We start from the raw sequence: 72,089 nt of genomic DNA, 5'->3' as shown, positions 1-72,089 counted from the left end.
TTGCACAAACTAGAGAACTTGCAAGTTGAATCCACTAGAGGTCACTGCAGCACATTTAGTTTCTTTCCCTGGTCAGATACTTTAATGGGACATTAGAATGTTATATTATGACAATCATGCAGGAAAAATAAATGCTACACAGTACAATATTACCAAAGAAAGGAAGTATTGTGCAGCTCACAATAACACTATCACAAGGATTCACAAGCAGTTAAATGATCTGACGGATCAAAAGAGACACTGGCCCTTTAACACGTGAATTAACGTGGAAAACATCACTCAATGTGTGCAGCTGCAGAGGAGATCTATCTACTGTCTACCTACTGGGGAACCTATCTACACAAAGGGGGTGCATGCCTAGCTACAGAGGGCACCTATCTTCCTACTGAGGGGCCTATATAACTTATTGGAGACCTATCTACCTACTGGGGGGGGGGGCACCGGTCCGCCTACTGGGGGACTGACTACTTTCTGGTGGCACCTATTTACTTATAAGGGGTGGAATTATTGTCATTTCGGCACGATGGCTGGGGAAAAGGTGATGGTAATGCTGAAAAGGTGCTTGGCAGATTACGCAGCAATGAGTTATGGCCAGGGAAAGTCATCATGGCAGTCTGGGCCAGATGGAAAAAAAAAGTGACGTGAACAGCTCTGATCAGTAGAGCTGTGTAGAGCTACTACCATATGGGCACTGTATGTAGGTATTTTTGGTCTTTGTATAATGTGTTTTTTAGGCCTTGTTTACTGGTATTGTTAGTAATATTAGTTATGTTGTACTGGGTTTTGTTTAATAACAGTATAGTGATATTATGTCAATACACAGGATTTATTCATTTCCTCCTTACCTTTAAAAAATCATAACCCTTTCAATTTTCCACCTAAAAATCCATTTTTTGCGTCGCCAATTCTACTTTGCAGTGACATTAGTCATTTTACCCAAAAATGCACGGCGAAACGTAAAAAAAAATCATTGTGCGACAAAATCGAAAAAAAACACCATTTTGTAACTTTTGGGGGCTTCCGTTTCTACGCAGTGCATATTTGGGTAAAAATTACACCTTATCATTATTCTGTAGGTCCATACGGTTAAAATGATACCCTACTTATATAGGTTTGATTTTGTCGCACTTCTGGAAAAAATCATAACTACATGCAGGAAAATTTATACGTTTAAAAATGTCATCTTCTGACCCCTATAACTTTTTTATTTTTCCACGTACGGGGCGGTATGAGGACTCATTTTTTGCGCCGTGATCTGAAGTTTTTATTGGTATGATTTTTGTTTTGATCTGACTTTTTGATCACTTTTTATTCATTTTTTAATGTTATAAAAAGTTACCAAAATACGCTTTTTTGGACTTTGGAATTTTTTTGCGCGTACACCATTAACCGTACGGCTTAATTAATGATATATTTTTATAGTTCGGACATTTACACACGCGGCGATACCACATATGTTTATTTTAATTTTTTTTTACACTGTTTTATTTTTCTTATGGGAAAAGGGGGGTGATTCAAACTTTTATTAGGGAAGGGGTTAAATGACCTTTATTAACACTTTTTTTTTTACTTTTTTTTTGCAGTGTTATAGGTCCCATAGGGACCTATAACACTGCACACACTGATCTCTCATCCTGATCACAGGCGTGTATTAACACGCCTGTGATCAGCATTATCGACGCTTGACTGCTCCTGCCTGGATCTCAGGCACGGAGCAGTCATTCGTCGATCGGACACCGAGGAGGCAGGTAAGAGCCCTCCCGGTGTCCGATCAGCTGTTCGGGACGCCGCGATTTCACCGCAGCGGTCCCGAACAGCCCGACTGAGCAGCCGGGATACTTTCAGTTTCACTTTAGAAGCGGCGGTCAGCTTTGACCGCCGCTTCTAAAGGGTTAATACCGCACATCGCCGCGATCGGCGATGTGTGGTATTAGCCGCGGGTCCCGGCCGTTGATTAGCCCTGGGACCCACGCGATATGATGCGGGATCGCGGCACGATCCCGCTTCATATCGCGGGCGCAGGACGTAAATATACGTCCTGCGTTGTTAAGGGGTTAAAGGGGTACTCCAGTGGAAAACATATTTTTTTTTTTTTTTTTTTTAAATCTACTGGTGTCAGAAAGTTAAACAGATTTGAAATGACTTCTATAAAAAATAAAATCTTTACCCTTCCAGTACTTTTTAGCAGCTGTTTGCTACAGAGGAAATTCTTTTCTTTTTGAATTTCGTTATTGTCTTGTCCACAGTGCTCTCTGCTGATACCTGATGCCCATATAAGGAACTGTCCAGAGCAGGAGAAAATCCCCTTTGCAAACCTATGCTGCTCTGGACTGTTCCTGACATGGTCCAGTACTTTTTAGAAGCTGTTTGCAACAGAGGAAATTCTTTTCTTTTTGAATTTCTTTTTTGTGTTGTCCACAGTGCTCTCTGCTGACACCTCTGTCCATGTCAGGAACAGTCCAGAGCAGCATAGATTTGCAAAGGGGATTTTCTCCTGCTCTGGACAGTTCCTGATATGGGCATCAGGTATCAGCAGAGAGCACTGTGGACAAGACAATAAAGAAATTCAAAAAGAAAAGAATTTCCTCTGTAGCATACAGCTACTTAAAAGTACTGGAAGGATAAAGATTTTTTTTATAGAAGTCATTTACAAATCTGTTTACCTTTCTGGCACAAGTTGATTTAAAAAAAAGTTTTCTACCTGAGTACTCCTTTAAAGGGGTACTCCGCTGCCCTGCTTCCGGAGCTCAGCTCCCCAGCGTCCGGAAGTTTATTGTTCCGAACGCTGTGTGCGGGCTTCCGTGTTTAGGGTGGTCGTGCCCCCTTCCCATAGACTTTCATTGAGAGGGGGGGCGTGACGTCACGAGAGGCGGCCCTGAACATGGAAGCCCGCACCCAGCATTCAGAACAATAAACTTCCGGACACTGGGGAGCGGAGCTCCGGAAGCAGGGCAGCGGAGTACCCCTTTTGCTTTCTATAACCATCACTAAGCTTCTTACACCTCTCAGCCGGAATGTTGGACCATTCTTCCTTTGCAAACTGCTCCAGGTCTCTCTTATTGGAAGGGGGCCTTTTCCCAACAGAAATTTTAAGATCTCTCCACAGGTGTTCAATGAGATTTAGTTCTGGACTCATTGCTGGCCACTTCAGAACTCTTCAGCGCTTTGTTGCCATCTATTTCTGGGAGCTTTTTAACCTATGTTTAGGGTCATTGTCCTGCTGGAAGACCAAAGATCTCGGACACAAACCGAGCTTTCTGACACTGGGCTGTACAGTGCGACCCAAAATCTGTTGGTAATCCTCAGATTTCATGATGCCTTGCACACATTCAAGACACCCAGTTCCAGAGGCAGCAAAACAACCCCAAAACATAATTGAACCTCCACCATATTTCACTGTAGGTACTGTGTTCTTTTCTTTGTAGGCCTCATTCTGTTTTCAGTAAACAGTAGAATGATGTGCTTTACCAAAAAGCTCTATCTTGGTCCACAAAACGTTTTCCCAGAAGGATTTTGGCTTACTCAAGTTCATTTTGGCAAAATGTAGTCTTGCTTTTTTATGTCTCTGTGTCAGCAATGGGGTCCTCCTGGGTCTCCTGCCATAGCGTTTCATTTCATTTAAATGTTGACGGATAGTTCACGCTGACACTGATGCTCCCTGAGCCTGCAGGACAGCTTGAATATCTTCGGAACTTGTTTGGGGCTGCTTATCCACCATCCAAACTACCATGTGTTGAAGATTTTTCTCTTCATTCCACGTCCAGAGAGATTAGCTACAGTGCCATGGTTTGCAAACTTCTTGATAATGTTGCGCACTGTGGACAAAGGCAAATCTAGATCATTGGAGATGGACTTATGTAGAGAGTACGTAAAAGAAAAAACTTTTTTTGGGAGCGGTGTACAGATCCTTCAGTTGGAAAAAAACTTTTGAATGAATGAAGTTCACACTTACACTTGGTGAGTGGTTTCTCAAACCACTCACACACTTGAGAAAACCCATTGATACCAACAGTGATCTCTCATATCAGTCCTTTCTCCGCATCAATCCTCCTCGGCAAGTGACTCGTCACTCCGAATAATATAATGAAGAAACAAAAAAACAAAAATAGGAGAGCGGACAGGATCGATATTCATGTACAGCCAATTTCATGTATCAATGGAGCAATCCTACTTACTTCGGCGAGAGGGTTTTTTTCCTCCTTAAACCCCCATCAATCCGGCCAGCCTGTGAACGTGTTCGTCTTTCACCACGCCCACCAGGTACTTTACACACCATTGTTCATCCGCTCCTTTTTTTCAGATCCACTCCTTTTTTCGGGTGGATACCAAAAAAGGAGCGAATGAACAACGGTGTGTAAAGTCCTTGGTTGGCGTGGTGAAAGACGAACACGTTCACAGGCTGGCCGGATTAAGGACGAAAAAACCCATCTCGCCGAAGTAAGTAGGATTGCTCCATTGATACATGAAATTGGCTGTATATGAATATCGATCCTGTCCGCTCTCCTATTTTTGGAGATGGACTTGTAACCTTGAGATTGTTGATATTTTTCCACAATTTTGGTTCTCAAGTCCTCAGACAGTTCTCTTCTCCTCTTTCTGTTGTCCATGTTTAGTCTGGCACACACAGACACACAATGCAAAGACTAAGTGAACTTCTCTCCTTTTTATCTGCTTTCAGGTGTGATTTTTATATTGCCCATACCTGGTACTTTCCCCAGGTGAGTTTAAAGGAGCATCACATGCTTGAGACAATCTTATTTTTCCACAATTTTGAAACAGTGCCAATAATTTTGTCCAGACCATTTTTGGAGTTTGGTGTGACATTATGTCCAATTTTTTTCCTCCCTTTTTTGGTTTAGTTCCAATACACACAAAGGGAATAAACATATGTATAGCAGAACATGTGTTACTGCAATCCTTTTCTGTAAGAAATACTTCATTTTCTTGAAAAATTTTAGGGGTGCCAACATTTACGGCCATGACTGTATGTCCCTTATACGGTAATGTTTCCCTCCGATGCTGTAGAAAAAGGAGGAAAACTGATGGTAGAACTAATCTCATTCATTTGAATGGGACAGTTCACATTCATCAGACGTCTCTAGTTGGACACCGGATGGTTGAATTTGCTATATGGGCGCCAGACAGGTGAGCACATCTTGCTGCATTCCTCTGTCTAGCATGCACTTTTAATGAGAGCTGGATCTAAACAATTGATGCCCTTTTGTCATCAGTTGTGGCATCAGTTGCAGCAAGTTTTAGGCTGGGTTCACCTAGCCTAACAGTATAAGGATAATACTTGTGCCTTGGATACTGGTATTAGAAGCTGTTGGACTAATACTTAGATGTATACAGAATTATCAAATGTAAAAAAAATGATCGTATAGCTGTGTTGTCTTGGAGAAATCTATCTATCAGGGTGTTTTTTTTTTTTTTGGGGGGGGGGGGGGACACACCATATGCCTGAATTGTTGCTAAGAATGCTGAAACTCTGTCCAGGTGAGACACTCCTGCAAGAGTCTGCCCTGCATATCACTGCACAGAGGTGTTTGCTGTCTGTGTATCACTCAGAATAAAGTTCATTACAAGCATCTTTTGGGGTGAGCGGTCCGGTCTATTTCTGCTTTGGATTGATTTTAGCTGTCTTTTATATTCTCACATGAAGCACAACCCAGATTTGGCAACCCTCCAGAAAGCCCCCACTCACCATCCTCATTCTTAGATTACTTGTTTCAGAGTGATGGGGTCTTGCTGTCTTTTTTCTTTTTGAATATTGAATTTATAAACTGTACACTCAGAAATCATTCATCATTTCCAACACCAATACCCTGCCAATGTATCATATGATACATAATAGTATCAGTAAAACTTCAGAGCTATGCTAACAAATATTTTAGCAGGTGTGCCAATCCGTGTAGTGCACAGCATGTAGTACTGATTCATCTCCTGTACAAACACGTAGATGTTCAAACGTGACTTTAAGTCCAGTGTCCCCCTGGAAAAAAGAGGCAAACCAGTTGTATAGGTTGAAGAGTTCATGTAATGCTATTATTTTTTAATCATTATAAAAGAAAAAAATAATTTTCCACCCATCACTGTCCCCGCTAACTTGTGTCTTGGCAATTCACCTGTACACAGATCAGTTTTCCCCCATTCAGTAACCATATGGAGACAGATACCAGCTGTACACAGGATCTGTAAACCATATGAAAGATTATATACAGGATTATATAGAGGTATATACTATCTGTACACAGTATCTATATACCATATAAGTGATTATATCCAGGACCATATAGAGGTATATACTAGCTGTACACAGGATCTGTATACCATATAAGTGAAGGGAACTCCAACCTGGAGAAAGTCCAGCACTCAAGCATAATATTAAAACATATCCAGTTTTACTGAAGACTTCTTAAAAGGTCCAAAGGACTAGTATACAATGTATAAAACCAATATGTTTTGCTGTAGTCTTTATCGACTACAGCGAAATATGTTGGTTTTATAAATTGTATGTTAGTCCTATGGTCCTTTTAAGAAGTCTTCGATAAAACTGGATATGTTTTAATATTATCCTTAAGTGCTGGACTTTCTCCAGGTTGGAGTTCCCTTCTCTTGATGACTACCACAGAGCGGCTGTGTGCTTCCAGTGCCGTGCACCTCGGATAAGACTCCAAGCAAGCTTAAGACCACAAGTGGTGAGCTGTAACCAACCTTTCTTTTTTATATACCATATAAGTGATTCTTTACAGGACTATATATAGGTAAATACCAGCTATACACAGGATTAGGATTACAGTAGGCAGCTAGTTCTCCAATTAAGAGGTATGTACCCTTATAAGTTAACCCCCCCATAGGCAGATATATTCTCAGGTAGGTAGTCCCCCCAAAAAAGTAAATACATCCTTTGGTAGGTAAGTAGATCAATCAGCCCCCCCTTCCCCTGTAGGTTAATACATAGGTAGGTAGCTTAGTAGCTAACTAAGTAGTTAGCTTGGTAGTCAAGTAAATAGCTAGGTAGGTTGCTAGCTAGCCAGGTAGGTAGATAGTCAGATAGATAGGTAGCATGTATGTAGGTAGCCATTTGGGTAAGTAGCTAGCTAGATAGTTTGCTAGCTAGCTAGAGAGGTAGCCAGAAAGAAGGTAGCGCAGTAGGTAGGTAGGTAGCCTGGTAAGTAGACAGCTAGGTAGCCAGATTGATGGGTAGTTAGCTGGCCAGGTAGACAGCCCATTAGGTATGTAGGTAGTTTAATATTATAGCTGATCGGAAACATTTTGTAGTAACAGTAACAACTGAAGGCACACTGGTTGGGAAACTGGTTTAGCTTTGGCCTGGTCCATAGTGATAAAGTCGACTATAGAGTCCAGAGCTGCAATCTGCAGGTCTTGTGCCAAGTGCTCACAATATGACCAATATGACACTGACTTATAATACCTGTGTTCTTATTCTTACTAAATTCCAATCTGCTGAGCTGATGATGACGTTTTGTTGCCTGTGATGCCCTCGAAGATCTTCTTTTTTGACTGCTGTTCAGCAAGACAGAGATTGTGTGCTCCACTGATATTATGTCTTGCGTCTGGGTCCCAAGGACACAGTGGAACCCGTGGTAGGGCTGGCCCTGTTTATTACACACAGTTGGTTATTATAGAACCAAAAGGGTAATGTGTCCGCTTTATATGAGTTAGAAAGCTGCAGAACCTAGCAGTTAAGGCATAAGGAGATAAAAATCTATACATTTGCTTACTGTATTTGGCACTTGTATATTTACAACATAGCTCTTTTACAATTCAGCTTAACAGTCAGAGAAGTGGGTCAAGCTGTAGTGGAATACCTTCTCCCTGCCCTGTCCCAAGCAAAGCCCTCAATTGTACATATGACTCCAGTCTTAAATATTCACTACAATTTTAAACTCCATTTCATAGTTACATAGTTAGTACGGTCGAAAAAAGACATATGTCCATCAAGTTCAACCAGGGAATTAAGGGGTAGGGGTGTGGCGCGATATTGGGGAAGGGATGGGATTTTATATTTCTTCATAAGCATTAATGTTATTTTGTTCCAGGAATGTATCTAATCCTGTTTTAAAGCTGTTAATTGTTCCTGCTGTGACCAGTTCCTGAGGTAGACCGTTCCATAAATTCACAGTCCTCACGGTAAAGAAGGCGTGTCGCCCCTTGAGACTAAACTTTTTCTTCTCCAGACGGAGGGAGTGCCCCCTCGTCCTTTGGGGGGGTTTAACCTGGAACAGTTTTTCTCCATATTTTTTGTATGGGCCATTAATATACTTATATACGTTTATCATATCCCCCCTTAAACGTCTCTTCTCAAGACTAAACAATTGTAACTCCTTTAATCGCTCCTCATAGCTAAGATGTTCCATGCCCCATATTAGTTTAGTCGCGCGTCTCTGCACCCTTTCCAACTCCGCAGTGTCCCTTTTATGAACAGGCGACCAAAACTGAACAGCATATTCCAGGTGAGGCCGTACCAATGCTTTATAAAGAGGGAGTATTATGTCCCTGTCCCTTGAGTCCATGCCTCTTTTGATACATGACAATATCCTGCTGGCTTTGGAAGCAGCAGCCTGACATTGCATGCTATTCTGTAGTCTGTGATCTACAAGTACACCCAGATCCTTCTCTACCAGTGACTCTGACAGTTTAATCCCCCCTAAGACATACGACGCATGCAGGTTATTAGTACCCAGATGCATAACTTTACATTTATCCACATTGAACCTCATTTGCCAAGTGGATGCCCAGACACTTAGTCTATCCAAGTCATCTTGTAACTTATGCACATCCTCTATAGACTGTACCGTGCTACAAAGCTTGGTGTCATCTGCAAAGATAGAAACAGAGCTGTTAATGCCATCCTCTATATCATTGATAAATAAATTAAACAACAGCGGGCCCAGTACTGAACCTTGGGGTACACCACTAATAACCGGGGATCAATCAGAGTACGAATCATTGACCACCACTCTCTGGGTACGATCCATGAGCCAGTGTTCAATCCAGTTACAAACTTAAATTTCCAAACCCAAAGACCTTAACTTACCTGTCAGACGTCTATGAGGGACAGTATCAAATGCTTTAGCAAAATCCAGAAACACTATATCCACAGCCATTCCTCTGTCAAGGCTTCTACTCACCTCTTTATAAAAGCAAATTAGATTGGTTTGACAACTTCTATCCTTAGTAAACCCATGCTGGCTATCACTTATAATACAATTATCCCCTATGTATTCCTGTATGTAATCCCTTATAAGTCCTTCAAACAATTTACCCACAATGCACGTTAAACTTACCGGTCTATAGTTTCCTGGGGAAGACCTAGAGCCCTTTTTGAAGATTGGCACCACATTCGCCTTGCGCCAGTCCCTTGGCACAATACCAGACACCAGAGAATCTCTAAATATCATGAACAGGGGTAAAGATATTACTGAACTTACCTCTCTAAGAACTCTTGGGTGCAATCCACTTCATTTATCAAAAATCACTCCTTACCCCAGAAAAAAGCCTTAAATGTCTTGTCCCACTTACCTACAAACATCTTTAGCAGCAGTGAGAGCAAGAAATAACAAAGGAAAGAGGAGGGGAGCTCTATAGTTTTATACAAGGGAGAAAGCTCTGAATGATTACATGTAAAATTTGCTTTTCTGACTCCTCCAGAGGGTGCATGCTGTGATTGATAGGTAAATCAAGGCTTCCCTCGTATCTCTTACCCCCCATAAAGTTCTGTGCAACTATTGCTTGTGAAAATGTGTTTTTACTATGTACACAGAGCTGCCTACTGAATATAATCCCCTTCAGGCCCCTCTTTAGCTGGTCATCATCATCATAATCAGTTCACTGCTTAGACTAGTGCTGCTATTGTTATTTAACCCTTAACATCTATATTACTGTACTGTAAATCATGTCTCTGTTCATTGACAATCGTAACAGGCAATCAGTCTGGACCTGCTGTGCCACCCAACTGGTTTCCCTTTGGATCACTCCCGAAGGTAGAAGTCCATCTGGTTTTCGCTTTTTAACCCCTGTCTTGACTTTGATGCAAATAGCTACCAGTTTGCTACCTCTTAGAGTGGTCTCAGTTTTGGAGGCGGCTGGCTCAGGAGACCAAGAGACATTAGTGTGAAAGACCGGGTGGTAAGACAGAGGCAAGTCCTGGTACAAGATGATGTGGTACTCAAGGATAGGTGTTGTATTGCTAGCTGGGAGTAGGAGACAGATGGTAATGTCATGTGGCAATGTGGTGTAGCTAATCTGGTGGTCCCTCCAACAATATTTTTTGTCAAAGTGGGTGTTCAAATGGTTTGAAGTGCAGGAATGATAACTCTGAACATGTGGATAACATGAAAACAGCTCGCAGAATGTTACACAGTTTGAGCAGATGAATAAATAGTTGGTCACTGTTCCTTAAATGGGCACTGTCAGATATAAAAACATTTTATATGTTTTATATCTTGGCAAAACAATTTTTTTTTTTAAATCCCACCACAAGGGGTCCCCATACCTCCTGGGACACTGATGGTCCCACAGCAGCATGAGTGTGTCCAAGGGTCATGGACATGAGATGGCTGATTGACAAGGCTGCAGGAGGAACACAGGCTGCAGCAACACGGCTGTACCACAGAGTTTTACCAATCATGTGCCTCCAGCTGTTGCAAAACTACAAGTCCAAGCATGCTTGGGCAGTCAGAGGACGTCTGGGCATGCTGGGAGTTGTAGTTTTGCAGAAGCTGTAGGTACACAGCTGAAGGCAACACTGCTGTAAAAAAGAGTTATCCAAGCACTGTACCTCCAACTTTTCCAAAACTACAAGTCCCAGCATTACAGGATTGCCAAAGGATGATACACATGAATGACATAGAAACATATATAAAATGTATGCATAAAAAACACTGTACCTTTAGTATTAAACCTTTGCACTAATTTAGCAGGATGTAAGTTATACACTCACCATTTTGTCTTTGGTAGAGTACAGGCAATCTCCAATAATCATTGTGTGTGTGTGTGTGTGTGTGTGTGTAGAGCATAAATCCAGAGAGGAAAGGGTTACAGAGCAGGGCTGGCAGGATCCCAAGAGCAATGAGTCAGCAAATTGAGGAAGGGGGAGGAGTCATCACAGTGCAGGCAAGAGAAGGGCACGCCCCCTCCCTTTTGAAGGATGAAAAAGACATTGAGCAGCTGTAATATGCAATTTATTTGTGAAATATTAGTGATAGAGACATAAAAATATGTGTACATGATCAGGTTTAGGTACTCAGTAACATATAACAGTTTTGTTTTTTGTGGGATCTGACAGGCACGCTTTAAAGAGTTACTTTGCTAGCAGATAAAGGGTGCTTTTTATACTGGTGAGGTTGCTAGTGAAATGCATTTGCAGACAGAAGACAATCCAATTAGTTATAACTCTGCTGTAATAGGCCTACACAAGTTAGCTTTCTGTGGTACAAATACTTGAACTTTGAACTGTGGTATGATCCCAATATGCAGGGCATACGCCACAGAATGTGCTAAGCCACACTGCACGAACTCAGACCGTAGGTCACTGAAGAGATTAGTGTATGCAGAAGGGTCCTTGTTCAGCTTTTTCCTCTTCTAGCTAATTGGTATTCCTTCTTGGAACTGGAAACCTGAGCACGATGCTTTCACAGCATGGAATAGAGACAACCCTCTGGATGAAATCCTTTGAACTCTGTATAATGCCTCTACACATGTGACCCAGATCTGTCTCAGGTTAGATATTTTTGCATCTGGAAAGGGATTTGAAACTTGCTTGAAGTAAGCTTTAACTTAAACAGGACACAGGTTAGGCCTGAACTGAACTTACCAGACCTAGGAGGTACAATTTAAATAGGTGTATGTATGACTGACTAGTCTAGCAGGAGCAGAGCTAGGACATGTTTACTTTTCTATAACTAGAGCCAGACTAATATGGTGCAGGCAATGAAAAAATAACATAGTCAGGAAACAGGCTGAGGTCATACACTGAAGGAAAATCCTTATGCAGAGGTATACCTTCACTGGAACACTGCTGAACCTTTGCTCAGGCAAGTTAAAGTGCGTGTGGCTGCCTGAAAAAAACAGGTGATGGCAGGTAAGCAAAAAGGGAAGGATTTGTATGTGCACGCACACCCCCTGGCAAAGCCAGAGAGCGGTAGAGACAGTAGCCGATGCATGGCAGCAGAGAGGAGCATGAACCGCGCAACTGTGCATTCTGGAAGTTGTAGTAAACTGGCAGGAGCTGACCGCCATTGTTACGGCTGTGCACAATGGAGGGGATTGTCAGGAGTTCAAAAACAAAAGTGACAACTAAAATCTCACCATTCTAACGGGTTGATATAAAAAAAAAAATGTATTCTTTTGATAGTATAAGTACACTTCATGGCAGAGTTTTCCAAACTGTCTGTCTCCAGCTGTGGCAAAACTACAACTCCCAGCATGCCCAGACTCATTTGAAGAGGACTTATATAGATGTATTAAGAAGATTTATTTGAAAGAATTATTTTCTACTATGCATAACACAAAAACAAATAAAAATCTTGATAGCACTTATCACAATGTAAAAGAAGGTGAGACACCGTGTGTAATTAGCTCCCTAGGTTTTAGCCCTATAGGAGATTTAACAACTCAAGAAATGCTAGTAGTGAGAAATTTGGTTGAACTTGAAAATGATCCCCAGCAAGATATGGTGGGATTCCAGGGAACTTCCACCATTAAACCTCAATACTTTTCTGGAGGGAAACAGTCTAGATTCAGCCCACCAATTGCTCCAGGAAGCCAGATAGATTTGTTTTACAAATCTGTGTGTCGTGACGTCAAAGCACTGATCTACCCTCAAATAGTAACATCACTAAAAATTAGAAATCAGCTTTGAAATGGTTGGCTAATCGCCAAGATCTAATGGTGTCAAAGGCAGACAAGGGTGGCGGAGCGGTGATTTGGAGAAAAGAAGATTATAATAATGAATCCCTCAAACAGCTGAGTAATATCGAAGTATATCCGAAATTATCCCAAGACCCCACTAAAAAGACAATAGACAGATTGCGATGGCGCTCCCAAGGAAGTAACCCGAAGTCGTGGGTATTGGTATAAATCAATCAGCAACCACCTGCAATTGAAAAAGGGAGCCGTGACTCCCGAAACGCGTCTTTCTTTATTCATTTATTTTCTTTGATTTCTTTATGCTGTGAAAAATAAATTATTGATTTATTATTGAATTATTGATTTATTTATACCAATACCCATGACTTTGGGTTACTTCCTTGGAAGCGCCATCGCAGCTTTTTCCCTATAATTCTTCATTCTCCATACGAACCCACCCCTGGGCTCTGTCCACACGCTGCAGGCCTGCATACCAAGCTACCATCACCGGCAAAGGATACGCTACCACCTACCCGGGTACCTACCTACACCGGCTAAGAGACCTACATCGCACCCGGCGCCACCTCCGCTTTTTTTCCGCTATATACTGCAATAGACAGATTGAGGACTCACTTAAGGAAATATACAGAGGAAGGAATAATTTCTATTAAAACAGCTGAAAAACTGCTCCTGGCTAATCCAACGAAACCAAAGTGGTATATTCTACCAAAGGTTCACAAGGAGGTTTGGGGGTTTGACACCCCCCCCCCCCACTTATGTGAGAGATACGGGGGATGTGATTTCAACACTAGAAAATTTGGTTTGGCAACCTGGTTTTTCGCTGGCGTCTATAGATGTAGAGAGACTGTATACCCGCATCCCTCAGGATGCGGGTATACAGGCTCTAGGGGAGTTCCTGAAGAGTACTGATAAATCTTAGACGTTTATAGAGTTTGTGACAGAGTCCACTAAATTCGTATTGTCCCATAACAATTTGCAGTTCGATACACAGTGGTACAATCAAAGATCAGGAACAGCGATGGGGACGCCGATGTCTTGCTCTTTCGCTAATATTTTTTAAGCTATTTTTGAGAGGAATTATATTTTTACATCGCTCAACCCTTTTAATCGTCACATAAAGTTGTTACTGCGGTTCGTTGACAATGTGCTAATCGTCTGGGATGGCTCAGACAAGGAGTTCCAGGAATTCGTCTCCTATTTGAATGATGTCAATGACGTCAACATGAAATTCACATTTGCGTTTGGAGGCGATTCCCTGGAATTCCTTGACATCAGTATTGATGTAAATGATGGGCAAATAGTTACGTCCGGCTATCGTAAGCCTATATCTAAAAATGCCCTGCTACATTATGGATCTTCTCATCCCTCCCAAGTTAGGGATAGCATCCCATACGGACAACTAGTCCGTCTTAAACGAATTAACAATACTGAAAAGAAGTTTGAGGAACAAGCCGGTGAATTAATATCAAGATTAAAAAATAGAGGTTACCCCAAATTAGTCTGCGATCAAGCCAAAAAGAAAATTGACAAAGTACCTAAACGAAACTTACTAACAGGTATTAATAACATAAGAGATGAGAATAAAGAGCATGCAGTTTTTTTCCTTTAAAAAAACTAATATGAATGAAACTGAAAAAAAAGCCATAGTTAGTGATTGGCACATTCTTCAAGCTGATGAAGACCTTAACCCTATAACGGAAAAACCTCCTATAGTCACGTAGAGAAAAAAACTTACTATACATGACTATATAAAACGGTGTGCCAGAAAAAATACTGTCAGAACTGATTGGTTAACCGATACCAGGCCATTAGGTAATCATAAGTGCGGTACATGCCCCTATTGTAAATATAATATTGAAGCTAAATCCGTAAATTTAGGGGGCTATAAAATAGAAGTGAGACAATTTGTCACATGCAAGACAGATTATGTAGTTTATGCCTTAATATGTTAATGTGGCTTTTATTATATATAGGCAAAACAATCCGTCCCCTATTCCACAGGGTTAGGGAGCATCTCGACTCCTTGAAAACAAGAAAGGGATCTACCCAGTTTATCGAGCACATTTTGACTGTACATAGTGGATACCCCAAGTCTGTGAAGTTTGCTGGTCTGGAGAGAGTGGAACGAATGCATGCGGGAAAAAGTAAAGCTAAAATTTTACTTAATAAAGAAGCCAGGTGGATCATATGCTGTAATGCTACAGGTCCCCTGGGCTTGAATGATTATTATGAATTAAATGCATTGCTTTAAAGTAACTGTTCCCACATGCAGGACTTTCCTTTTTATTATATCTTAAATTTTTCCTTTATTTTATTGGAGAGAGAAAAAGGAAATCCTGTTGTAACATATTCAGGTTGGTTTTAAAGACACACATTTTTGTTTGGCACTTATAGGGTTAATGTGTGCACTAGAGTTTTGGCTCTTGGTGTTTTTGCTCTGACCCCTCCCCATGTCTTTTGTATAAACCTACCTGATGGACACCTGCTGGAAGGGGCCTGATGAAGCACAAGAGCGCGATAACGGACCGTCGCCCCCCGGCTGAATCCACCCGCTCCTGTTCCATCTTACCACCTCCCTGCTATGTACCTGCTATTGTAATCACAAATAAAGAATGTTCTGAACGTTAAATCGGTGTCCGAGGTGAGTGCTCCAAAATTGTTCCTTTTTCTATGTGGATATTATTTTCTTGATTTAATTTGATGTAAAGTTCCTTATTTAGCAACACCACAGCTCCGCCTTTTTCAGCCAATCTTACTAGCAGACCATCATTTGCTTTCAATTCAGATATTGCGTTTTTCTCCACCTTGGATACGTTTCCTTTGGGTTGTTCCCTCTCTTGGGTGTTATTTTTCATCTCTCGATAAAGAATAGCAAGTTCATCATATATAAGCTCTTGAAAACAATCTAACGCCTCACATCTGAACTGTATTGGATAGAACGTGTGATTTTTAAATTCAATCACTCGATTCTCTTCTATTTTATCTTCATCTGGTGCTTCATCATGTAAAGACAATAAAGTAATCAGCACAATACAATCTTGAAAAAAGAGTGACTGCATTTCCTGTGCGTTTTCTTAAAAAAAAATTCTCTTTACAGTAAGGAGCCTAGAAAACCGGTTGATGTCTTTATTAGTCTGATAAAGATCAAAATTATAAGTTGGAACATAGGAAAGTCCTTTGGAAAGTAAGTTAACATGGGCATCGGATATAATATAAGATGACAGATTGACCACATTTATCTCTGTTTGTATTTGCCTTTCACACGTTGGGAGTATCTGAGGCTATGGTCATCTGTTGAGTCATCTTCAATGTCCGTTTGACTGAAAGTAAAATTTTTCTGGCTAGTCGATTTTTTGTAATTTCTATGTTGATCTTTTGATTGTTTGAGGATTGATCTTGGTTAGAATTTTTCCCATCGTTCCCCACTCATAGGTCATATTAGTAGAAAAATCACGTTCAAATTTGCTGGTTTTCACCTTTATAATAATATCCTCCATTTCTATAATTTTATCTTTAATAGACATGCCCAGTTCTTGGAAGGTTTTATTTGTTTCATAACATTGCAGTTGCTCTTGTAGTTTTTTTAATATCAATGCGGGTATTTCTCAAAGCCTCCTCCTCAAATTCTGTAATAAGCTTCATTAAGCGTAAGGAGGAATCCGTTATCATATCATTCCATCTTTGGATAAAAACATCTGAATGAATGGTATTGGGAATTTTCTTTAGACCTCTAGCAACTAAATGATGTTCAGTGTATTTTTGTGTCATACTGAGGTCCCACCATATGCACATTTCTTTTTCCATTCCCAATGTGTGAAAGGCAAATACAAACAGATAAATGTGGTCAATCTGTCATCTTATATTATATCCGATGCCCAAGTTAACTTACTTTCCAAAGGACTTTCCTATGTTCCAACTTATAATTTTGATCTTTATCAGACTATTAAAGACATCAACCGGTTTTCTAGGCTCCTTACTGTAAAGAGAAATTTTTTTGAAGAAGACGCACAGGAAACGCAGTCAGTTCCTTCACTATCTGAACTATCTCCAGAAATAACATCAGAAAAACAAACCCACTCTTTTTTCAAGATTATATTGTGCTGAATACTTTATTGTCTTTGAATGATGAAGCACCAGATGAAGATAAAATAGAAGAAAATCGAATGATGAATTTAAAAAATCCGACGTTCTATCCAATAAAGTCCAGATGTGAGGTGTCAGATCGTTTTCAAGAGCTTATATATGACGAACTTGCTATTCTTTATCGAGAGATGAAAAATACCCAAGAAAGGGAACAGCCCAAAGGAAACCTATCCAAACGCAATATCTAAATTGAAAGCAAATGATGGTCTGCTAGTGAGATCGTCTGACAAAGGCGGAGCCGTGGTGTTGCTAAATAAGGAACTTTATATGAAATTAAATCAAGAAATGTTGAATGATGAATAGACTTATGAATTCCTTTGGAAATATCCCACCACGGACTACCAACTTAGTCTTAAAGCTCTCTTGAATGAGGGTCTTGCATTAGCCGTTCTTACTCAGAAAGAAGTTGATTTTTTGTTTAATGTTACTTCTGTAACACCTATTTTTCACTCTTTGCCAAAGATTCATAAGAGCCAATTCCCGCCACCTTTAAGACCTATTGTGGCAAGGGTTGGCTCTTCAAATGAGTCTTTGTGCGAATGGATTAATCAATTTTTACAACCTCTTGTTAAACGTACCTATGGGTACATCAGAGATACTAAGCATTTGCTTGGTACTCTGTATACTGTACAATGGCAGTCTCACTACAATTGGTTAACATGTGACATCGAAACACTTTATACTTGTATCCCCCATAACCTTTCTCTGATAGCTATTGAGTACCATCTTTTATGTTTAATTCTAAATATTATTTACAGCGGGTGGGAGCTTCTATGGGTGCCAAATATTCTCCTTCTTTAGCTATTCGTTTTGTTGCATGGTGGGAGGAATTATTTTTGTCTTAACCCTTTTCTGTCTGATATTTTGTGGTACAGCCGCTACATAGATGATATCATTATTATTTGGACATCTGATGTGGTGGCCGTACCCCAATTTGTACAGTATCTAAACAGTAATCCCTGTGCGTTAAAATTCACTTATGAATTTCACCCTACTATGATTAATTATTTGGATGTTAAACTGGAAATCATAAATCAAAAGATTGTCACATCTACATTCAGAAAGCCTAATGCGGGTAACTCAGTATTGCACGCCAATTCTTGTCATCCTAAACATCATAAAAAATTTGCCATATAAAGAATTTATCAAAAGCAAAAGAAATTGCTCTTCAGCTGATCTTTTTGAAGCCGAAAGTGTTTAATTGTCTGAAAGATTAAAACAAAGAAATTACCCTGAAGGTCTGATAAATTCTGCAATTGACAAAGTATGTGCAATCAATAGAGAATATCTCCTTCAAGATAAAAAAACAAAACATAATAGTAAATATAAAAAATACAATACTATTAACAACGATAATAATAGATCTAATTATAATAATAGATCTAAGGATGTTACTACATACAGCAAACAATATAATAAAATTAGGAACATTGTTAACAAATATCTTCCTGTGTTTGAGCAAGATAATATTCTTAAAAACATTGTTTTCGGTGGTGGGCGGTTGCAGATTTTCAGCTAAACGCCCACCATATCTACAATCTATATTGGCACCCTCACATGTACAAGAAAACAATACCAATAATACTTGACTTAACATGAAGGGCTGTTTCAGATATGGCGGTAATCGATGCGGTTGCTGTCCGTTTATGAAACAAACTAAGGAATTCAATGAAACCATTGCGGGCACTTTATATATCATTTCATCCTTTATAAATTGCAATACTACTTGGGCTACTTACTATATACACTGTACTACTTGCAATTTAGGTTATGTGGGTTGCACAAGCAGACGTATTAAGGATAGACTTAGAAAACACATCTATGGAGCTACCCACTCTACCAGAAATCCTTTGAATGTCGCCAAACATTTTTTACACGTACATGCAGGTGATGTCAGTACCCTCACAATTACTGGAATAGAAAGGGTTACTAAGCCACTATATGGAGGAGATAGACGTTCCAAATTATTGAACCGAGAAGGTTATTGGATATTAATGTTCGATACCTCATATCTGAAAGGCATGAATCATAGGCTTGATCTGGTCATGAGCTATTGAACCTTTTTCTTTTTTTTTGATGTTTTTGATGTATTGCTTTGTTTTTGCTGATTTATTTTTAGTCACTCCCAATATGGATTGAGCTATATGCTGCTTAAATACCTTTCAGTACTGTCCCTTGTATCTATGATTAAGGCCTGGTAGGGCAGAAACGCGTCAGAGTGGAGTTTTTTTTTACCTCGAACATGCCGGTGTGCACCTTGTTTGTATTCTGTATTATTGTATTTAAATGGATCTTCAATAAATGAATGGTTTTACCAGTGCTGTGAATCTTTGGATTTTTCAGATTTGTAAATGACTTCTATTAAAAAAAATCTTAATCCTTGCAGTACTTATTAGCTGATGAATACTACAGAGGAAATTATTTTCTTTTTGGAACACAGTGCTCTCTGCTGACATCACAAGCACAGTGCTCTCTGCTGACATCTCTGTCCATTTTAGGAACTAACCAGAGAAGCATATGTTTGCTATGGGGATTTTCTCTTACTCTGGACAGCTCTTAAAAATGGTCTTCCTTTTTGTACTAACTGTAGTACCTACTACCCCACACCTCCAACCTTTTATTGTTTTCATGTTCTCTCCCTCACTGCTGTCCATTTGGATTTTTAAAGGATTACAATAAATTTGAGTTTTAACAGGTGCTGGCTGTTGTTCCACTTCTAAAGGATTGGTTATGTTTGAATTTCCACCTGCCTGATCCTTTCTTTCTGCAGGAGAGGTGTCAACATATGCACACTTAGTCGAGTCAAGTGTGCATGTGAGCAGGGCCTCCATCAGGGCAGGGCAGGCAGTTCCTGGTACATCATGTCTTATCCTCCAGTCACCTCCAGAGCTGTAGACACTATGCTGCTGTTACATCATGTCTTATCCTCCAGTCATCTCCAGAGCTGTAGGCACTATGCTGCTGTTACATCATGTCTTATCCTCCAGTCACCTCCAGAGCTGTAGACACTATGCTGCTGTTACATCATGTCTTATCCTCCAGTCACCTCCAGAGCTGTAGACACTATGCTGCTGTTACATCATGTCTTATCCTCCAGTCATCTCCAGAGCTGTTGGCACTATGCTGCTGTTACATCATGTCTTATCCTCCAGTCATCTCCAGAGCTGTAGACACTATGCTGCTGTTACATCATGTCTTATCCTCCAGTCACCTCCAGAGCTGTAGGCACTATGCTGCTGTTACATCATGTCTTATCCTCCAGTCATCTCCAGAGCTGTAGACACTATGCTGCTGTTACATCATGTCTTATCCTCCAGTCACCTCCAGAGCTGTAGACACTATGCTGCTGTTACATCATGTCTTATCCTCCAGTCACCTCCAGAGCTGTAGGCACTATGCTGCTGTTACATCATGTCTTATCCTCCTGTCATCTCCAGAGCTGTAGGCACTATGCTGCTGTTACATCGTGTCTTATCCTCCAGTCACCTCCAGAGCTGTAGACACTATGCTGCTGTTACATCATGTCTTATCCTCCAGTCACCTCCAGAGCTGTAGACACTATGCTGCTGTTACATCATGTCTTATCCTCCAGTCATCTCCAGAGCTGTAGACACTATGCTGCTGTTACATCATGTCTTATCCTCCAGTCACCTCCAGAGCTGTAGGCACTATGCTGCTGTTACATCGTGTCTTATCCTCCAGTCATCTCCAGAGCTGTAGACACTATGCTGCTGTTACATCATGTCTTATCCTCCAGTCACCTCCAGAGCTGTAGGCACTATGCTGCTGTTACATCATGTCTTATTCTCCAGTCACCTCCAGAGCTGTAGACACTATGCTGCTGTTACATCACGTCTTATCCTCCAGTCATCTCCAGAGCTGTAGACACTATGCTGCTGTTAAATCATGTCTTATCCTCCAGTCATCTCCAGAGCTGTAGGCACTATGCTGTTGTTACATCATGTCTTATCCTCCAGTCACCTCCAGAGCTGTAGGCAGTATGCTGCTGTTACATCATGTCTTATTCTCCAGTCATCTCCAGAGCTGTAGGCACTATGCTGCTGTTACATCATGTCTTATCCTCCAGTCACCTCCAGAGCTGTAGACACTATGCTGCTGTTACATCATGTCTTATCCTCCAGTCACCTCCAGAGCTGTAGACACTATGCTGCTGTTACATCATGTCTTATCCTCCAGTCACCTCCAGAGCTGTAGGCACTATGCTGCTGTTACATCATGTCTTATCCTCCAGTCACCTCCAGAGCTGTAGACACTATGCTGCTGTTACATCATGTCTTATCATCCAGTCATCTCCAGAGCTGTAGACACTATGCTGCTGTTACATCATGTCTTATCATCCAGTCATCTCCAGAGCTGTAGACACTATGCTGCTGTTACATCATGTCTTATCCTCCAGTCACCTCCAGAGCTGTAGACACTATGCTGCTGTTACATCATGTCTTATCCTCCAGTCATCTCCAGAGCTGTAGACACTATGCTGCTGTTACATCATGTCTTATCCTCCAGTCATTTCCAGAGCTGTAGGCACTATGCTGCTGTTACATCATGTCTTATCCTCCAGTCACCTCCAGAGCTGTAGGCACTATGCTGCTGTTACATCATGTCTTATCCTCCAGTCACCTCCAGAGCTGTAGACACTATGCTGCTGTTACATCATGTCTTATCATCCAGTCATCTCCAGAGCTGTAGACACTATGCTGCTGTTACATCATGTCTTATCCTCCAGTCATCTCCAGAGCTGTAGGCACTATGCTGCTGTTACATCATGTCTTATCCTCCAGTCACCTCCAGAGCTGTAGACACTATGCTGCTGTTACATCATGTCTTATCCTCCAGTCACCTCCAGAGCTGTAGACACTATGCTGCTGTTACATCATGTCTTATCCTCCAGTCATCTCCAGAGCTGTAGGCACTATGCTGCTGTTACATCATGTCTTATCCTCCAGTCACCTCCAGAGCTGTAGACACTATGCTGCTGTTACATCATGTCTTATCCTCCATTCACCACCAGAGCTGTAGGCACTATGCTGCTGTTACATCATGTCTTATCCTCCAGTCATCTCCAGAGCTGTAGGCACTATGCTGCTGTTACATCACGTCTTATCCTCCAGTCATCTCCAGAGCTGTAGGCACTATGCTGCTGTTACATCATGTCTTATTCTCCAGTCACCTCCAGAGCTGTAGGCAGTATGCTGCTGTTACATCATGTCTTATCCTCCAGTCACCTCCAGAGCTGTAGACACTATGCTGCTGTTACATCATGTCTTATCCTCCAGTCACCTCCAGAGCTGTAGGCACTATGCTGCTGTTACATCACGTCTTATCCTCCAGTCATCTCCAGAGCTGTAGACACTATGCTGCTGTTACATCATGTCTTATCCTCCAGTCACCTCCAGAGCTGTAGGCACTATGCTGCTGTTACATCATGTCTTATCCTCCAGTCATCTCCAGAGCTGTAGACACTATGCTGCTGTTACATCATGTCTTATCCTCCAGTCACCTCCAGAGCTGTAGGCACTATGCTGCTGTTACATTACGTCTTATCCTCCAGTCATCTCCAGAGCTGTAGACACTATGCTGCTGTTACATCATGTCTTATCCTCCAGTAACCTCCAGAGCTGTAGACACTATGCTGCTGTTACATCATGTCTTATCATCCAGTCATCTCCAGAGCTGTAGACACTATGCTGCTGTTACATCATGTCTTATCCTCCAGTCACCTCCAGAGCTGTAGACACTATGCTGCTGTTACATCATGTCTTATCCTCCAGTCACCTCCAGAGCTGTAGACACTATGCTGCTGTTACATCATGTCTTATCCTCCAGTCACCTCCAGAGCTGTAGACACTATGCTGCTGTTACATCGTGTCTTATCCTCCAGTCATCTCCAGAGCTGCACTCACTATTTTGCATTTACATCATATCTTATACGCCAACCACACCACATCTGTACCCTGCACAACAAAAACTGAAACATTTCATTTTTTCCCTCCTCCCCCCAAAAATAAGAATTTTTCAAATACATTTTATGTACCCCCCCCAATGTGACTAATGGAGCTCTAATACACCTATATTAATGAAAAGGTTTTGGGCATGCAGTGGTGGCTCAGGTACTCCAAAGGGGCCCCAAAGTTCCTAATGGTGTGCCCACATGTGAGTGGGGGGGGGGGTAAAGAAGAATACCTCTTAGTGGCATAGTCTGACAGCTATTTAAGATGTACAGCCATCTTACTTTCCCATAATAAGATGAGCACTGTACATTCTGCTGCCCAACAACACGTCTGTATATTGCTGTTACATTCATACTGTAGATAAGATCTAAAAAAAGAACAGCGCCGATGTGACAGAAATTCCCATTTCCTGTTGGTGGTTCTGGCAGTTGAGAGCACAGATGGGCTAAGCCAAAATATGTTACTTATAGACGTTGTGCCTGAAAATAAAGTACACTCGATAAGGGATTATTCTTTAAAAAAAATTCTCTCTATAATTTGCATGTAGCAAGTAAGTACATAGAAATCACACACACATTTCTCTGGTGCCATTTAGGCGGGCAAGATTTTTGTGTATCTACCGCACACCTTTGCTTACATAGTAACATGACTATCAGATCTCTTTATGAAAATGCTTGCTGAGTCACACAGCTCCTGGTACTGACCATTTCCAAATGGATAACAAATAATCTTCCCTCCTACTACAGACTTAGTCACTCCAAAACTACTCCCACCAGAAGAACTGGTGTCTGCGTGTATGTGTGAATAGCCTAAACATGCCGCTTTATTATTTATATATAATGTACGTGTAGTAGCCTAAACATGCCGCTTTATTATTTATATATAATGTATGTGTGAATAGCCTAAACCTGTGGATTTATTATTTATATATAATGTACGTGTAGTAGCCTAAACATGCCGCTTTATTATTTATATATAATGTACGTGTAGTAGCCTAAACATGCCGCTTTATTATTTATATATAATGTACGTGTAGTAGCCTAAACATGCCGGTTTATTATTTATATAGAATGTACGTGTAGTAGCCTAAACATGCCGCTTTATTATTTATATATAATGTACGTGTAGTAGCCTAAACATGCCGCTTTATTATTTATATATAATGTACGTGTAGTAGCCTAAACATGCCGGTTTATTATTTATATAGAATGTACGTGTAGTAGCCTAAACATGCCGCTTTATTATTTATATAGAATGTACGTGTAGTAGCCTAAACATGCCGCTTTATTATTTATATATAATGTACGTGTAGTAGCCTAAACATGCCGCTTTATTATTTATATATAATGTATGTGTGAATAGCCTAAACATGCCGCTTTATTATTTATATATAATGTACGTGTAGTAGCCTAAACATGCCGCTTTATTATTTATATAGAATGTACGTGTAGTAGCCTAAACATGCCACTTTATTATTTATATAGAATGTACGTGTAGTAGCCTAAACATGCCGCTTTATTATTTATATATAATGTACGTGTAGTAGCCTAAACATGCCGCTTTATTATTTATATAGAATGTACGTGTAGTAGCCTAAACATGCCGCTTTATTATTTATATATAATGTACGTGTAGTAGCCTAAACCTGTGGGTTTATTATTTATATATAATGTACGTGTAGTAGCCTAAACATGCCGCTTTATTATTTATATATAATGTACATGTAGTAGCCTAAACATGCCGATTTATTATTTATATATAATGTACATGTAGTAGCCTAAACATGCCGCTTTATTATTTATATATAATGTACGTGTAGTAGCCTAAACATGCCGATTTATTATTTATATATAATGTACATGTAGTAGCCTAAACATGCCGCTTTATTATTTATATATAATGTATGTGTGAATAGCCTAAACATGCCGGTTTATTATTTATATATATAATGTACGTGTAGTAGCCTAAACATGCCGATTTATTATTTATATATAATGTACATGTAGTAGCCTAAACATGCCGCTTTATTATTTATATATAATGTATGTGTGAATAGCCTAAACATGCCACTTTATTATTTATATATAATGTACGTGTAGTAGCCTAAACATGCCGCTTTATTATTTATATAGAATGTACGTGTAGTAGCCTAAACATGCCGCTTTATTATTTATATATAATGTACGTGTAGTAGCCTAAACATGCCGGTTTATTATTTATATAGAATTTACGTGTAGTAGCCTAAACATGACGCTTTATTATTTATATAGAATGTACGTGTAGTAGCCTAAACATGCCGCTTTATTATTTATATATAATGTACGTGTAGTAGCCTAAACATGCCGCTTTATTATTTATATATAATGTATGTGTGAATAGCCTAAACATGCCGCTTTATTATTTATATATAATGTACGTGTAGTAGCCTAAACATGCCGCTTTATTATTTATATAGAATGTACGTGTAGTAGCCTAAACATGCCGCTTTATTATTTATATATAATGTACGTGTAGTAGCCTAAACATGCCGGTTTATTATTTATATAGAATGTACGTGTAGTAGCCTAAACATGCCGCTTTATTATTTATATAGAATGTACGTGTAGTAGCCTAAACATGCCGGTTTATTATTTATATAGAATGTACGTGTAGTAGCCTAAACATGGCGCTTTATTATTTATATATAATGTACGTGTAGTAGCCTAAACATGCCGCTTTATTATTTATATATAATGTACATGTAGTAGCCTAAACATGCCGCTTTATTATTTATATATAATGTATGTGTGAATAGCCTAAACATGCCGCTTTATTATTTATATATAATGTACGTGTAGTAGCCTAAACATGCCGCTTTATTATTTATATATAATGTACGTGTAGTAGCCTAAACATGCCGCTTTATTATTTATATATAATGTACGTGTAGTAGCCTAAACATGCCGTTTTATTATTTATATATAATGTATGTGTGAATAGCCTAAACCTGTGGGTTTATTATTTATATATAATGTATGTGTGAATAGCCTAAACCTGTGGATTTATTATTTATATATAATGTACGTGTAGTAGCCTAAACATGCCGCTTTATTATTTATATATAATGTACGTGTAGTAGCCTAAACATGCCGCTTTATTATTTATATATAATGTACGTGTAGTAGCCTAAACATGCCGTTTTATTATTTATATATAATGTATGTGTGAATAGCCTAAACCTGTGGGTTTATTATTTATATATAATGTATGTGTGAATAGCCTAAACCTGTGGGTTTATTATTTATATATAATGTATGTGTGAATAGCCCAAACCTGTGGGTTTATTATTTATATATAATGAATGTGTAAATAGCCTAAACATGCTAAACAGCATACTGAGGGAGGGGGCGGAGACCTGCACAGTGAGGCCACGCCCCCTCCCTTTGAGAGGAATTCAGACTAGTGAGCTAAATAAAAAGTGTAATTAAAAAAATAAAGGTGCTAGACACATACAAATTTGATGTACATGGTCAGGATTAGGTACTGAGTGATATAGTAAAGAAAATGTTTTTTTCTTGGCTCTGACGGGTACACTTTAAATCCTCACTTTTTCCTATTTGTGGATGCCATTTTGGGGGCTTCAGAACCAATAACCAGGTTTCCATAGAGTTATGGTCTTAGCGTTGAATGGTTTCAACATACAATGTTATCAACATACAAAGGTCGTACGGGAACCATTTAATATGGTTACTTAAGAAAGCACCATATATATAGATCTGCAGTGGGGATCAAAAGTTTGGGCACCCAGGTAAAAATTTGTATTAATGTGCATAAAGAAGCCAAGGAAAGATGGAAAAATCTCCAAAAGGCATCAAATTACAGATTAGACATTCTCATAATATGTCAACAAAAGTTATATTTTATTTCCATCATTTACACTTTCAAAATAACAGAAAACAAAAAAATGGCATCTGCAAAAGTTTGGGCACCCTGCAGAGTTAATATCTTGTACTGCCCCCTTTGGCAAGATTTCTGGGCTGTCTGTCACGCACTGCTCTTTTAAGGTCTATCCATAGATTTTCAATTATGTTGAGGTCAGGAGATTGTGAAAGCCATGGCAAAACCTTCAGTTTACGCCTCTTGATGTAATCCCCTGTGGATTTCGAGGTGTGTTTAGGATCATTATCCATTTGTAGAAGCCATCCTCTCTTTAACTTCAGCTTTTTCACAGATGGCATAAAGTTAGCATCCAAAATTTGCTGAAATTTTATTGAATCCATTTTTCCTTCTACTCGTGAGATGTTCCCTGTGCCACTGGCTGCAATACAACCCCAAAGCATGATTGATCCACCCCCATGCTTAACAGTTGGACAAAGGTTCTTTTCATTAAATTCTGTTCCCCTTCTTCTTCAAACGTACCTTTGCTCATTCTGGCCAAAAAGTTCAATTTTAACCTCATCGGTCCACAGAACTTGTTTCCAAAATGCATCAGGCTTGTCTATATGTTCATTTGCAAAGTTCAAATGCTGATTTTTGTGGTGAGGACGTAGAATAGGTTTTCTTCTGATGACTCTTCCATGAAGACCATATTTGTACAAGTATCTCTTTATAGTGGAATAGTGTACCACAACTCCAGTGTCTGCAATATCTTTCTGGAGGGATTGTGCAGTCAAACGTGGGTTTTGAATTGTTCTTCTCACAATCCTGCGAGCTGTTCTGTCTGATATTTTTCTTAGTCTTCCAGACCTTGCTTTAACTTCCACTGTTCCTGATGACTGCCATTTCTTAATTACATTCCGAACAGAGGATATTTACATCTGAAAACGTTTTGCTATCTTCTCATAGCCTTCTCCAGCTTTGTGAGCATCAACTATTTTCAGCTTCAGATTTCTAGACAACTGCTTAGAAGAACCCATGGTGCTGATTGTTGGGGCAAGGTCAGATGAGGTCATGTGATGAGATTGACATCACCTGGTCTTCCCAGATGATGATTGAGAACAATCCATGACACTGGTAGGTCTCAGCTTTGCAAAGGGGGCAGTGCATGCTATAAATTCTGCAGGGTGCCCAAACTTTTGCAGGTGCCATTTTTTTGTTTTCTTTTATTTTGAAAGTGTAAATGATGGAAATAAAATCTAACTTTTGTTGACATATTATGAGAATGTCTAATCTGTAATTTGATGCCTTTTGGACATTTTTCCATCTTTCCTTGGCTTCTTTATGCACATTAATACAAATTTTTACCTGGGGTGCCCAAACTTTTGATCCCCACTGTATTTAACTGATTGTATGTGTGTATAAACTTGTGTATGCAGATTCCAGCATATTTTCTGAACCACTTGAAATTGGTACACATGTTTCTCATATGCCAAAGAAAAATATAAAACAGTTTAGGGATGTCTGCTCAGCCTTAAAAGTATACCTGTCATTAGCAAAAACATTTTATATAATGTAGAAAATAACATAAGTATATTTGTAATATACATTGGTTAAAACATAATAATTAAACACAAATAGAATACACTGCACCAAATAGGTATATATTGTACTCTGTTTTTCATGATATGTACTAGGTGCAAGGGGTCTATAAGTCGTAAATCAGTATAGCTCCATAAACTATTTTATGCAAAAGAAGAGAAAAAACTGAAACAGAGAGCAATTGCTACTGATAAATATGCAAAATTTTATTGTTATATCCAAAATGTTAAAAAGCGTCACACATATGTGACTAATTTCAATAAGGATAAAATACCAGGTGTGTATGTATAAAGCAATACAAAATGAGATGTCTCAGATACAACCGGAAAAACACATAGGTGGATCAGGTACAGTAAAAGTAATAATCACAATGGATGTATATATAGTGAGGTCAGGAAATGATGTGATATGGCTCCTATTCAATAAGAAGTAACCAGGGGTCTAGAAAGGGCCCCAGTAGAAATGAAAAGCTAACTGCTATATCACACGATTGGTATAGAGAATAGGCCCAAAGCATATCAATAATGATTAGTGAAATGAACCTCACTTACCCATAATGGAAGCCTGTAACCACCGTCCCAACGTACGTTTCGTCACCCGACTTTCTCAAGGGACGCGCGTTTCGCACAGGAAGTGTGAGTGGACAAGCAGGGCTCTGTACACTGAGGACAAGCAGGGCCCTGTACACTGAGGACAAGCAGGGCTCTGTACACTGAGAACAAGCAGGGCTCTGTGCACTGAGGACAAGCAGGGCTCTGTACACTGAGGACAAGCAGGGCCCTGTACACTGAGGACAAGCAGGGCCCTGTACACTGAGGACAAGCAGGGCCCTGTACACTGAGGACAAGCAGGGCTCTGTACACTGAGGACAAGCAGGGCTCTGTACACTGAGGACGAGCAGGGTTCTGTACACTGAGGAAAAGCAAGGCTCTGTGCACTATGGACAAGAAGGGCTCTGTACACTGAGGACAAGCAGGGCTCTGTACACTGAGGACAAGCAGGGCTCTGTACACTGAGGACAAGCAGGGCTCTGTGCACTGAGGACAAGCAGGGCTCTGTACACTGAGGACAAGCAGGGCTCTCTACACTAAGTACAAGCAGGGCTCTGTACACTGAGGACAAGCGAGGCTCTGTACACTGAGGACAAGCAGGGCTCTGTACACTGAGGACAAGCAGGGCTCCGTACACTGAGGACAAGCAGGGCTCTGTACACTGAGGACAAACAGTTCTCTGTACCCTGAGGACAAGCAGGGCTCTGTACACTGAGGACAAGCAGGGCTCTGTACACTGAGGACAAGCACAGCTCTGTACACTGAGGACAAGCAGGGCTCTCTACACTAAGTACAAGCAGGGCTCTGTACACTGAGGACAAGCAGGGCTCTGTACACTGATGCAGAAAGAGGGGACAGGGTGGATGGGGAAGAGAAGATTTATTATGGGCTGAGAGAAGAATGACATGGGGGAGAGAACACATGAGGGCATGGCAGCGCCGTAATGCATGGAAGATGAGCAGTCTATCATTGCATGGACTTCTGGAAAGCTGAGTGGTATGCAGTATACATGGCACCAGGCTTTTCCCAGTCTCCTGAAGGGCTCCAATATAGCTTATTTTCCAGATATTCTCTTTCCTAGTCTCAAGAAGAGCTTCAATATTGCAAAGTATGATTTAACTGTCTGGCAGGCAGGTGCAGAGAATAGTTAGTGTGGGGCAGGGATAGGGGAGGAACTAAAAGTTTCCCGAATTTCCCCTCTGCCTCGTCTTTCTTCCAAGCTATACATGTGTCAGGATTCGGCAGGCTGGAGGTGGATCCTCTGTGTCAGAGAGGGATTGGCGTGGACCGTGTCGGTGGACCGGTTCTAAGTTGCTACTGGTTTTCACCAGAGCCCGCCGCAAAGCGGGATGGACTTGCAGCGGCGGTAGCAAAAAGGTCGTATCCACCGGCAACGGCTCAACCTCTCTGACTGCTGAGATAGGCGCGGTACAAGGGAGTAGACAAGAGCAGAGTCGGACGTAGCAGAAGGTCAGGGCAGGCAGCAAGGATCATAGTCAGGGGCAACGGCAAGAGGTCTGGAACACAGGCTAGGAACACACAAGGAAACGCTTTCACTGGCACAATGGCAACAAGATCCGGCAAGGAAGTGCAGGGGAAGTGAGGTATTATAGGGAAGTGCACAGGTGAAGATACTGATTAAAACCCATGTGCCAATCAGTGGCACACCGGCCCTTTAAATCGCAAAGACCCGGCGCGCGCGCGCTCTAGGGAGCGGGGCCGCGCGCGCCGGGACAGCACAGATGGGGAACGAGTCTGGTAAGCGAGTCGGGATGCGCATCACGAGCGGGCGCGTCCCGCATCGCGAATCGCATTCCGGCTGGGGACATTATCGCAGCGCACCCGGTCAGCAGGTCTGACTGGGGCGCTGCAAACAGGAGAACGCTGTGAGCGCTCCGGGGAGGAGCGAGGACCCGGAGCGCTCGACGTTACAGTACCCCCCCCCCCCCCTTGGGCCTCCCCCTCTTTTTGGAACCCTAGAATTTATGGATAAGGTCCTTGTCAAGGATGTTGTCCTCGGGTTCCCATGACCTCTCCTCTGGGCCGCAATTCTCCCAATCTACAAGAATTTTTTTTTTACCTCTGACCGTCTTGGATGCCAGAATTTCTTTAACCGAGAAGATGTCAGAGGACCCGGAAACAGGAGTAGGAGCAACGACCTTAGGAGAGAAGCGGTTAAGGATGAGTGGTTTAAGGAGAGAGACATGAAAAGCATTAGGAATACGGAGAGAAGGAGGAAGAAGGAGTTTGTAGGAGACAGGGTTGATTTGGCATTTGATTTTAAAAGGACCAAGATAACGTGGTCCCAGTTTATAACTGGGAACACGAAAGCGGACATACTTGGCGGAGAGCCACACTTTGTCCCCAGGGGAAAAGACAGGAGGAGTTCTTCTTTACTTGTCGGCATGTTTCTTCATCCGGGATGAGGCCTGTAGGAGAGATTTTTGAGTCTCTTTCCAGATGGTGGAGAGGTCCCGAGTCACCTCATCAACAGCGGGCAAACCAGAAGGCATGGGAGTGGGGAGGGGGGGAAGAGGGTGACGGCCGTACACCACAAAAAATGGGGATTTAGTGGAAGACTCAGAGACTTATTATACGAAATTATATAGAAATTATACAAGAATTCGGCCCATGGTAGGAGATCAGCCCAGTCATCCTGGCGGGAGGAAACAAAATGTCGCAAATAGTCACCAAGAACCTGATTAACTCTTTCCACTTGCCCATTGGATTGGGGATGATAAGAAGACGAGAAGTTTAATTTGATTTTCAACTGATTACAGAGGGCCCTCCAGAATTTTGACACAAATTGAACGCCTCTATCCGAGACGATATGCGTAGGGAGCCCGTGAAGGCGAAAAATGTGCACAAAAAATTGTTTCGCCAACTGGGGCGCAGAAGGAAGACCTGGAAGAGGGATACAATGTGCCATCTTGGAGAACCGATCAACGACCACCCAAATAACTGTGTTGCCATGGGATAAAGGTAAGTCCGTAATAAAGTCCATAGCAATCTGAGACCATGGTTGCTAAGGTACAGGCAGAGGATGGAGGAGACCGGCAGGCTTCTGGCGAGGGGTCTTGTCCCGGGCACAGACTGTACAAGCCCGAACAAAATCAGCAACATCAGCTTCCAGGGTAGGCCACCAATAAAAACGAGAGATGAGCTGGCTGGATTTTTTGATGCCAGCATGGCCTGCGAGGTGTGAGGAGTGTCCTCACCTGAGAATCCTGAGGCGCTGGCGTGGAGGGACGAAGGTCTTTCCTGGAGGAGTTTGTCTGACGGAAGCTGGAGAAGCGGAGATCAGGCAGTCCGGAGGAATAATGTGTTGCGGGGAAGCTTCCATTTCAGAGGCATCCGATGAACGAGAGAGAGCGTCAGCCCTAATGTTCTTGTCAGCAGGGCAAAAATGAATTTCAAAGTTAAAATGGGCAAAGAACAACGACCACCTAGCCTGTCGAGGATTCAACCGTTGAGCAGACTGAAGATAAGAGAGATTCTTGTGATCAGTATATATAATAACTGGGTATTTGGATCCCTCCAGCAGGTGCCTCCATTCCTCGAGGGCCAGTTTTATGGCCAGTAGTTCTCGATCACCAATGGAGTAGTTTTTCTCCGCCGGAGAGAAGGTCCTAGAAAAGAAACCACAAGTAACAGCATGTCCGGAAGAATTTTCTGTAGGAGTACCGCTCCAGCTCCCACCGAGGAGGCATCTACCTCCAGTGAGAAGGGTTTAGATGGATCAGGTCTGTAGAGTACGGGAGCAGAAGAAAAGACAGTTTTGAGACGGTTGAACGCCTTTTCCGCTTGAGGAGGCCAGGACTTAGGGTTGGCGTTTTTCTTGGTTACAGCCACAATTGGGGCCACAATAGTGGCAAACCCCAAGAAACTTTGGATAGCTCGGAGTCCGGAGGGGCGTGGCCAATCCAATACGGCTGATAGTTTATCCGGGTCCATTTGGAGTCCCTGGCCAGAGACTAAGTATCCTAGGAGGGGAAGAGATTGACATTCAAAGAGACATTTTTCCATTTTGGCATATAACTGATTGTCCCGAAGTCTCTGAAGAACCATGCGGACATGCCGGCGGTGTTCTTCTAGGTTAGAAGAAAAAATCTAAATATCGTCCAAGTAGACCACAACACAGATATATAAAAGATCACGAAAAATTTCATTTACAAAGTCTTGGAAGACGGCAGGGGCGTTGCAAAGCCCAAAAGGCATAACCAAATATTCAAAGTGTCCATCTCTGGTGTTAAACGCGGTCTTCCACTCGTCCCCTTCCCTAATGCGGATGAGGTTATATGCACCTCTTAAGTCCAATTTGGTAAAAATGTTGGCGCCACGTAGGCGGTCAAAGAGTTCCGAGATAAGAGGTAGGGGATAGCGGTTTTTATAGTGATTTTGTTAAGACCGCGATAATCAATGCAAGGAGCCGTCTTTTTTGGAGACGAAGAAAAATCCAACTCCGGCAGGGGAGGAAGACTTGCGAATAAATCCCCTTTTTAAATTTTCTTGGATGTACTCCGTCATGGCTTGTGTTTCCGGAGCGGACAGAGGATAGATTCTGCCCCGGGGTGGAGTAGTACCAGGGAGGAGGTCAATAGGACAGTCATAAGGCCTGTGAGGAGGCAAAGTCTCTGCTTGTTTTTTGCAAAACACATCAGCATAGTCCAGATAGGCCTTGGGGAGACCTGGTATCGGAGGAGCAATAGGGTTTTGACTGACAGGACTGGGAGCAGACATAAGACAGTTTTTTTGGCAAGTACTACCCCAGTTCTTGATCTCCCCGGTGGTCCAATCGAGGGTTGGGTAATGGCGTTGAAGCCAAGGTAGTCCAAGAAGAATTTCAGAGGTGCAGTTAGAGAGGACCAGAAATTCAATTTTTTCATGATGGGGTCCAATGCACATTAAGAGGGGTTCCGTGCGATAATGCACAGTACAATCCAATCTTTCATCATTAACAGAGGCGGTGTAGAGGGGTCTGGCGAGACTGGTCACTGGGATGTTGAACCTGTTAACGAAAGAGGCCAAAATGAAATTTCCTGCAGATCCGGAATCCAAGAAGGCCACAGCTGAGAAGGAGAAGGTAGAAGAAGAAATCCGCACAGGCACAGTAAGATGTGGAGAAGCAGAGTTCACACCTAGAGCTGTCTCACCTTTGTGCGGAGTCGGGGTGCGTCTTTCCTGACGTGGAGGACGGATAGGACAATCCTTTAAGAAGTGTTCGGTACTGGCACAGTACAGGCATAGGTTTTCAATGCGGCGGCGTGTCCTCTCTTGAGGTGTCAGGCGAGACCGGTCTACTTGCATAGCCTCCACGGCGGAAGGCACAGGAACGGGTTGCAGTGGACCAGAGAAGAGAAGAGCCGGGGAGAGAAACCGCCTCGTGCGAACAAAGTCCATATCCTGGCGGAGCTCCTGACGCCTTTCGGAAAAACGCATGTCAATGCGGGTGGCCAGATGAATAAGTTCATGCAGGTTAGCAGGGATTTCTCGTGCGGCCAGCACATCTTTGATGTTACTGGATAGGCCTTTTTTGAAGGTCGCGCAGAGGGCCTCGTTATTCCAGGACAATTCGGAGGCGAGAGTACGGAATTGGATGGCGTACTCGCCAACAGAAGAATTACCCTGGACCAGGTTCAGCAGGGCAGTCTCGGCAGAAGAGGCTCGGGCTGGTTCCTCGAAGACACTTCGAATCTCCGTGAAGAAAGAGTGTACAGAGGCAGTGACAGGATCATTGCGGTCCCAGAGCGGTGTGGCCCATGACAGGGCTTTCCCAGACAGAAGGCTGACCTTTCAGTTGGAAATTGGTCCGACATCATCTCCAAATGCAGGGAACATTGTGAGAGAAAACCACGGCAAAATTTAGAGTCCCCATCAAATTTGTCCGGCAAAGATAAACGGAGGCTGGATGCGGCCACTCGCTGCGGAGGAGGTGCAGGAGCTGGCGGAGGAGATGGTTGCTGAAGCTGTGGTAGAAGCTGCTGTAGCATCACGGTCAGTTGAGACAGCTGATGGCCTTGTTGCGCTATTTGTTGCGACTGCTGGGCGACCACCGTGGTGAGGTCAGCGACAACTGGCAGCGGGACCTCAGCGGGATCCATGGCCGGATCTACTGTCAGGATTCGGCAGGCTGGAGGTGGATCCTCTGTGTCAGAGAGGGATTGGCGTGGACCGTGTCGGTGGACCGGTTCTAAGTTGCTACTGGTTTTCACCAGAGCCCGCCGCAAAGCGGGATGGACTTGCAGCGGCGGTAGCAACCAGGTCGTATCCACCGGCAACGGCTCAACCTCTCTGACTGCTGAGATAGGCGCAGTACAAGAGAGTAGACAAGAGCAGAGTCGGACGTAGCAGAAGGTCAGGGCAGGCAGCAAGGATTGTAGTCAGGGGCAACGGCAAGAGGTCTGGAACACAGGCTAGGAACACACAAGGAAACGCTTTCACTGGCACAATGGCAACAAGAGCTGGCAAGGAAGTGCAGGGGAAGTAAGGTATTATAGGGAAGTGCACAGGTGAAGATACTGATTAAAACCCATGCGCCAATCAGTGGCGCACCGGCCCTTTCAATCGCAAAGACCTGGCGCGCGCGCCCTAGGGAGCGGGGCCGCGCGCGCCGGGACAGCACAGACGGGGAACGAGTCTGGTAAGCGAGTCGGGATGCGCATCGCGAGCGGGCGCGTCCCGCATCGCGAATCGCATCCTGGCTGGGGACATTATCGCAGCACACCCGGTCAGCAGGTCTGACCGGGGTGCTGCGAACAGGAGAACGCTGTTAGCGCTCCGGGGAGGAGCGAGGACCCGGAGCGCTCGGCGTTACAACATGTAAGGTCCTATATCTTTTCCTGCTACGATTTATCCTGCAACCCATGTTCTAGTTTAGTAGCTCTTCTCTGAACTCTCTAGAGTATTTATATCCTTTTGGAGATACGTTCTCCAGTACTGTGCACAATACTCCAAGTGAGGCCTCACCAGTGTTCTGTACAGTGGCATGAGCACTTCTCTCTTTCTACTGCTTATACCTCTCCCTATACATCTAAGCATTCTGCTAGCATTGCCCACTGCGCTATGACATTGTCTGCCTACCTGTAAGTCTTCTGAAACAATGACCCCTAAGTCCCTTTTCACAGGTTCTGAGGTTCGGACTGTATCACATATTCTATATTCTGCCCATAGGTTTTTAGGCCTAAGTTGTATTATCTTGCACTTATCCACATGTCAGTTGCCAGAGTTCCAACCATTTTTCTAGTTTACCTCAATCATTTGGCTTATCCCTCCAGGAACATTAACCCTGTTACAAATCTGTGTCATCTACAAAAAGAAAATACAATTACCTCCAAGAGGAATGGAACTCAGGCGCTGAAGGACCAAGCAAATCTCAGGACAAGGTATTTATTCCCAGTATGCAACGCGTTTCGCGCATGTGCGCTTCATCAGGCACCTGCCTGATGAAGCGCACATGTGCGAAACGCGTTGCATACTGGGAATAAATACCTTGTTGTCCTGAGATTTGCTTGGTCCTTCAGCACCTGAGTTCCTTTCCTCTTGGAGGTGACTGTATTTTCTTGTGCCTATTTGTGGAACGGCAGCAGTGGATCATCATTATACACCTTTATCCATGTTGTGCTGGCCTGTGCACAACCTATTGTGGTAAGCGCTAATTCACATTGAGCGTCTTGCATGATTTGGCGATATTACACTATGGAGCGCTCCCTCTCTGTCTTTTTTTTCATCTCCAAAAAGACCTTTTGCAATATCACTAAGAAAGATATTAAACAAAATAAGTCCCGGTACAGATTCCTGAGGTACCACACTGGTAACAAGACCTTGCTCTGAATATACTCCATTGACTACAAGCCTCTGTTGTCTGTGCCTCATCCATTCTATAATATGGGAATATAGGCTTAAAGTCTTCAGTTTGTTCATAAGTCTTTTATGTGGGAGGTAAACCCATGATGTTTCTCGTCTTGAAATCCATGGGATTTTAGATGTTCCACAAGCCTATCCTTTATTATAGTATCCATTAATTGTCTCTCTATTGATGTCAAGCTTACTGGCCTATAGTTGCCAAATTCTTCCCTACTACCTTCTTTGGGAATGGGCATGACATTTGATACTTTCCAATCTTCTGGGAAAAATATTGTTAACAGATATATTTAACCAATCACTGTTTTGCTAGTACACAGATAAGCTCTTTTAATAACTTTGAATTCATCCTATTAGGCCCCTGTGGCTTATTTGTCTTTACTTGAAACAGCTGATGTCGAACCTCTTCCTCTGTAAGGACACGCATCAAAAAAAATTAATTAGTCTTCCTTCCTAACTGAGGTCCTTTTCTTTTATTTTCTTCTGTAAAAACTGAATAGGAGTATTTATTAAAGCAGCCAGCCAGTCCTTTATCCTCTTCTACATACTTTTCTTCCTTTGTTATTGTGGTAGCTTGGGGATGTAGGGTATATGGGGGTGTAGCTGTGCGGTTACTAAAGGGTGCTTGCTTAACCCTTTCTATTCGTGACGCCAGGGTGCGGGCTCCTCTGTAATGCTTGTCCTACCGCCATCCTTCCCAAGAGTGATAGGGAGGTATGAAATAATTGATTTGCAGAAACTTGTCAGAATTTTTACTGAAGATTTTATGCAATAATGAACAGGAACAATCCATATAACAAAGTCTATTAGAGCTTGACAAGTGGTTGGGACCTCGTGAGTCTATTGAGCTTAGGAAGGTAATTGTTGCGCTGATCCTCTGGATTTAGGGGTTTAGATTCGGTCCAGTAATCACGCTAGCTTTAGCGGGGATTGAGATTTTAACTTACGGTTTAGTTTCAGGCTGAGGCCGGCAGGTTTCTGGCCTAGCTTGTCTTTGTAAATTGCACAGATCCGTCCTGATAGTCCGGCATCCACGAGAGCAGCAACCCAAGAGAGCGATCATTGGCTACAGCTCCCTTATATGGGCAGGGGCTGGACTTAAGCTCACTGGTTCATAACAATTGTCAATCTTCTGTACAAAGAGTTATGGGTAACCATGTGACCCAAGAACCTCCAAAGGTCCTCCAACATACCATAGAGGAATCAACACAGTCACATGACCGAAGGTCCTGCGACTCTACCAAGGTAAGTATACTAATATACATTATATTTAATATGTACATTTGAACATTACAAAATTAGATAAAAAGGAGGCGACTAAGGGCTGTCCCACCTGGGGGATCCTACCTGAACGTAGTAACTCTGACTTTGGGGACCACAATACAAGGTACGGTATGCAATACGGTACCGGGACACCACATTATTGATTTATTTATTCCCCTATTTGCTTTAGATTACCAGGTATACTGACATTAGCCCCTTCACTCCTCTAGACCACCAGGGACTATATATATGGCTACATTATGGCTAATTATTAGGGCACTATAGGGGAATTTATCATTGTTTTTGTACTTTGGTTTGACATTCTTTGAGTTGTTTTCAGGCTTGGAAGGCTGTGCACCTTATTTATTATAGTTTTTTTTTCAGTTTGCACTAACTTCATAACTTTTAGTATTTTTACACTATGAGGGAGCATGGCACAGATAAGTTTGTTTATTGAAAATTAGCATATTTTTTAGAAGTATACTTCACTCGCTAGGTGGTGTAGGATGTGGGAAGTTTGTTGATGCTGATGTTCATGTTATTTCCCTATTGCACATGCTTGTTGCGTGTGTAATTTCTTAAACCAGACACAGAAACCATGCAACCATGCCAGAATAAAGAAAAATTGTGGACATTTTTACACAAAAGACAAATCCCCCCCCCAATATGATAACATTGATTTGATGTTGTTCTCTTAGAGCTGAGAGTGAAACGAGCGCACCTCTGGTCTTACGACAAAGTGATCTGGTTGCCTTAAATTATTATTATTATTTTTTTGCTCAGAGGATGCCTTCATCAAGAGTTTGCTTTGGAACCCAGCCTTTTAAAGTTATACCCCTGTGCACCCGGTACAGCTGACATATATCCAGCACTATTGAAATAAAACTTTCTGAAACAGCCCACATAATGTCGACATGTAGTTCTCACATAATACCACCATACAGCTGTACATATTGGGTGGTCTAGGGTTAATTTTCTAATATGTATTTCTACTTCACTCTCAGGTTGCTTATAAAGTGAGAATGTGGGCGTACCCTAGCAAAAGAGTGTTTTGTACACCACTCTTATGTAGAACCCTGTCTGTGTTTTTAGCACAGGATTTACTGAGAGGTGAATATTTTGCGTCTAAGACCGTGCACCAGAAATCTACACCAGCTCTGACCTGACGTAGCGATTCACTACAATCTACAACTGTTAGTTAATGTAACTTGTAATGTGGTGCCTATGGGGCCACACCCTCTTACGCAAAGTTGCGCCCCCTTTCCTGCCCACTTGGCATACTCTGTGCAGACTTTTAAAAGGAGCAAAATATTGAAGCAAACTTGGAGTTTGTGCAAAAAACTTTGAAACAAGGTTTGTGTCTGATACATTCCCCCTAATGTTTTTCATAAGCCAAACTGTATACATGCAATCTACTGAGCATACACCCTAAAAACATTCTAATAAAGATACACAATTATTTAAATTATTGTACAGAATATTGAGATTAGCAACCCACCTTTATACAGTACAATTAATCTGTGCTAGTCAAATGTTTTCATGTAACAAATTAAAAATTCTGAAGCTTTTCATTGATGTTTCTACACAGTACAGTAGAATAATACAAATTGAACTATATTATCACAGCACAATAGAATTGCTAATGTGTAGTCAGAGATTAGACTATACAGTCCCTAGAGCACATAAAGTTAGAAGAACCTGAAACTGAGAACCAAAGGACATAAAACACAATGACGAAAAAAGAATAAGATAAAAAAAGAAGTGGGTGAAAGTGTGAGCAATGGGAAAGAAGTAGGACACAACAGAGTAGGCAATGCATAATGATTGTTCTGTGCTCACCTGAATCATCAGTTATGACTGTTTCTGTTACTAATTCATTTCTTAGGCCACATTTTTAGTCAGTTTTAGGATGGAAATGCTGATGTTCCTAGAGCTTTGTGTATCCAGGTTATAAGTAAAATGTATTCCTGCAAGGAATATCCGATTTCATGCTACCATGACACATTGCTCACATATTTTAAAGTGATTTTCCACTCGTGAACTCATATATTTTTTTCAACTAACTTGGTACTACAATTTGTAGTACTCATGTGTTTAATTTTAATCTATCTTTGTAAGGGTCAGAGTTCAACTAATTCTATACAGAGGGTCAAATTGAGTATATACATAGACCCAGATTTATCAATCAGCTTCAATGAGTACTCTGCTGGAATTTTTTTAATATTTTTTTTAAATCAACTGGTGCCAGAAAGTTTAACAGATTTTAAATTACTTATATTAAAAAATCTCAACCCTTCCAGTACTTAACAGCTGCTCTATACTACACAGGAAGTTCTTTTCTTTTTTGAATTTCCTTTCTGTTTGACCACAGTGCTCTCTGTTGACACCTCTGTCCATTTTAGGAAGTGTCCAGAGCAAGAACAAATCCCTATAGCAAACCTCTGCTGCTCTGGAAAGTTCCTGACATGGACAGAGGTGTCAGCAGCGAGCACTGTGGTCAGACAGACAGGAAATTAAAAAAGAAAAGATGAATTAAAATTTTTTAAATACCGTATTTATCGGGGTATACCACGCACCGGCCTATGACACGCACCCTCATTTTACCAAGGATATTTGGGTAAAAAAAGCTTTTTACCCAAATATCCATGGTAAAATGAGGGTGCGTGTGTGCGCGTGTATACCCCGATATACCCCCAGGAAAGGCAGGGGGAGAGAGGCCGTCGCTGCCCGCTTCTCTTCCCCTGCCTTTCCTGGGGTCTAGAGCCCTGCTGCCGGCCCTTCTCTCCCCCTGGCTATCGGCACCGCTGCCCGTTCTGTCCCCCTGACTATCGGTGCCGGCGCCCCATTGCCGGCGCCGATAGCCAGCGGGAGAGAAGCGGCGTCGACAGCCAGGGGGAGAGAAGGGGCAGCGGCACCCATTGCCGGCGCCGCTGCCCCGTTGCCTCCCCCCATCCCCGGTGGCATAATTACCTGGGTCGAGTCCGCGCTGCTGCAGGCCTCCGGCGCGCGTCCCCTGTGTCGTTGCTATGCCCTGCACGGCGCGGCGCATGACGTCAGTGCGCCGCGCCGTGCATAGCAACGACGCAGGGGACGCACGCCGGAGGCCTGCAGCAGCGCGGACTCGACCCAGGTAATTATGCCACCGGGGATGGGGGGAGGCAACGGGGCAGCGGCGCCGGCAATGGGTGCCGCTGCCCCTTCTCTCCCCCTGGCTGTCGGCGCCGATTCTCTCCCGCTGGCTATCGGCGCCGGCACCGATAGTCAGGGGGACAGAACGGGCAGCGGCGCCGATAGCTAGGGGTAGAGAAGGGCCGGCAGCAGAGCTCTAGACCCCAGGGAAGGCAGGGGGAGAGAAGCGGGCAGCGACGGCCTCTCTCCCCCTGCCTTTCCTGGGGGTGTATCGGCGTATAGCACGCACATAGACTTTAGGCTAAAAATTTTAGCCTAAAAAGTGCATGTTATACGCCGATAAATACGGTAGATGTAATTTACAAATCTGTTTAACTTTCTGGCACCAGTTGATTTAAAAAAAATGGTTTTCAGCGGAGTACCCCTTTAAATCCAAAACTGTCTGTTGTTTTCCACAACAACCAATCACAGCTCATCTATCATAATACCAGAGCTTATTAAGAAATAAAATCTGAGATGTGATTGGTTATTATGAGAAAAAACAGACAGTTTTGCTTTCAGGCAAATGGATAAATCTGGGCCATAGTGTTTAAAACCTTTTTCAAAAGTTGCTTTGTTCCCCTGCTATTCCTCCCATTTCGGTGCCTGATATGTAATATAGCTTAGCTTTCTTGTGTCCGCTGGACACAATTTTTTCCTGCACACACATATTCCAGTTACAGTGCAGTTTGAGGTGTGGGGCATATGGCAGCCGGATCCGGCAGGGGAATTTCAAAACTATGTTCTGGTGTATGCCTGCTGGACCCATGCTGTACCCCATTAATTTCAATGAGGTGACCAAAGTCAGATAGTGACTCCAGTTGGCTCATTGTTAAACCGTATCCGTATACGCGGGGGTATCCTCTCGGTGACGGACCGTTGCGCGCCGAAGCGCTTCTCCAGACCGGGACTGCACTGCAGTCCCGATCTGGAGAAGCGCTTCGGCGCGCAACGGTCCGTCACCAAGAGGATACCCCCGCGTCTCTAAGAGGTCTGTACCATCTCCCCCCTGATGTGCCTTTGATCGATCCGGTCAATAAAGTCTATCTGCATTCAAGGTCTGGTGAGTGCTCCGCTTCTTTTTTCCTATTGGACATGGTTTAAATGAAGCCTAAGACATCACACGATCATGTTTGTAGGACAATTCTATGTAGACTTTAATAAAACATCTGAAAATGCTGTGTGTTAAACTACCGGTATGCAGAAGGTTTTCAAACCATCCACATCACAATGAGTAATGCCCTCCAATATCTCACAGGGGTTAACAGAGAATACAAATATACCAGGTGCACACACCCTAAAATATAAGTCAACTGAAAATGCAAAAACCCACAGAGCCTTACTTGGAGACGTCTGAGGAGTGTTTTTGATAAAGACTGTGAAAAGCCCTTGTTGACTTGTTGATGTTCTGCGATAAGAGGAAACACCAGGTAGAAGTCACAAGTGACTGATTCTAGACCAAGGCAGTACTTGGCTTTACACCGCTTCTAAGAGCTAAGCAGGATGTTTCCACGTTTTCTTAGGATTTTCGGGCTCCTGTGGAGTTTTATAGGTAAGTAGAAAAAGAAAAAACATGTTAAATTCAGTATGTTACAGCCTAAAAAAATTATATTGTATAATCCTTTTATTTTTTTCATAATCCTGTTTCAGAATGGGGTTCACAACATGTGTGGATTACATTTACATGTAGAGTAGTCTTTTTGTTTAAATAATAACAATTTACTATACCTTATGGAACATTATAAAATGTTCACTTCATTTAACTATCCTTTTAACACGGTCTTAAATTTGCATCCCTGGATCAGTTACTCATCCTAATCCTTCTACTACCCACCACTTGCAATACTATTTCCCAGAGGGGTCCAGTCTTTTATGAAACCTTCTGTCCATGAGACATAGTCGTTACCCCTTTTTCTGTTTATCTACCAATGTATAAATGGACTATTTGACAGATCTCTATATTCACTTAATTTTCAGTTTACTTTTAAGCTGTTTTCCCCCCAAGAAATTTGTAAAATTCTGGTACAAGAACCCAAACATTCTCTTAAATATGTCACCAATCCCACCTGAGCTGTCTTTTCTGGGTCTTTCTAAAAGGAAGATACCCAAAACTCTACATATGATCTCATGCTTGGTCTGTTTTTTTTTTTTATCAACTACATTTGGACCCATGTGGCATTGGTAGCAACTGTCAGACACTGGTGCCCTTAGGTAAAATGAATATCAAATAATTCCCAAATGTTATATAATATTGAAATTTGTATTTGGGCCCTGAGTTCATAACCTTCTATTTCTCAACTAAAAAAAAATCTTTATTTTGCTGCATAGCTTTTTTTTTTTTTTTTTTTTATTCAGAAATCCCCAGGAGTCCCCAAAAATCCCCACCTTAACCAGTAATTGTCTGGGCTGGCATTTTCAGCCTTTTCCTGTGTGTCGAGTGGAGACTAGTAAATGGAGATCAGTAGGGACCTGGTGGTGTGAGAACAGCAGCTATGGGGGATTGGTGAATTGTTTAATATTATTTAGTTTTTTGTTTTTTTACAGAGTCTTACTCTTAAAAATAAATAAAGAAATAAATAGTAATAATATTAATAATAATAAATATATATATATATATATATATATATATATCTCAATAATTGTGTTAACTACCTAATATTTTTATGTCATCTTTTTGCCTTAGAAAAATAGTAATTCACAATCACTAATATAAATAAAAGAAAATGTATCTATGTTTTTAGGAGCAATCCACTGTGTCTCGGTGACTATACCAAATCCTGTGGTGAATGTAACAGTCGGGCAGACTGCAACTATCGCCTGTACGTATACTCTTACTGAGGCCAGCGCTCGAAATCTTGTTGTACAATGGGATTTTGTAGAAGCCCATTCACAGCAAGCTGTTACTGTAAGTATACAAAACTGCTAATGTTGATATTATTGACACACACGAGCTAGAATTTACTGTGATAAAATATATAGAATGGTAGCTTCACCTTCATTGCCCTTATCCTGTATCTATTTACCCCGTCCAAGGCAGGGTGGTTTGTTGTCGCCTTCTACCAACTACCCCCTCCCTATCCCTTATACTGTAATACCTCAGCCCAGGGCACCCAGGATATTTTCCTTAATATGGAGAGGTTTTATGCTATGTGAACATGGCCTACAGATGACTCTAAATGACTGGTCAGATTCAGCATCAACGCATGGGAATGGAGTTCCTGCACTTTTCCCCCAGCAGGAACAATATTCCCATTAGTAAGAGTTCTGTAGGTCTAGACCTTGAGTGGAAATCTTGGGTGAGTTCCCATACTTTTTTTTCCCAAGACTTGACCCCTGTATGTGTATATGTATTTATATATATATAAGGGTATTGTGGAGCCATGATCACTCCATGTGTGGCCATGTGGTGCTCCATATTACTGAGATGTACTAGGAGCGATGGCTTAACCCTTCTAGTGGAGAATACTTTGATAATATGGCAGAAAATGATACCATCTGTTTTCAGTCCGATGTGAACAGAATTGAAATCTACTGGTACAGTATTATGGCTCTGTAGAATATAGAACTTGTATAGGGACTGTAATACAATTTTGTGCATGAACCTACATTTTAACCTTCTAGACTGCTATACCATACAAATGGAATGAGGAATATAACAATGGGATTGGGTTAAAATGTGAGGGAAAACACATTAATCTCTGGGATGATTCTTTTTTTTTTTCAATTTCTTCATGGCCTCCATTTTGATTTTGTTCCAACTTCCACTAAATCAATGACTCTTTAGTTTGCTTTGTAGACTTGATACAATAGACCAGTGGTCTTCAACCTGCGGACCTCCAGATGTTGCAAAACTACAACTCCCAGCATGCCCGGACAGCCAACGGCTGTCCGGGCATGCTGGGAGTTGTAGTTTTGCAACATCTGGAAGTCCGCAGGTTGAAGACCACTGCAATAGACAGTTTTACATTCAAGTCCATAATAGTACATTTGTGAACATTTTAATGCAGCCTTTTTTTAAATTTGGTTTTGTTTCTATACAGTAAAATTGCATGACAAAAAAATTCTGATTTGTTACACATTTATAGGAAATTGTAACTTGTGTTAAAGTGATGATTGTAAGGATTTATCTGCATGTTAAGTGAAGCTCCCGCATTGACTGAGGCTAGCAATGTAGTCTGCAAATGTACAATCTAGCTAGCTGGTGTTAATAAATCATATTTATGGACATTTATCAAGGGGTTTAGTCAGGTTTTCTTTACTATAATTGTCGCAAAATTGTCGCAACTGCGACTACGCGATTTTTCGTGCGACATTTTGACTGGAAAGCAAGAACAGCAAGTTTTCCAAAAATTAACTACGTAGTAATAATTTTAAAATGGACTACGGGTAGTCAGGTATTTATTAACTGCGACAGTCGCAACTGTGCAAAAAAAAAAAGGGTAAAAAATTGACTAAATTTACTCCAGCTCAAACATGGAGCAGAAAAAGCTACTACCAAAGTAAAAAAGGAAAAATTGCTTACGTGAATGAAAATGATCAACAGGCTGAAACCAGTTGATAAATAAGTCATCATAAACAAAAAAAAAGTAAGGAAAAAATTACTAAAAAAAAGAATACATAAGCAAACATTGATAAATGTCCCTCATTGTTATTTATTGATTTATTTTGGTTCTCATGTGTTTCCTGTCCAGAGGAAAAGTTGCTGAGTTGCCCATAGCAACCAATCAGCTCGCTTCTTTCATTTTTAAAAAGGCCTCTGAAAAGTGAAAGAAGCGATCTGATTGGTTGCTATGGGCAACTCAGCAACTTTTCCTCTGGACAGGTTTTGATAAATCTCCCCCTCAGAGTGTATAGTGAGACTAGTACATTTGTCCCACATTTCTATGTCTCTATTTATTTCATGCAGTTCCGTGCATATTCCAACCTATGTTAATGGGGTACTCCAGAGGGGGAAAAAAATCAAATCAATGGGTGCCAGAAAGTGCCATTCATTCTGTACTAAAAAAAAATAGGTGTGTCAGCAAATCTTATTAGTTATGAATTAGGTGAAGTTTCTGGAGTTTTTGACACATCATGAATGGAAGAACAAATATATGGTCACTGATACCACATGAATAGACTTGCTTCCCCATAGTCAAGATTAGAGAATGATGGAGAGGGAGTTTTTTTTTAACAGAAACCGACTGCCGAGAATACCTGAGCGGTAACAAAAGAGAGAGAGAATTAGCTTCTAGAGAAATTTTTGTTTGGTATCCCATACCGTGAAGAAAAGGGATAGCAGTGATGAGCGGCCTGACTGTTTTAAGCTTTTGCTGGAAGCACCATAAATACCATAAATACCATGCTAAATACGGTACTACAGTTTAGTAGAAAGATATAACACATCAGTCCTCAGACTTCTCGTACACACACTTACTGTAATCTGCAGACCAATCTAAGTCATCTACTTATTGGTGTGCAGTATTCATTGATAGAATAAAAGAGCATGGTAGGGGTGGACCCATGATATCAGAAGTGTATACATAAATAATGTCAAAGGACCAAAAAAAATAAAAAAAAAATTTGTATCAGAAATTAAAGGGGTACTCTGGTGGAAATCTTTTAATTTTAAATCATATGGTGCAGGAAGTTAAACAGATTTGTAAATTACTTCTATTAAATAATCTTAATCCTTCCAGTAATTATCAGCTGCTGTATAATACAGAGGAAGTTCTTTTCTTTTTAAATTTTTTTTTTCTTTTTTAATTTCTTTCCAGTCTAACCACAGTGCTCTCTTCTGACACCTCTGTCCATGTCAGGGACTGTCCAGAGCAGGAGGAGAGGTTTGCTATAGGGAATTGTTCCTGCTCTGGACAGTTCCTGACATGGACACAGGTGTCAGCAGAGAGCACTGGGGACAGACAGAAAATAAATAAAAAAATGAATTAACTTCCTCTGTATTGTAGAGCAGCTGATAAGTACTGGAAGGATGAAGATTTTCTAATAGAAGTAATTTACAAATCTGTTTAACTTTTTGGCACCAGTTAATTTAAAAAAAAAATGTACCCCTATAATACATAAGGTCTCAGAACTAAGCACAGTGGTGAAATGAATTATGAAGCCAGTTTACTCAACTGTATAACACAGTTTGTATCATGTGAAACTACAGCTCCCAATATGGCCTGAAGAATGGATGTTGTTGTTACTGTGAAGTCTCCACACAACACCTTTCTTCAGACCACAGTGCAGTACTTATCAGACACAGGGGAAGAATAAATATAGCTGAATATCCCCAGATTACATGAAAATGATTAATCTGTTTAAATAAAAAGACCCCAAAAATAACTCTGATATCCAGCAGACCTATATATGGCGGGTGGATTAATCTCAATTACTTATAGATCACCATATATTTCCCATATATAAAAAAAATGTGTACTTTATTAATTTCACCACACTTAGGACAGACAGATTAAAATCACAGTGCCACTCTCTCCATATAATAATCCTAATGTATAGGCAATGCCAGCCTAACTGCCTGACACCAGTTATGCCTTAGGCTGCATTCACACCACGTTTTGTACATATGGGTGCCGGATCCGCCTGGGGGAGGGGCAAATCGGGCGCTCCCGTACCCCGGCCGGATCAGCCCGTGACTCCATTTACTTTAATGACCCGACCGGAGTCAAACGATGACTCCGGTCGGCTCAGTTTTGACCTGTATGCGGTTTCCTGACCGGACCTAAAATCGTAGTTTACTACGTTTTTAGGTCTGGTCCAAAACCGCATACGGGATAAGGCTGGGTCGTTTGACTCCGGTCGGGTCATTAAAGTAAATGGAGTAACGGGCTGATCCGGCCGGGGTACGGGAGCGCCCGGTTTGCCCCTCACCGGATCCGACACCCGTATGTACAAAACGTGGTGTGAATGCACCCTAAGTATCGCATGCACCTGCACCTGTGCTATGCGAATGGAGACAGCACTAAGTTAAAATCAGTTGACAGCCCCCCTCAACATGTTTCGCTGCTATACGCAGCTTTGTCAAGAGGACAACGGGCACGTTGTGCCCGTTGTCCTCTTGACAAAGCTGCGTATAGCAGTGTTTTTACATATGGGAAATAGTTTTTTTTTTTGGATCACTATGGTGATCTATAAGTAATTGACAAAAATTACTCTGACCACAAAATGCACCATTTGTGATGTGATTTCTATAAAGATGCAACACAGACAATATTGGTTTACTCATCTGACTGCAAAATCACTGCAAAAGCCCAAAACATGGCATAACCACCACATTTCAAAATATGCATGAAGCTGATTTTTTGCCACCTCCTGCAGTCAAGAAAGACTAGAGAGGGTGACTGGTGGAGCTCAGTTCATTCTACATCTTCCCAACTCTGCTTATGTTCTCTGCCAACCAGCGAATAGGTGACACCTCCTCCTCAGGGGAAAGGGATGCACAGGTCTCACACCCCAAATTAGATGTCTACGAAATTCCTCACACTAGAGGTAGGAGATTATATGGAGTATGAACAGCAGAATTTATAGGGGGAAGTATCCACACAGTACTGCACATTAGTTTTCATTTATGCTGGTGGTATAGTTCAAAGTCTGTTAGGTATATTGCACAACATATATAACAGGGGAAAAACATTGTGTATTGCGTTATTAATAACATTTCTATTATTTATTGTTATCTACGCAATCTCGCTGCAGCACCTGCATTGTATGCGGAGCTGCGTCTCCAGTTTCGGAAACCTCACGTAACACCACGCCCTCTCCATTCATGTCTATGGGAGGGGGCGTGACGGCGTGATCAGACATATTATCCCCTATCCTTTGGATAGGGGATAAAATGTATGGATTACCCCTTTAAGTATTGAAGATTTATTGTTGTAAGATAAACTTTATGTTATAAATGAAGAATACTTTATTGTGATGCAGGAGCTTCTGCTTTGACTTGAAAGAAGGGGTTCCATGAGACTGGAATAACAGGGCTGCGTTCTTCCAGAAACAGTACCACTCTTGCCCATAAGACGTGTTATTTGTTACTTTTCACTTGAATAAAGCTGAGCTACACATTCCTTAAACAAGCCTGGTCTAGTAGAAAGCGGACATATTTTTCTAAACTCAAACACCTCCTTTAAGGCTGCTTTCCAGAAGTTTGGGATTTGTAGGACTTTACCCAAACTATACTTAAAGGGGTTATCCAAGATCAAAACTTATTACCTATCAACAGGATACATAACAATTAGCTGAGGGGGGGACCCAGTGTAGTGGCGAATAGGGTGGCAATCAACCATGCGCACTGCTGCTTCATTCCTCTGGGGGACAAGGGACCTCCAGTAGCTCACCGATGAGATATTTATTGGATTTTGGGATAACCCTTTTAATTGACTGACACATTGTCTGATCAATGATCTTTTTCTTATAAATAAGATCATGTGCGGTATAGCAAGTAGCCAACACATCACTTGACTGTTAAAAAGGAATAAAAGATTTGGGCTCCAAAAGTGTGGACCACCAGAAAATACCCATAGTGAGAGCAGGTGCTCCTAAGTCACATAGAAGAAAACCTAATTATTAAGTGTATAATCACAAAGGCCTACTTTCTGATGTCAAAATGTGTTGTGTGTAACATAATGTTTGTATACTCAACAGGAAATACTTAAATGTTATTTTATTTATTCCATACAAAATAGATTGACCCAGTATATGTGATCACCAGTGCCAAACTGGTCTTATTATACTGAAAAGTCTATTTTCTAGTGAATGCTGGGACGCTGGTACATTACTTTCTCCATAGTTGGTACATAACAGCTGGGTGGGGTTGAGCTCGTAGGACTTTGGACCTTAGTGGTAATTGTTTTCTGTTTGATTTCCCTATGTTTCAGCTTCCATATTGACTTAGTAGTATCAGCACAATAATGCAATCTGCTTGCCCTAATATATTATGAGGGTAATATTTTATGAATATCGATTAATAATTGAATGTCTACAGATTTATTCACACTTTAACAGGTAGCAGGTTTCCCAGGAGGATAAAAGTGGCTAACTCTAGAGAAGTGGGTGTTATATTTTCTAACCTGACAATAAAGGAAAATTCTGTGTCTGTCAATTTTGTTATTTCTGACAGAGCCAGTACTGGATATAAGTTCTAACCTAAAGCCTCTTAAAAAAAAATTAGGGAATTAAATAAATGCTGTACCAGCCCCCTTCATTCACATGTGCCCCTACCCTTATGACATCTATATTAAGTGGACAGGCTTGGTTAAGTTCTTAGATCATTTCTGCTCCACAACAGTATTCCCCGTGCTACAGCTTGAAGAACAGTTCAGTGAAACAGTGTGTAAACCTGGCGTATGGCAGAGATGCACGGGGAAGGTGTAGCATGAGATACCAGGTAAGCTGAGACTAGTATCAATAATCACTAGGCATTAGTATCCTCAGTTTAAACAGTGGTTAAAAGGGGAACTCAAGCCTTGATCCATATTTACATTATATCAGATAAACTGGACAACATATATTGTTATATATAGTTTTATGTCAATTTGTTACTCTTTAGGGCAAGTGATATTCATGATTTATAAAATATCTTTATTGTTATTTATGTTGAGCACCAACACAAGTACAGATTGTACAATATTTGAACGATTTAAATTGGTTACATCAGCGCTACCCCAACTGTATCATTCACTACACACTGCTGCATTCTGGGTACCTAACCCCTCCTGCTGGGAATATATATCTAATAATAGCTACAGTAAACCCTAGTCATGCTGTGTGTTGTTATATGCCCGATTACAATGTGTCTTCTCTTTCATCCATCAGTAATCATTTGCTCCACAATTGTAGAATCGCTGTATCTCTAACTAGTAGCACAACCCAGCTTCCCCAGAAGCTAATAGCTCCACATTACCATTTGCAGTATTTCACATAAATAGGTCCACCCCTTTGTTTTTGTAAATATTTTGGTATATCTTCATGTGACAACACGGAAGAAATGACAAGCTACAGTGTAAAATAATGAGTGTGCAGCCTGTATACCGATGTTTATTGTTGTGTCCACTCAAAATAACTCAACTCAGCCATTAATGTGTAAACCTTAACAACAAAAGTGAGTATACACCAAAGTGGAAATGTCTTAACAGGTTGCCACTGGAGTCCTCTTCCACTCCTATATGAAGACATCACAGGGTTGGTCTGAGCACTGACAGGCTGACCCCCCCCCCCCCCCACCCTTTCAACCTCCACAGCAATGTTGGCAGCACTCATGTTTATTTCCCAAAGACAACCTCTGGTTATGACGCTAAACATGTGCACTCAACTTTGACCATGGCGAGGCCTGTTCTGAGTGGACCCTGTCCTGTGAAACCGCTGTATGGTCTTGCCCACTGTCTGCGGCTGTTTCAGGGTCTTGGCAATCTTCTTATAGCTCAGGACTTTTTTAAGGAGAGCAAAAATTCATTGTTTCAGATGCTCAGAAAGATCCCAAGTTGAATTTCCAGTGACCAGTATTAGAGGGTGAGAGCGATAACACCAAATTTAAGACACCAGCTACACATTCACACCTGAGACTTTTTTAACACTAACAAGTCACACACAGACACAGACATTGTTGTTACATGAAAATATATAAGAAAATATTTTCAAAAATGTGGGGGATATATTTACTTATGTGAGATATATATAACTGAGGTTGCCCAGAACAGGAGTGGCACCCCTGTACCATTGCTGCCCTGTCAGGCAGACTCCATTTTTTGACCCCTGGGCCTCCCCTTCAACCGTATGCCCTGAATAGTTAAATAATGTATATGTTATCCAATGCAATGTACATAATTGTTCTATGCCTTTAAGTATTATTGTCATGTGAGTGTAACCAGGGAAGGTACCAGCTACCATGTGAGCTACAGGGTGACCTATGGGACCCCTCCAGAGTCTCCCCCATATAAGCCCTGCGTGGAGCTTCCTCTTTCTCTTTGCTGAGCTACAGTGAGGTCAAGTCCTGAGAGAGTGTCTGGTGTCCTAAGAAGGCCCAAAGTCTACCATGCAGCCACGGATCCACAAGTCTACTGCCCCACAGCTGAAAGTCAAAATCTGGTAAGCTATAAGCGGGGTGAAGTCTGTCATAGTCAGTCTCAGTCAAGTCAGTCCAAGTCAAGTCTGTCTCAAGTCAGCGTGGCCCTGCATCAAATTGTCCAAATCCACTATAAGTCCCAGCAAGCCATGTGGTCTCTGAAATCACTGGTCACCTCCTTGGGCCTAGCCAAGCTGTATAGACTGTTACATTTCTCTGACTATGTAAAGCTGCCGTTGTTCCATAACTTGGCATCAGAGTCCTTATTTGACCTCGTGCCTAGCCTGGGATCCAGCGGTATACCTTCGGGTGGTGTAGAGGATAAACCACGCCCTGGAGTAACGAACACAAGTGGTTAATGCCATCTGCCCCTATGGTAATTCTATCTGCCCTCATCACACCCTCACCACAACTTTTGGCGTCCTACGAACAGGATATGGGTGTGCGCCTTATGCAAAAATTACCCCCCCCCCCACTCTGAACTGTGTCCAGTATTGCTGAAAATTTGCACGCAAATGCCAAAATAAATTGCGCCAGAAAGTGTACGGGACTTTATCAGTGAAAAGTGTTTATTCCGAGGCGCTTTTGAAATAGAGGGGGAGGTGAAAAAAAGTCTGTTATCTGTAATTTTGAACTGTGTAAAGTCTGTACCTGAAAGAGTTAATCTGGTCCGGTGTTTCCCGCGCGAGCTCCGCCCCCGTCAGTCCCCAGCGGTGACTCCTCTTCAATCCAGCAAGGAGGAACCCTGTTGCAAAGGGGAATAATTTTCTGACCAGACCTAAACAGGAAGTTCCCTGGGCGCAGCCATATTGGAGGTTTCGGCTGCTGCGCTCGTCTCCAGCGCATCAACCAAGTCTTTGTCCATATGCTGCGAGCAGCCTCTGTTTCAAGACAAGAAGAATGTCCCAGGCTATTGCCCGTGTTACTAGAGATTTACAACAATACAGTACATTGCTCCACTGGGTACACCCCCTTCTATCTGATGATGGGACGACATCGGCAACTGCCGAGAGACCGGACATTTGGGTTGCAGACCCCGATCAACAATTCTCCACAAGCATCCCTTGAGTGGGTTTCTTACCATCAGAGAAGGATTCAAGAGGGCAAAGAGATTGTCACTAAGAAGATGGGCGAGGCTTGACAAAGACAACAAGAAGACTACAACCACCATGCGTCCGCCAAACCACTCCAGGTTGGCGATATAGTCTGGATATGAAAGTTCCCGAACACTAACAAACTAGATTCCATCTGGGAGACAGAACCCTACACGGTGACGGCTATACCCTACCCCGAGTCCGATGAGTACGAGGTTCAGAAGCCTGGGTATGACAAGTCGTCCACCGAAATCGAATCAAGATCTGTCTTAAAGACTTACCAGTGTTCCCAGCACCGCCTACCCCAGATGTCAGACCTGCAAGCGAGTATGTTCTGGGCGAAGAGATCCACCCATCCATGGATTTCCCCATGTTCTCTCCAAGTCAGCCAGAATTATTCTGTTTGCCTTCAACCCAGGGACTAATCCAACCAATATTAGTCAACACACCAGTGTCTGCTCTGTCTCCATTGGCTCCCGCTTTTACACCTGTCTCCAGGGTGCCAATACTGACTCCAACTTCTCCAGTACAAATGCCAGCGATTCCAAGTCCAGCAAGTTCTGAACAGATTTCAGCTCCTGAGTTCGCTGAAGAAGAGCATGTTGAAGTTCTTAAAGTTCCGGTGACTCCAGAATCTCCAGATGTGGTGCTGCGCAGGTCCCAGAGGTCCACACAGGCAGTTACCAGCCAGGTACAGAGAATAGTAGTACCTTTGTATAAAAGTTATAAATAAATAGCTATACTAATATCTAGTCAGTATAAAATAAATAATTCTAGTGTCGTTTCATGGACAGTTAGTCAGTAATGTACATAGCATTGTGCGTATCTAAACTAGTCAAATGTCATGTCTAGTTAGCACTGTAGCTAACTAGTTTATAGTTCCAGTCCACATCAGTCATCAAATGTCATATCTAATGTCTAACTATTTTGCTGTACAGGGTGCTCTACTGGCCAGAGAGTTTTCCTGGAAGCCTAGGTAAACACGTACATTGACAGAGCTACTATGTGTATAGGTAATATTATCATGTTTTGTCAGAAAATGTGAATTTGTTATTTGTATAATGTTCTGGGGAGAAGTAGCTATAGCCAAAGGGACCCAGCAGCAAAAGGCATTCGGATAGAGAACCTCCGGCAGCCCTATCCGAGTTTATCCTTATTCTCCAGCATGCAGTTGCAAATCCTAAAAGTCTCACATGTTTATATCATTGTCCCAGTTATTCATATCCTCATCAATTGAGCATGTAAGGACATTAAAAGCAATGCCACATGGACTCTTTCCCCAGTTGTTTATCCACCAGCCCTGAGAAGGACATTGTCTTAAAATGTCCCAGGAACTGTTATTGCTGTTATTGCTCAGTAGCCACATCATGTCGTCTGTCCTCTAGGACTGGGCGCCGAGGACGGCTGCTGTTAAGAGGGGGAGTTTGTGGTGGCCCAGTATAGGAGTTGCACCCCTGTACCATTGCTGCCCTATCAGGCAGACTCCATTCTGTGACCCCTGGGCCTCCCCTTCAACTGTGTGCCCTGAATAGTTAAAACATTTATATGTTATCCAATGCAATGTACATAACTGTTCTATGCCTTTAAGTATTATTGTCATGGGATTGTAACCAAGGAAGGTACCAGTGACCATGTGACCTACAGGGTGACCTATGGGACCCCTCCAGAATCTTCCTCTTTCTCTTTGAGTCTTTGCTAAGCTACAGTGAGGTCAAGTCCTGAGAGAGTGTCTGGTGTCCTAAGAAGGCCTAAAGTCTATCACACAGACACAGATCCACAAGTCTACTGCCCCACAGGTGAAATTCAAAACCTGGTAAGCTGCAAACGGGGTGAAGTCTGTCATAGTCAGTCTCAGTCAAGTCAGTCCAATTCAAGTCTGTCTCAAGTCAGCGTGGCCCTGCACCAAATTGTCCAAGTCCACTATAAGTCCCAGCAAGCCCTGTGGTCTCTGAAGTCACTGGTCACTGTACAGACTGTTACATCTCTTTGACTCAGTAAAGCTGACGTTGTTCCGTATATATATATATATATATATATATATATATATATATATATATAGAAAAAGGTTTAATGTTGCTATTATTTTGAAGATTTCATTTATGAGTAAAAAGTGCATGGAAGGAAGTATGTAAATAGAGAGAACAAGAGTAAAAACACCAGTCAAAAGTGTACAGTCATAGCTGTAAAGGTTGGCACCCCTGAAAATGAAGTACTTCTCATAGAAAAGGATTGCAGTATCACATGTTTTGCTATATGCATGTTTATTCCCTTTGTGTGTATTGGAACTAAACCAAAAAAGGAAGGAAAAAAAGCTAATTGAACATAATGCCACACCAAACTCCAAAAATGGTCTGGACAAAATTATTGGCACCCTTTCAAAATTGTGGAAAACAAGATTGTTTCAAGCATGTGATGCTCCTTTAAACTCACCTGGGGCAAGTAACAGGTGAGGATAATATAAAAATCACACCTGAAAGCAGATAAAAAGAAGAGAATTTCAGTTAGTATTTGCATTGTGTGTGCCACACTAAGCATGGACAACAGAAATAGGAGAAAAGAACTGTCTGAGGACTTGAGAACCAAAATTGTGGAAAAATATAAACAATCTCAAGGTTACAAGTCCATCTCCAGAGATCTAGATTTGCCTTTGTCCACAGTGCGCAACATTATCAAGAAGTTTGCAACCCATGGCACTGTTGCTAATCTCCCTGGACCTGGATGGAAGAGAAAAATTGATGAAAGGTGTCAACACAGGATAGTCCGGATGGTGGATAAGCAGCCCCAAACAAGTTCCAAAGATATTCAAGCTGTCCTGCAGGCTCAGGAAGCATCAGTGTCAGCACAAACTATCCGTCGACATTTAAATGAAATGAAACACTATGGCAGGAGACCCAGGAGGAAACCACTGCTGACACAGAGACATAAAAAAGCAAGACTACATTTTGCCAAAATTAACGTGAGTAAGCCAAAATCCTTCTGAGAAAACATCTTGTGGACAGATGAGACCAAGATAGAGCTCTTTGGTCAAGCATATCATTCTACTGTTTACCGAAAATGGAATTAGGCCCACAAAGAAGAGAACACAGTACCTACAGTGAAATATGGTGGAGGTTCAATGATGTTTTGGGGTTGTTTTGCTGCCTCTGGCACTGGGTGCCTTGAATGTTTGCAAGGCCTCATGAAAGCTGAGAATTGCCAAAGGATTTTGGTTCGCACTGTACAGCTCAGTGTCAGAAAGCTGGGTTTGCATCCGAGATCTTGGGTCTTCCAGCAGGACAATGACCCCAAACATATGCCAAAAAACACCCAGAAATGGATTGCAACGTAGCGCTGGAGAGTTCTGAAGTTGCCAGCAATGAGTCCAGATCTAAATCCCATTGATCAACTGTGGAGAGATCTTAAAAATGCTGTTGGGAAAAGAGACCTGGAGCAGTTTGCAAAGGAAGAGTGGTCCAACATTCTGACTGAGAGGTGTAAGAAGCTTATTGATGGTTATAGGAAGTGACTGATTTCAGTTATTTTTTCCAAAGGGTGTGCAACCAAATATTAAGTTAAGGGTGCAAATAATCTTGTCCAGCCCATTTTTGGAGTTTGGTGTGACATTATGTCCAATTTGCTTTTTTTTCCTCCCTTTTTTGGTTTAGTTCAAATACACACAAAGGGAATAGCAAAACGTGTTACTGCAATCCCTTTCTGTGAGAAATAGTTCATTTGCTTGAAAAATTTCAGGGGTGCCAACTGCCAATATTTACGGCCATGACTGTACTTGTTTGCTACTATTATATAACACTATAGGTGAGTATTAATTCAACAAGATTTATGGAACAAATGTAAATACACTCATTGACGTAAAAAAAAGGAAACTTGAAAGAAATGTCAGATTGCTGCAAAACTCGGCATGCAGTTATGTCTCTGCAGTTATGCAAATATGTAAATGATTACAGGTGAGGTCTAATTAGACACTGGGTCTGCCACAAGAGGGCATAAAAGTGCTTCCCCTACTACCCTATAAAAAGGCTCTCGGGCTTCTTTTGGGTGGTGTATCTCTTGATGAGAGATTGTTGACTGTTAGACATACCTTTATGACATACTCAAAAACTTTTGCCAAGTTGACAGACTTTGGCGCATCATTGGACTGTGAAAAGCAGCTATTTTAGCATACACTTTCTTTGGAGATTAAAAAAAATAAAAACACATAGCTCTGTTGGCCATGGAGTAACCATGTATTGCATTCATAGAAACGGGTGGTATTTAAAACTACATTTGGCGCTCAGTTTATCCCATGTAAAATAATTTTTTCTGCAATATTTGTCATAAACTTACCCCTTTGTAATTTTCCTTTTAGAAATATATTTTGCATTTTTGTGTATTGTATTAAATAATGATGTGCTATTTGTGTTTTAGGTATATGCTTACCAAAATGGAAAGTCATGGTCAATGGGAAGGTTTGCAAACAGGGTGACAGCCTCCAATGCCACTGGGAATGCTACAATAACTATTTCAAACATGCAACCGCAAGATACTGGAATCTACAAGTGTGACATTACCAACTTTCCAGAACCCCAGGGTTCAGGTCAAGTTCAGCTGATTGTCCAGGGTATTTACATCATAGTCATCTATTGTTATTATATTACATACATAGATATAGTATTGTACAGCACCCCACTGTGGCCATCTCACCTACTGGCAGTATGTACATGTTTAGGCGGTCATTTATTAATATGTGTGCCTTTGGGTTTTCTCACCTGTGTGCCAGGTCCAGCTGGTCGGTATTGTTCAACATGCTTATGCCTTTTGATAAATGCTAGCTAATGCTTACGTATGACTTGGAGCTAATCTGGAGTTCACTTGTCATGACTGCTTGCTCCTGATCCTGGCTTGAGTGGCCGTAACGAAAATTGCTGCATGTCATAAATCAGTGCGTAAAATGTGGACCTAGGAAACCAAGCCCAAACCGCACCCACAAGTTGCCCACTGGCTTCACCGAAGCTGAAAGCCATATATGCCAGTAAAAGGTGCAATAAATAAATATATAGGCCAATTTGGCCCTTGATAAAGACCCCCTTAGTGTGGGAGTGACCCTTTATTCTTCATAAATAAGAGGGCTGGATTTATAGAAAAAAAAGGGTCAGGTTATAGGAATATTAAAAGGGGAGGGGATTTTATATATTAAGGTGGGATTCATTTTCAAAAATAAAGGTTCACAATTTATTTTTCAGTGGCTCCATCAACTCCGCACTGCAGTATTCAAGGCCATATTGTGGTTGGGCATGCTGTACATCTGGCATGCCTTTCTGAGCAAGGAATGCCTCGCCCAGTATATACCTGGTACAGAGTGGAAAATGGAAATCTGAAGACAGTTAATGCAGGTAAGTACAACTGTAAGGCCGTAGAACATATAGAGAATTAGAGTTAAATTGGCAGTAAAAAGAGTATTTGAGAGCTCTGTTAACCCTGCTGCACAACACTTGTGATGAATCCATTTAAATGTATTGGGTATAAAACATTAAGTAGCTAATGTAGGTTAAATATAGCTATTTTTTGGGGAGTCAAAACTAACTTAAAGGGGTACTCCGGTGGAAAAAAATTTTTTTTATATCAACTGGTACCAGAAAGTTAAACAGATTTGTACATTTCTTCTATTAAAACATCCTAATCCTTCCAGTACTTATTAGCTGATGAATACTACAGAGGAAATCCTTTCTTTTTGGAACACTGTGCTCTCTGCTGACTTCATGAGCACAGTGCTCTCTGCTGACATCTCTGTCCATTTTAGGAACTGAGCAGCATATGTTTGCTATGGGGATTTTCTCCTACTCTGGACAGAAATAAATATACTCTCCCATTCACCATATGTATTTTTTCGGTGTAATCTGCTCTAAATTGCATTGCCATCTATGAAGACGGCTCATTTCCAAGCAATCCTAGTGCTGGATTGTTTTGACAGAAGATGGAAGATGGAATCTCTGCCCAAAATATCTCTGTGTGAATATTCCGAAGTATGAATGAGTCCTAAGTAACATCCATTCGTATCTAGTAAAACATATACCAACTATGCTGTAGTGCAAAGAAGGCTGAAACAGACCTAAGTTCTTAATGTTTTCATTTTATAAATTTCAACGACATTATATTTATAAAAAGTGGTTTTAAAGGGGTATTCCGGGTTTATACAATTTTATCCCCTATCCAAAGGATTGAGGATAAGATGTATGATCACAGAGGTCCCACTGCTGGGGACCCCCGCAATTTCGGTGCAACCCCCGGAATTCTGTGCCGGGTGGCCGTCTCACAGTAAAACTCCAGGAGATGTAACTGTATGTAGTTATTAAGGGATGCCTTTGTATTAAAAAGCATAGTCAGCTAAACTTTTCAGTACAGGCAATGCATATCAGCTTTACTTCTGTATTTACAGTTTTTCGGACTAGTCAAATGTGTTTTCAAGATGCCTTTGTGCTCATCCAATTTCAGTGTGATATATAAACTCACTATTAAATCACATGAGAATTTGGTCGATTGAGTCCTGTGTAATATTCATTCCAAATCATTATTTTGTTTCTAATATAATTTCCCTGACAGCACAGCAGAATGGAGTCCTGACTTTAGGTAATATGACCAAGTTTGAAGATGGATACTACCGCTGCACAGCAAGCAACAGCTTAGGCAACGCGACCTGTGAACTGGATTTACATACAGGAGGTATGGTATTTCTCATATGGTAATTTTATAAAATGTTAAAAAAAAAAAGAGATTCTTCTCATGCAGTCATACTGACATCCATTTATGTCCTACTATTGAAACATACAGGTCTGAATGGAAGATGTACAGAAATTATATAAGATATTAAGTGAGAGTGTCCCTTAAATAAGCAGTTTTGAGTGTGTGTGTGGGGGGGGGGGTGTCCATAAAATGCTAACTCACCTGCAGTATTCCTGCAGTATACTGTGTTTCATTCCTACTCAGCTGCATCCATATGTTTTATTACTACAGCTGGGTCATGTAAGCATCAGTCAGATAACCAGTACATTACATGCTTTAATGTGTAGACAAGATGACAGTCTCTCCTGTGTTACTGAGTTCATGTGAACTACTGGAATACTCTTTATCTGTAAGCTTTCAGCCCCCTCCCCATCAAGCGCCCACCCTCATATTCATCTTTATATCTGAAATTATTTTCTGTAGTGTGAGTTAGGGGACAGAAAATCTATGTCACTGATCTATCACTTGCTGCGCTTAGCAAGAGCATTGATGAGTCTCTCCACCCTCTGTCTCTGCAAAGCCAGAGGCTTCATGGTAAATGTAGGTTGCATTAGAAGAGCCATATAACAGGTAAAATATGGATCAGTTTGGCAGACAGCCGGAGGCCGCGGTAAAACCCTCCGGTTAAGAAGAACCTCAAATGTTGTTTGTACTTCTAAAACTTGTTGTACTTCTAAAATGTGTTTCATGGACTTATATCACATTCTTTAGGTTAAAGGGGTATTCCGGGCAAAAACATTTTATCCCCTATCCAAAGGATAGGGGATAAGATGTCTGATCATGGGGGGCCCGCTGCTGAGACCCCCCGCGATCTCCCTGCAGCACCCGCTTTCTATGCGGGTGCTGAATCTCCAATTTCGGAAACCTCTGGGTTTCCGGGACTGGGGACGTGACGTCACGCCACGCCCCCTCCATTCATGTCTATGGGAGGGGGCGTGATGGCCATCACGCCCCCTCCCATAGACATGAATGGAGGGGGTGTGATGTGACGTCACGTCCCCAGTCCGGAAAACCCGGAGGTTTCTGAAATTGGAGATTCAGCACCCGCATAGAAAGCGGGTGCTGCAGGGAGATCGTGGGCGGTCTAATTAGCGGGCCCCCCGCGATCAGACATCTTATCCCCTATCCTTTGAATAGGGGATAAGATGTTTTTGCCTGGAATACCCCTTTAACTAGATAAGGATGCTGTTTTTACTTTTTTTGGGACTTTGCTTGCACTCAACATAACCCTGAAGAAGCTCCTGTCCTCTACATAAACAGTGATTTACAGCTCCCAGCAGATCTTTCTTACTTTTATATGTAAGGACTTGTTTTATCTGTTTTAGTTATCTACTTATTTTTCTTTAATCCTCACTTTTTCCTATTTTTGGATGACATTTGGGGCTTCAAAACCAAGTACCAGGTTTCCATGGAGTTATGGTCTCAAATGCAATGGACTCAACATACAATGGTCATCCTGGAACCAATTAATATTGTAACTTAAAGAACCACTGTACTGTGGTATTATATATACAATTAATATTTTTAATTTTAGCTCTTTATTTTTGTATTTATTTGCTTACTTATTAAAAGGAAATCTGATGGTTCACCCGCACAGGGTTACAGTGTGGATAAAAAAATAAAAAAATAAAAAAAAAAGGTATAACCTACATATATTCATGGTGCTGTTGTGGAGATATAGGCTTCATATGTTAATTTTCTCCTGTGCACAATGGAGGTGGTACTGCAAGCATCTCTGTCTCTGTCCACTCTGCTACAATAGACCCTCCTACAGAGCAGGTACATAGTTGACGAGTCTATAAATATTTACAAGGCGGGAGGGTATATGGGAGCAGAGGGGACGGAGAATACTGGGAATGCCAGCTCATGCCACCATTGTGCACAAGAGAAAATTAACATATTAGAAATATAGCATAATACAGTGTATATTGCCAGGACGGGACCACACATATATGTAAAATTTACCTTGTTTTAACCAGGTTTACAGTCTTCAATAAAAGAGAATTAAAAGCGACACTCACCCAGTGTGGCAATCTTCTTTCAACTTTATTAATGTTCAGTGCTTTACAAACATGTAGCAGGGAGCTTTGTACAGACGGACAAGGGATTGAAAATCAGCGACAGCTGTTTCCTATGTAGGCACTTTCTCAGGCTGAGAAAATCAGCATCGCAGGAAACAGCTGTCACTGATTTTTAATCCCCTGTCTGTCTGTATGCAGCTACCTGCTGCATGTTTGTAATGCGCTGAACATAAATAAAGTTGAAAGAAGATTGCCCGCTTTTCATTCTCTTTTTTTGAAGACTGTATTATGGACACTAAGTACAAACAGAGCACCACCTAGCAGAGTGGCGAAGAGTGTGTTTCATCAGCAAACGCTTCCCCTCCTACAAGTGTGCACAACAAGTAGGGCCAGACTGATATCTCTTGCTACACATTAAACAGGTTTACCCATACTATAAGCCTTTGTACTTGGTATAGTGGTAGTAAACCATCTTTTAAATTTCCTTTAATAACTCTTTTATTACTATTTTCCATAAGCATGCTATGCACATTTGCTATAATGTAACGTATAAGCAACCACCATGGACAAAAGAGATCCCCAGCTCACTACTTTGGGAGAATAAATTAGATCCTTATGCTTTCATTTACACGTGTTTAATGTTTTCCTTCCTCAATTTAATACTTGGGATTAAACTTCCTGTTTGGGGCCAAACTTCCTGTTTGGGTTTGTTGGCGCCCTTTTCCATTACATATGTGCATATATAAAGGAGAAGTACACTAGGTACAGAATCCTTGTCTGTTTGCCCTACAAAGGGGATATAAGTTTCTGAAACATGTTGTTTGAGGGACAATAAAGAAGTTTTAGAAGTACAACAACTGGAAAGTATGAGGATCTTTATATCCTGAGTTTTTTTTTTTGCTGTTGCTGATCTCTTTCTGACACCGACCTACCATTGGAGTTTGGTGTATCGGTTAAGGTTGCACTCCCTCCACCATATGATAGAAGGACCATTGGGTCAATTAGGGGAAATATAAGCACCTTTATTATTGCTACTTAAGCAAGTTATACAGTGTCACTCTATGAGACACTCTGCCTTATGTTTCTTTTTTCTCTTTGTATTGAAAGTACTGAACTCGGCAACGTTCAGCTGCCCAATAGAATATGAACGGAGAGCTAGCTGTGCACCATTCATTACGGGCCGAAGTAACCCCTGTTCTTGGGATCAGTGTAGCTGAACTAAAAAACTCTAACCTCTAAAGTATGCTATGTTAAATTTGTAAAAATCTAGGCTGCAGGTAAAGACGGGGCTATTTTGGTGTCTTTTTAACCAAAGCACTTGCCCCAACATTTGTATAATAACATAGCCCTACATAGTATAATGGCTGAAAAGTTCACTAAGCACTATTTCGGAAGCGCTGGAGGGTCTGGGTCCCGACCACGGGAACGGAAGATCGTGATGTCACGACTCCACCCCGTGTGGCGCCACGCCCCGCCCCCTCAATGCAAGTCTATGGGAGGGGACATGACGGCTGTCACGCCCCCTCCCATAGACTTGCATTGAGGGGGTGGGGCATGACATCACACGGGGCGGAGTCGTGGCGTCACGATCTTCCGTTCCCGTGGTCGGGACCCAGACCCTCCAGCGCTTCTGGAGCAGTAACAGGTGGGTGCCGCATGCTATATTGCGGGGGTCTCCAGCAGCAGGACCCCCACGATGAGACATCTTATCCTTTGGATAGGGGATAAGATGTCTAGGGGTGGAGTACCACTTTAAACTCCAAAGCCATGTTTGTAGCTGTAAATGATGACATTTTAAAGACTTTTATTTTGTTTCTCTTGCAGGTGAAGCGGGGATCATTGTGGCAGGAATTATCGGGGCAGTACTCTTGGCAGTAATTATTTGTGGTGTCATCTGGTTCCTTGTTGTAAAAAAGAAGAGCAAAAAGAAGCAGTTGAAGAGCAGTGAACTGAAGTAAGATTCTTTGATAAGGCTATAAGCAAATACTGTACAATAGGTTTGAAATTCTGAATGTTATCATTACACCTACTTAACTGCATGTGGGAAATTAACCCCTTAAGGACACAGACCATTTTGACCTTAAAGGGGTACTCCCCTTGAAAACATTTTTCTTTTTTAAATAAACTGGTGCCAGAAAGTTAAACAGATTTGTAAATTACTTCAATTAAAAAATCTTAATCATTCCAGTACTAATCAGCTAATGTATGTTCCAGAGGAAGTTCTTTTCTTTTTGAATTTCCTTTCTGTCTGACCACAGTGCTCTCTGCTGACACCTCTGTCCATTTTAGGGACTGTCAGGAGCAGGATAGGTTTGCTATGGGGATTTTCCCTTACTCTGGACAGTTCCTAAAATTGACAGAGGTGTCAGAAAAGAGCACTGTGGTCAGACAGAACATACATCAGCTGATAAGTACGAGAAGGATTAAGATTTTTTTATAGAGGTAATTTAGTTGCTTTAAAAAAAAAAAAAAACTTTTCCAGGGGAGTACCCCTTTAAGGACAAAGCCGGCTTCATTTTTGAATTTTTGTTTTTTTCTCCTTGCATTCTTAAATACATAACTTTTTATATTTCCCCCTATAGACCCATATGAGGGCTTGGTTTATTGTGTGACCAATTGTGTTTTGTAAGCAGGGTTTCCGTTTTACGCAGAATACTTTACAATAAAAATGACATGTTTGTTCTATTCTGTGGGTCAATATGATTAAACTGATAGCCATGTGTACATACTTTACTATTATTGTACAAAAAACATTTGAAACAAAATTAGTATGTTTTAAAACACCCTATTCTGACCCCTATAATTTTCTAATTTTAAGTGCTCATTTTAATTATAAGTGCTCATTTTTTGCACCGTGATCTGTAGTTTTTATCGGTACCACATTTGTGTATATGTGACTTTTTGATCACTTTTTATTAGTAAAATGGGGAAAAGGGACGGTTTACATTTTTATTGGAGGAAGGGCTTTTTCACATTTTCTTAAAAATCTTTTTCACGTTTATTTTACAATTTTTATGTCCCCATAATGGACTATTTACAGCAATCATTCGACTGCTAATACTGTTCAGTTCTATGCATAGGCATAGCACTAATCAGTATTATCGACCATCTTCTCTGGTCTGCTGGAATTTAGTATATTTTGTTTGTTATGGCTGATCAGCCATGGCAGACATCAGTGCGATTGTTGATCTCTGCCATTACCGGTGGGTCCCTGGCTGCTGCTAGCAGCCGATACCTGCCATGCATGAAGCAAGCACCACTCCAGTGCTTGCGTCATGTACAGGAAGTAATTTAATGTCCTGGTGCGCATTAGGACATACATTTATATCTATTCTCCTAAAAAGGTTAAAGGGAATCTGTCAGCTCTGTATCATGCTCTGTATCATGCTCGGAGCTGCAGACATGGGCAGATAGCTCCTAGGGAGATAAACCAAGTAATACCTGTCTCTTAGCTGATGGCTGTTTAGCCAAACTGTGTAAATGCCATAGAACAGAAGAAGCTGAACTGATTGATGGATAAACCGATAGATATACTTTTGCTGGAAAAATTCAGTAGAATGTCAGTTAAAAAACCAAAACAAAACCCCCAAAAAAGGGCTGCAGGAGCATATATTCCTTACCTGTCTGCCCCAGTTATGAAACCACTAAAAATCCATTTATTTTATGCATCTGTTGTCCACTCCTCTACCATGTCAGAAATACTACTTCCTGATTGAGCAGTTGCTCAGTACTACAATTCACAGAATCCATTGCTTTCCATTAGCAGTTCCTCACACTCCTCCCACCCTGCCTACTCCGCTACCACAGCACTCCTGCCAGTTTTCCACCCTGAGTTTCTTCAAAACATTGCTCTACAGAGAAGAACTGCTTGCAGAACCTGCTGTAAGCATTCTGTCTGTTCCACTGCCTGTGTCATTGTTTAACCCGAAGCATCATTCTCTAAACACTTAACTGTTTTCCACTGGAGTACCCCTTTAAGGATCAGTGCATTAAGGGGTTAATGTGTCCAGGAGAATTTCACAGTGGTTTTTGTGGACAATATCCTCCACAATCTATGGATCTAAACCCTTCATTCTCTTTTATCAACAGAACAATGTCCGCTCCAGCAGGCCAGAACGCAGCAGAGGAGCCAGCCCGCCAGAACCTTGTGGTGTCTGAGCCTCCAGAAATCAATGAATATCAAGATGTGCCAGAAAATGTGGCAGCTGCCAATGGTGAAGTGGAGGATCCAGCAGTGTAAACAGCTTTTTACAACTTCACAACCTTGAGATCATAAATACGGCAAATGCAGTTGTATCAAAAAAGTTTCCCACAAAAGACATTTATGCCATATTATGGTGAGGCAGCCACTGATCGCCGCACACAGGCAGACGTTGAAAAGAGAGATGGTGCCCATGTCCTCCGCTCTCTCCATTCTAACCTATAGAAGTTACAAACACAGTTTAGCAGGTGGATCTGAGGCTAGAGGAACCCCACTTACCAGACATTTATGGCAGGTCATGTAGCTATGCCATTCATTTCTTTTGTGGGAATACCCATATTACCTGCTTTAAAAAATATCTTTTTTTTAATCTATTTTTTTACATTTTATATTCTTGGCTTTGCATATTGCTTTTTTTTTTTTTTTAACTATGTACATTTACATTCGTTGAAAAGGTTGGCAATGACCAAAATTTAGATATGACAAGCTATTTAAAGAGCTGGTGAAGAAATAGTATAACCAGCAATGTGCCCCATGTGTTCAAGAGGTATGGCACATTCTAATAATTATAAGTTTTTTTTCACTGCCTAACAGCAATCTGGAAAAAGCCAAATGACAGCATTGGTAATTGTCTTAATCGTGGCTTTATTTTTAAGATAGGAGCCCCATCGGTCTGGCTTTTGCAAACAAGTGGCCACACATCAAAGCTGCTATATCCCACAGTGTCTGCTATGTGGACCAAAAGTCATAGCATGTTTCCAACTGCAGATCTGCCTCAGACGGCTCATGCAGAGCCCTTCCCCATTCAAAATTGCAGTGGGAAACATGCTACAAGTTTACAAAAATTTGTCGTGTAAAGGAGCCCTTAGAGTATGGAAAATCTGCAGGACTTTAACAGGTTATTCTGCAGCAGTAAATCACAGGAAATCAAATCCCTAATGTAATACAGACCCCCCCCTCCCCCCGTAATATAAACCTTTTAACAAAATACAGACCGCATGGTGACCCCCCCTCCCCACATGTAATAAAGACAACCCCCATGTGTAGTGCATAGCTCCTCATGTAATACAGACCCCAATGTACAAATGCAGACTCCAATGTAATACAGTCCTCAGGTGCAGACCCCAAGTGTAATATAGACTCAGTTGCAGGCCCACAATGTAATGCAGTTCTCAGACGCAGACCACCTATATATATAACACAGAGCCCAGACACAGACCCTTACTGTAATACAGACCCTAGATTCACACCACCATATACTGCAGACCCCAATACAGACTCCCAATGTAATACTGATTCCAGATGCAGACCTCTGTCTAATTTAGACCCCAGATGCAGACACCAGTGTAGTATAGACACCAGATGCAGACCCCCAATACAATACAGAGCACAAATGTAGACCCCCAATACAATACAGACCATAGATGTAGACCCCCAATACAATACAGACCACAGATGTAGACCCCCAATACAATACAGACCATAGATGCAGACCATCAACAAACACAGAGCATAGATGTAGACCCCCAATACAGACCACAGATGTAGACCCCCAATACAATACAGACCACAGATGTAGACCCCCAATACAATACAGACCACAGATGTAGACCCCCAATACAATACAGGCCACAAATGTAGACCCCCAATACAATACAGACCATAGATGTAGACCCCCAATACAATACAGACCACAGATGTAGACCCCCAATACAATACAGACCACAGATGTAGACCCTCAATACAATACAGACCACAGATGTAGACCCCAATACAATACAGAACATAGATGCAGACCATAAACAAACACAGACCATAGATGCAGGCCCCTCATCTAAAGCACCCCCTAATTTTATACAGTCCCCAGCTGTTAGATAGACTTACTCACCAGTCACTGAAGGTGATCAGGAGGACAAGTCTAGAAAAGGAAGGGTCGGGCCAGGGATCTGCAGCAGCCATAAGTAAAGTCCTTGGAAAGATTTCCTTCATCAGGGCAACAAGCCCTGTTACCTCAGGGAGCAGTACATTAGCGTGCACAGCGGGAATTCTATTGCTATGGATCTGGTATTTAGTGCCCCATAGAAATGAATAGTGAAAGTAGATGATGTGGAATTCAGCATGTCCAATGTGTGGTCATGTGTAACTGTTATTCCGATGGGGCTCCTTGAAAATAAAACCGTCAGTAAGTGAATTAAAATGTGTTTGTTAGTCACTTACCGGGGGCTTTTTTTCAAGATATGAACCCCGTCACCTAATTGTCCAGAATACTGCTTTAATTCACTTTACAGTTATTAGCAAAGGTATTGAGCACAGTCTTTGTAAAAAAAAAAAAAAAAAAAACCTGGTGTGCATGACTTGCACCACATTTATGTGTTTTAGAAACTTATGTGCCTCACTTGACAAGGGGCATGGCTTAACATGAATGGGCATGGCTTGGGTGGAAGTGTATTGCCTACATGTGACATTGCGTTCCAAAATATTAGTACAGAATTCTAGGCCAATTAAGCCAATTTAAGGTTAGGCAAGTGTCTAAAGATGCACCAAATTTATCAAAGCCACTTTGATAGGTCTGGCACATTCTTAGACTAAGTTTACACCATCTAAGAATTACACACTTAAGTGAATCTGCTTTTTCATATAAAAATAATATTTTTTGTTTACTTCATTATTCACATGTAAGCTATATGATCTATGGGTAGTAGTCCTAAGAACGATTGTGTAAAAAAAATTGTAGGCTATAAATACAGTTGCAAGAAAAAGTATGTGAATTGTATTGATTTCTGCACAAATTGGTAATAAGAATTAAATCTTACCATGTTTTTATTGAACACACCATGTAAACATTCACAGTGCAGGTGGAAAAAAGTATGTGAACCCCTAGACTAATGACATCTCCAAGAGCTAATTGGAGTGAAGTGTAATCCAACTGGAGTCCAATCAATGAGATGAGATTGGAGGTGTTGGTTACAGCTGCCCTGCCCTATAAAAAACACCCACCACTTCTGGGTTTGCTTTTCACAAGAAGCATTGCCTGATGTGAATTATGCCTCGCACAAAAGAGCTCTCAGAAGACCTACAGTTAAGAATTGTTGACTTGCATAAAGTTGGAAAGGGTAATAAAAGTATCTCCAAAAGCCTTGCTGTTCATCAGTCCACGGTAAGACAAAATGTCTAGAGAAAGTTCAGCACTGCTGCTACTCTCCCTAGGAGTAACATAGTAACATAGTTCATAAGGTTGAAAAAAGACCAGTGTCCATCAAGTTCAACCTATAACCCTAATGAGTCCCTACTGAGTTGATCCAGAGGAAGGCAAAAAACCCTCATACTAGAGGTAAAAATTCCTTCCCGACTCAAAATATGGAAGTCAGAATAAATGCCTGGATCAACCTTCTGTCCCTATAAATCTATTATACATAAACAGCTATGTTATTATTTTCCAAAAATGCATCCAGGCCCCTTTTGAACTCTTTTACAGAGTTCACCATGACCACCTCTTCAGGCAGAGAATTCCACAGTCTCACTGCTCTTACAGTAAAGAACCCCCGTCTGTGCTGGTGTAGAAACCTTCTTTCCTCTAAACATAAAGATTACTGCAAGATTACTGCAAAAGCACAGCACGGACTGCTCAATGAGGTGAACAAGAATCCTAGAGTGTCTGCTAAAGACTCACAAAAGTCTCTGGCATATGCTAACATCCCTGTTAGCGAATCTACAATATGTAAAACAATAAACAAGAATGGATTTCATGGGAGGATACCACAGAGGAAGCAACTGCTGTCTAAAAAAAACATTGCTGCACGTTTACAGTTTGCACAAGAGCACCTGGATGTTCCACAGCAGTACTGGCAAAATATTCTGTGGACAGATTAAATCAAAGATGAGTTGTTTGGAAGAAACACACAACACTATGTGTGGAGAAAAAGAGACACAGCACACCAACATCAAAACCTCATCCCAACTCTGAAGTATGGTGGTGGGGGCATCATGGTTTGGGGCTGCTTTGCTGCGTCAGGGCCTGGACAGATTGCTATCATCGAAGGAAAAATGAATTCCCAATTTTATCAAGACATTTTGCAGGAGAACTTAAGGTCATCTGTCCACCAGCTGAAGCTCAACAGAAGATGGGTGTTACAACAGGACAACGACCCAAAGCATAGAAGTAAATCAACAACAGAATGGCTTAAACAGAAGAAAATACGCCTTCTGGATTGGCCCAGTCAGAGTCCTGACCTCAACCCGATTGAGATGCTGTGGCATGACCTCAAGAAAGCGATTCACACCAGACATCCCAAGAATATTGCTGAACTGAAACTGTTCTGTAAAGAGGAATGGTCAAGAATTACACCTGACTGTTGTGCACATCTGATCTGCAACTAAAGGAAAAGTTTGGTTGAAGTTATTGCTGCCAAAGGAGGTTCCACTAGTTATTAAATCCAAGGGTTCACATACCTTTCCCATCTGCACTGTGAGTGTTTACATGGTGTGTTCAATAAAAGCATGGTAAGATTTAATTCTTTGTGTGTTATTAGTTTAAGCAGACTGTGATTGTTTATTGTTGTGACTTAGATGAAGATCACATTTTATGACCAATTTGTGCAGAAATCCATATAATTCCAAAGGGTTCACATACTTTTTCTTGTAACTGTATGTGTTGGGTGTCATGGGTTTAGTGCTGTTTTATCTTATAGGAATGTTATTAAAAATATGATATGGCCATTTATGATCTTTGTATTTGAAGTCTGTCTGTCAACGTCTGGACCATTAGGTTTTACAGTGAAGAAGAAATTGTTACACATTGATCAGCCATAGTGATAAAACCACCTGTCTAGTATTGTATATGCCCTCTCATAGCTCCCATTGCAAGCAATGGAGGAAGCACCCATAGGCCAAACTCACCTGATACACCATTGCCCCGAAGATCCTCTCTGTCCCAGCTGACCATCCAGAACTACAGTTGAATCAGTGGAGTCTTAAGCTGGGACTTCCTGTACTTCTCAGTGCACCATCCCCCTACAGCATCTCTACACAGGCATGATCAGTATATTGTGCTTCCTGTGTCTGGTGCGCCAGAACCTTTCGTATCTTAACTATAAACTGTTAACAATACCACTCGTTTGCAGTTTATAAGCACTTGTGAATCTAGGGAAGCCAACCGGCTGGACCCTAGGTGGCTGCCTAGTAGTAGCTCCGACCATCCTATATTTTTTTTTCTGTCCCTGCCTATTGCACATCTATCCCTAACCCCCTCCCTACTTTTAATTATTTATTTTTTTACTATATTAAAAATAACTTTTTGTCTGCCTAGTAGTGTGCTCACTACCAGGCAGACTTCCCCAGAAGGCACCACGTCACTGATGCCTGCTGGGGACGACTTCTGCCCTTAGTTCATCTACACAGGGTGCCTCCAGCTGTTTCACCAGTGCAACTCCCATCTTGCCCTGACATCTATTGGCTGTCAGGGCATGCTGGGAGTTGTAGTAGTGAAACAGCTGGAGGCACCCTGTGTAGATGAACTATAAGTTAGTGCTATGCAGCGCTACCCCTTTTCCTCCATCACAACCCTCCCACCCCACCCTGTTCTGAAACCCGCAAACCCGCTCTCCTCCAACCCCCGTTATAACCACCAACCACCCTTTATAACTCCCCTAAACAT

At 41.6% G+C, this 72,089-nt stretch overlaps 1 protein-coding gene across 1 annotated transcript; it reads left to right on the top strand.

Moving 5' to 3' along the window:
- The first annotated feature begins 42,675 nt into the window (after positions 1-42,675).
- Positions 42,676-71,146, top strand: VSIG1 (V-set and immunoglobulin domain containing 1). The gene is made up of 7 exons (XM_056540023.1): positions 42,676-42,860; positions 44,050-44,213; positions 57,863-58,055; positions 58,678-58,827; positions 60,035-60,154; positions 64,060-64,189; positions 66,325-71,146. Exons 1-7 carry the CDS (start codon positions 42,812-42,814, stop codon positions 66,473-66,475), a joined length of 957 nt encoding a protein of 318 aa, XP_056395998.1. The 5' UTR covers positions 42,676-42,811; the 3' UTR covers positions 66,476-71,146.
- The last annotated feature ends 943 nt before the right edge of the window (positions 71,147-72,089 follow it).

This window comes from Hyla sarda, chromosome 9 (genome assembly GCF_029499605.1).
Source record: "Hyla sarda isolate aHylSar1 chromosome 9, aHylSar1.hap1, whole genome shotgun sequence".
Taxonomy (NCBI): Eukaryota; Metazoa; Chordata; class Amphibia; order Anura; family Hylidae; genus Hyla; species Hyla sarda.
This window is presented reverse-complemented; position numbering and strand designations above follow the sequence as displayed.

What these genes read in the sequence shown, in the direction of transcription:
- VSIG1 (XM_056540023.1), top strand. Translation starts at nt 42,812, where the DNA reads ATGTTTCCACGTTTTCTTAGGATTTTCGGGCTCCTGTGGAGTTTTATA. An exon ending in AGTTCAGCTGATTGTCCAGG is followed by an intron (nt 58,056 to 58,677) that starts GTATTTACATCA and finishes TTTATTTTTCAG; the next exon opens with TGGCTCCATCAACTCCGCAC. An exon ending in TTGAAGAGCAGTGAACTGAA is followed by an intron (nt 64,190 to 66,324) that starts GTAAGATTCTTT and finishes TTTTATCAACAG; the next exon opens with AACAATGTCCGCTCCAGCAG.